This window comes from Saccostrea cucullata, unplaced genomic scaffold (assembly GCF_032062105.1).
Source record: "Saccostrea cucullata isolate Sc308-1 unplaced genomic scaffold, CSIRO_AGI_Scuc_v1 ctg1451, whole genome shotgun sequence".
NCBI lineage: Eukaryota > Metazoa > Mollusca > Bivalvia > Ostreida > Ostreidae > Saccostrea > Saccostrea cuccullata.
This window is the reverse complement of record NW_026920896.1, coordinates 77919-150007: the sequence shown is the minus strand read 5'-3', so window position 1 is coordinate 150007 and position 72089 is coordinate 77919. Positions and strand designations below refer to the sequence as shown.

General features: G+C 33.6%; 3 protein-coding genes across 3 annotated transcripts in view; 1 reads left to right on the top strand and 2 right to left on the bottom strand.

Annotated features, from left to right (window-relative positions):
• The window catches only part of LOC134258605 (hemicentin-1-like), a 25400-nt gene extending 16291 nt beyond the window's left edge, over positions 1-9109 (bottom strand). Inside the window, exon 1 of the mRNA XM_062741158.1 lies at positions 8933-9109. Within this exon, the coding sequence (XP_062597142.1) occupies positions 8933-8996 (64 nt within the window). The 5' untranslated portion in view covers positions 8997-9109. The remainder of the gene's footprint in view (positions 1-8932) is intronic.
• Positions 9110-13670: 4561 nt separating this feature from the next.
• On the top strand, positions 13671-36968 carry LOC134258604 (cell adhesion molecule DSCAML1-like). Its single transcript, XM_062741157.1, has 32 exons — positions 13671-13928; positions 14024-14125; positions 14289-14567; positions 15017-15331; positions 16758-17048; positions 17172-17486; positions 18055-18211; positions 18730-18848; positions 19266-19379; positions 19616-19768; positions 20105-20220; positions 20496-20646; positions 20899-21105; positions 21235-21303; positions 21780-21909; positions 23395-23564; positions 24481-24618; positions 24776-24940; positions 25654-25724; positions 27427-27658; positions 27964-28034; positions 28237-28364; positions 28647-28759; positions 28861-29367; positions 29496-29630; positions 29811-30038; positions 30165-30219; positions 30566-30575; positions 32815-32899; positions 33033-33148; positions 33471-33622; positions 36872-36968. The coding sequence occupies exons 2-32, from the start codon at positions 14041-14043 to the stop codon at positions 36966-36968; spliced, it is 4974 nt and encodes a 1657-aa protein (XP_062597141.1). The 5' UTR covers positions 13671-13928; positions 14024-14040.
• Positions 36969-37103: 135 nt separating this feature from the next.
• On the bottom strand, positions 37104-56909 carry LOC134258601 (medium-chain specific acyl-CoA dehydrogenase, mitochondrial-like). Its single transcript, XM_062741154.1, has 12 exons — positions 56905-56909; positions 55465-55784; positions 50985-51047; positions 50447-50737; positions 42373-42470; positions 41724-41894; positions 40370-40450; positions 39793-40032; positions 38631-38702; positions 38424-38492; positions 37210-37305; positions 37104-37109 (listed from the first exon to the last, which is right to left on the bottom strand). Exons 1-12 carry the CDS (start codon positions 56907-56909, stop codon positions 37104-37106), a joined length of 1512 nt encoding a protein of 503 aa, XP_062597138.1.
• Positions 56910-72089: the final 15180 nt, after the last annotated feature.

Sequence of the window (72089 nt, the reverse complement as noted above, 5' to 3'; positions counted from 1 at the left end):
AAAAATATGTCTGTAAAAATCGAAAGGAACAGTAATGAGTAAGATAATTGATTTCTTCATAATTCATGTACAAATAGCTACAATTTTTGGAAAAGATAATACTTGTCTTAACCATTCGAGCAGGGAGAAGCTTATAGGGCCTTTCAAGTGAAGGAGAGTAAGGAAAGTGATTTGAGGTATTCCAAGACGTAAAGAATCCTGTCTTTTGTTGGAATTCAAGGTATTAAAGATAATCTAACAGCTATCAGTATGGTCCAAATATTAGTATTCACACTTTCAAAACTTAATGCTACTAGGTCTAGTACTAAGAAAAAATATGATAATTCATTTGAGGATATTTCAACATGAACAGTTTTAAATATTGTCATCAATAATTTTAATTGTAGATATTGAGCAACTATTCCCACAAGAAGAAGCAATTGCCTCCAGGGTACCATGGACATGTGGCAATATAAATCCAAAGGACAACTGAGGCCTAGTTAAAAGCCACTTTCCTGCACATTCAGTCTTAGACTACATTTTTTGCTAAGAATAGGACTCAAACTGATTTACACACTAAGGAAAAACTTGCTAGGAAAATTAATCTTAGGTGTCATATCAATTAAATGCTCATATTACTTAATTATAATGTTTTTAATGTACTGAATAGGTTAATTTGAATAAATTCACAATTGTTTGAAAATTTTGTTTGTTTATTTTTTTGGCTGTCTAAAATTAAAACTATGTTTAACGTCACCCGCGCGCGTAGGTTTATGAGAAATTCGTCTTTGAAAATCGGAATTCCGTATGTCCGTTCCGGTTTGGTTCTACAATTAGCGACTAAATTCTGCTTCCCGTAGTGACAGAAAATGTGCTTTGATAGCCGCAGTAAAGGCAGTTGGTGTTTTATTAAAGAAAACTAGTGAATTAAAGAGCTTGGGACCATAAATGTAAGTAAAAAATAGATGATTTTATTATTGAAGTTAATGACAAAGTCTACTTTTTTTTTTTTTTTGTCATTTTCACGTACAGACTGACAGACTCTCAGTTCGTGATTATTGGCTGAACTTTTCATTGTATTTTGGAGAGAATCGAAAAACTTTTTTACTGAGTGGAAAGTGTGTCAAAAACCAATATTTATATACAGTGAAAAGCATCATTTAAACCTTATTTATTTAATTTATTTAATATTAAAAAAATATGTCTGTAAAAATCGAAAGGAACAGTAATGAGTAAGATAATTGATTTCTTCATAATTCATGTACAAATAGCTACAATTTTTGGAAAAGATAATACTTGTCTTAACCATTCGAGCAGGGAGAAGCTTACCGAAGATAGGGCCTTTCAAGTGAAGGAGAGTAAGGAAAGTGATTTGAGGTATTCCAAGACGTAAAGAATCCTGTCTTTTGTGTGGAATTCAAGGTATTAAAGATAATCTAACAGCTATCAGTATGGTCCAAATATTAGTATTCACACTTTCAAAACTTAATGCTACTAGGTCTAGTACTAAGAAAAAATATGACATAATTCAATTTGAGGATATTTCAACATGAACAGTTTTAAATATTGTCATCAATAATTTTAATTGTAGATATTGAGCAACTATTCCCACAAGAAGAAGCAATTGCCTCCAGGGTACCATGGACATGTGGCAATATAAATCCAAAGGACAACTGAGGCCTAGTTAAAAGCCACTTTCCTGCACATTCAGTCTTAGACTACATTTTTTGCTAAGAATAGGACTCAAACTGATTTACACACTAAGGAAAAACTCTGCTAGGAAAATTAATCTTAGGTGTCATATCAATTAAATGCTCATATTACTTAATTATAATGTTTTTAATGTACTGAATAGGTTAATTTGAATAAATTCACAATTGTTTGAAAATTTTGTTTGTTTATTTTTTTGGCTGTCTAAAATTAAAACTATGTTTAACGTCACCCGCGCGCGTAGGTTTATGAGAAATTCGTTTTGATTCGGAATTCCGTATGTCCGTTCCGGTTTGGTTCTACAATTAGCGACTAAATTCTGCTTCCCGTAGTGACAGAAAATGTGCTTTGATAGCCGCAGTAAAGGCAGTTGGTGTTTTATTAAAGAAAACTAGTGAATTAAAGAGCTTGGGACCATAAATGTAAGTAAAAAATAGATGATTTTATTATTGAAGTTAATGACAAAGTCTACTTTTTTTTTTTTTTTTCAGTCTTCAAATCACGTACAGAAAACAGACTCTCAGTTCGTGATTATTGGCTGAACTTTTCATTGTATTTTGGAGAGAATCGAAAAACTTTTTTACTGAGTGGAAAGTGTGTCAAAAACCAATATTTATATACAGTGAAAAGCATCATTTAAACCTTATTTATTTAATTTATTTAATATTAAAAAAATATGTCTGTAAAAATCGAAAGGAACAGTAATGAGTAAGATAATTGATTTCTTCATAATTCATGTACAAATAGCTACAATTTTTGGAAAAGATAATACTTGTCTTAACCATTCGAGCAGGGAGAAGCTTACCGAAGATGGGCCTTTCAAGTGAAGGAGAGTAAGGAAAGTGATTTGAGGTATTCCAAGACGTAAAGAATCCTGTCTTTTGTGTGGAATTCAAGGTATTAAAGATAATCTAACAGCTATCAGTATGGTCCAAATATTAGTATTCACACTTTCAAAACTTAATGCTACTAGGTCTAGTACTAAGAAAAAATATGACATAATTCAATTTGAGGATATTTCAACATGAACAGTTTTAAATATTGTCATCAATAATTTTAATTGTAGATATTGAGCAACTATTCCCACAAGAAGAAGCAATTGCCTCCAGGGTACCATGGACATGTGGCAATATAAATCCAAAGGACAACTGAGGCCTAGTTAAAAGCCACTTTCCTGCACATTCAGTCTTAGACTACATTTTTTGCTAAGAATAGGACTCAAACTGATTTACACACTAAGGAAAAACTCTGCTAGGAAAATTAATCTTAGGTGTCATATCAATTAAATGCTCATATTACTTAATTATAATGTTTTTAATGTACTGAATAGGTTAATTTGAATAAATTCACAATTGTTTGAAAATTTTGTTTGTTTATTTTTTTCCTCCCTCCCTCGTAGGTTTTGAAATTTAGATGTGACGTTAAACGTAGAATTAACTTTAAACAGCCTTTCCTCCCTCCCTCGTAGGTTTTGAAATTTAGATGTGACGTTAAACGTAGAATTAACTTTAAACAGCCTTATATCTAAAAAGTGATAAATATTAATGCGTAATATGCTTTAGATGTTTTATTCCATTGATATATTCGAGCACCAAACTTATTGATTTACAAAATATGTGATCAGATATTTGTGTATCATACATATTTGAAAAAAAAATACCATATGAAAAAAATCTATCTGGCCCCTTGAAATACTGTATTGATATGCACATATCCAAATTTTATTGTATATTGATTGAATTAATTGTGTAAAACTCTTTTGTAGGTAATTTTTTTCTAAATAATGTTGGTTACGGATGTCAGGTTTTATAATACCTGACACCTATCACCAATCTTTCTAAGATTAATTGATTGACTTCTTTTAAATAAAAAACAAGATGTGTATGTGAAACACTATGCGCCCGGTGGCAACAAAGTTCGGAAAACGCTATTTTTAGCATTAAGGTCACAGTCAAGGTCACAAGGTCATTGACCTTGGTGTCATTTGGAAGAACCTGATTAGTGGAGTTTGCATACCAAATATGAAGTCTCTATCTTTCATGGTTCAAAAGTTATGGCGAAGGTTAAAGTTTGCAGAAAAAAGCAATTTTTAGCATATGCATGTAGGCCACAGTCAAGGTCACAAGGTCATTGACCTTGGTGTCATTTGAAAGAGCTTAATTAGTGGAGTATGCATTCCATATATTAAGTCTCTATCTTTCATGGTTCAAACGTTATGGTGAAGGTTAAAGTTGGGGACAAACAAACAAACAAACAGACAGACAGACAAGACAAAAGCAATATACGCCCTGAATCTATCGATCCGGGCGCATAAAGATATTTAATTTAGATTAAACCAATGCATAATATATATACATATATACTGAATGTTATTGACAAATGCGAAAGGCAGAAAAAATGGAGAGAAAAAAGAGTGAAAATATGAAAGTGTATTTATTTGATCTTTTGGTGATAACCCCCCCCCCTTTTTCCTGTAGGGAAAATATCCAGTTTTTTCACCTAGAAAAGGAATTTGACGTAGTTGAGGAAACTGTAAACCATCAATTTCAAGACAACTTTAGATATCTTCAGAGTAATTATTTGCAGGAGGAGACTGTCTGACGTCTGTAACAGAGTTTTGAGTCATATATAAGCTTTCCTTTTTGAAAAAAAATATAGATATATATATTATTATCTTTTAAACTAACAAAATTATAGGTGGTAGATTCACCATAGCATGTAATTTTTGTTCAATTATTTCACTATTTTTTAGCAAACAAACCAGAATTCTCAATTTTAATTTTTTTCATAATTGCTGTTTACTGACAAAATCAAAACATGTGCTATTTTCTAGTTCGAAATACATTAAGTAATCAACTATTTCTATGATGAATAACCTGTATTTTATTTTTCCCCGATATTATTCAGTTTAAATATCTATTTAAAGCATAAAATCCTAAAAATATTCACATGCTGACATCCGTAACTTGTATGGTCAGTATTTCTGAAGATCGCTCAACTTATATGTGTGAAATAATATCTCTGCATAAGTGTTTCATGGATTTGGTGTTATATTCAAAATACCTAAATATAAGATATTGTTCCTAGTTTGCGTTCAAATTCAAATGAAAATTGATACATTCTTGTCTTGTTTGGTGTAAAAAGAGGGATTTTGGTAAGACAAGGGTATTTTTCTAAAATATATGTCTTGAAGTTTAATTTTTGGAGACTTTGACACAACAAAAATTGGTCTCCAGTAAAATAACAAATAAAGTGCTTTGTGATGTTTATTTTTAGTGTATTCCCCTATGATTAGTGGTATATGTTTACTTCTGACTTCCGTAACATGATTTTAAGTACTGTCTTCAAAATCAAATTTTTCGAAAATGAGAAAACATCCGTGAGTAAAAATTTCATATCAATGTCGGAGAATGGTTGTAGTAAAATATTTTAACAATTTGAAGACAAAAATCAAAAGTTTATTTTTCAACACTGGCTATCTTGTAAATGGAACCATTTCTGGAGAATGGCTGATATACGTAATTCTGTCGTAAGTTGTGAAAATGCTTTTATTTAAACGTTCACCAAAAGCATTGAAATTAAATGTTACCTCTGAACATAAATTTTTCAAATGCACCTATTAAAAAGTATGGTACCTGTAAAGTGCGAAACGAAATAGAAACGAAACGAACTGAAACGAAACGAAACGAAATCAAAACGAAACCTAACGAAACGAAACAATACAAAACTATCAAATTTTTTTTCAAATCCAGGTAGATGTATATAAGTATGTATGTGTAACTGCATGTGGACTTTTTATGCCCCCGTAAACGAAGTTTCGGGGGTATATAGTTTTTGTCGTGTCCGTCTGTCTGTCTAGCTTTTTGTTTGATTGTCCTTAAAAACTTTAACCTTGTCCATAACTTTTGATTTAGTGGAGCAGTGACTTTCATATTTCACATGTTTATTTCTTGTGACAAGACCTTTCTTAGGATACCACCAAATTTGACCCTTTGACCTTGACCTTGGAGTTTGACCCACTTTTACACAAAAAATCCAAATATTTACTTTGGCCACAACTTTTGAACAGTAGATACCAGGACATTTATACTTCACATATATATTTTTTTGTGGCAAGACCTTTCACTGGATACAACCAATCTTGACCTTTTGATCTTGACCTTGGAGATTTATGTACTAATGAAAAAACTTGCCAATAACTTTTTAACGGTAAGGGCTAGAGCTTTCATACTTCATATATGTAATTCTTGTAAAAAGACACTTTATTGGATACCAAGAGTTTAACCCTTTGACCTTGACCTTGGAGTTTGACCTACTTTTAAAAATAAACCTTGATCATATCTTTTAAAGGGTAAGAGCTAAGGCTTTCATACTTTACATATTTAATTCTTGTGACAAGACCATTCATTTAATATCAAGACCTTTGATCCTTTGACCTTGACCTAAGAGTTTGACCTACTATTAAAAAATCTTAACCTTGGCCATAACTTTTGAACGGTTAGGGCTAGAGCTTCCATACTTCACATATATATTCTTTGTAGCACAAGCATTTATTGGATAACAATAACCTTGACCTTTTGACTTTGACCTTGGAGATTTTCGGACTTATGAAAAAAACATTAAATCTTGGCCATAACTTTGGAATGGTTAGGGCTAGGGCTTCCATACTTCAAATGTGCGATCTTTGTGGAAAGACCTTTCATTGGATAACAATAACCTTGACCTTCTGACCTTGATCTTAAAGATTTCCATACTTATGATAAAACTTTAGCCTGGCCATAACTTGGGAACAGATGGTGATAGGGCTTTCATGATTTAAAATTTTATTTCCAGTTAGGAGACTCTACTTTAAGTACCAATATATTAAATTTGCATCTAAGAAAAGTTTAATCTTCACTATGTTGCCATACGGGGGCATCAGTGTTTCACAAACACATCTTGTTCTACTTCAAATAAAATTTAGATAGTTTAAGCACTTGTTAATATAAAATTTGAATGCCGATAAATTATGTTCCCTTCTCTAATGATGTATTTATATGTATGAACTGCTGCCAGCTGCAAATATGCGCGAGCATACTATGCATGTATGATTTCAATATGTGCAGTATTTTCTAAATTTTATGTCGTCCTCTTATTTTCAGCCCTTATTCATTTAGATACAACATATCTATCAAAATTGATGTGTTACATGTAAAGGTTCAAAACCAGAGACTTAGGAGCACTTCATTCCGAGGTGTCTGGTTTTATCGTTCACTTATACATGTAACTCCAACCGCAGTGTGTATTTTATCTACGTACATACGGTCTTATTTTGTATCGGTGTAATTTTCGAGGAAGAAATGAGTGGCTTGCAATAAAAAGGATCGACCAAAGACGTCTAAAACGATTTAATTGACAAGAAAAAAAGTCTGTCGAAGCGAACGATGTCAATTTAATGTAGATCAATAATTTATATATTAACGAAATATGAGCTTGAAGCAGGGGTGCCTGAAATTTAGTTAGGTACATTATGTTAAAAACAAGTTGGGTACCCCTGATACGAAACAGTTGCCTGTGTTAACAAGTGCTTGAACTACTAGTGTATAAATTTCATATGAAGTTAAATCAAAGTACTCAGAAGTACAGAGAGCCGGGCTCATTTACAGAGTAGAATGGATTTCTTACATGAATCACGTTTATATTCTGATGAAAAAGTTATTTTAAAACTATCAATATAAATGATAAGACAATGACAGTGAGTTTTTCAATCCTAATACCACGGTCCGATTTTGTCAGAATCAGAATTAATCTGGTACCGCAGCTGAATGTAAAACAGGCCAGTCTGGTTCCCTCTCCTGCTTTACCTCGTATGTGTAGAGAACTACGGTAACACTGATAATCAAAAAACCTTACGCTAATGAACTATGTTCTTTGACTTATGAAGTTTTCAAAGTCATTACTACTAATGTTTATTTTATATAGATAAAACTTGGTTTTATTTTTGTTGCTTTATTTAGCGTTTGTATTATCTCAAAAGCGGTTGAGAGTAAGAACTATATTTTTGCACGTAACTTTAAAATGGCGACTATGGGGTTAACATCCTGCCTTGAACAGGATCACATAAGCCGGCAATTGCTCTTTGAGCAATAAGCCCGGCTAAAAGACCATACGCAGTTACACATTTTATATCACTTGTTGTGTGCCAGTAATACCATGATTTGAAAAACATTTGGAAAGTTTTGTTTCGTTTCATTTCGGTAGGTTTCGTTTTGTTTCGATAGATTTCGTTTCGTTTCGGTAGATTTCGTTTTGTTTGAGTTCGTTTCGTTTCGTTTCTATTTCGTTTCGCACTTTACAGGTACCCTAAAAAGTATGCCTCATACTGGTGTCTTAATTTGCATTTGAAATTTAGGGTGATATAAATACGTAGATTTAAGTGTGAATATTTCTTTAAGTCTTAGACATCTCATATATGTTGGTTTATCATTTGGGACTATCTAATGTTTCCTTTTCCTTGTCTTGTGAACGTTTAAGTGCTACTTTCTGAATATCAGCTGTTCATGTTATTTTAAAGAAGACCAATAAAAATGAAGATGATGCATTAAAAAACCTCAAGAGGAGCAAGGCCAGGAAATGAACAATCACAAACGCTGTGAGCAGAGGAAATACTTTTCCTTATGCAGATAAATTTAGTTTATATTCTCTTTATCTTGATGGGCTCAGACTAAAACAGAATCAAGAAATCTTACGCACGGCACTGTGTTTATGTCCAAAATAGGTCAGGATGTTTAAATATACTGGGTTGGTTTTTAAAGATTTGTTTATTGAATAGGAACCTTGTCCATCTATAGGCTTGCGCGTTGCTATTAATAACCAAAGAAAAAAATCTTGCAGCAATATTGTAAGAAATCGAAGTGTTATCATGCTCTTTGAATATTCTATCCACGAAAACAACATTAATGTTTCTTTGAATACCACAGATAAAATTCCGTGAAGTTTAAACATGTTATCAAACACACATGCATGCAGTGACAATTGTCAAACTTTACTTTTAAAAAATATTCTATGTGAGAATGCGTAAGATATAAAATTTAATGTTTATATGATTGATCGTTTAAATACCTGTCTTAAATGTGTACATATACTTTTATACAAGTTCAGGTATTTCTGACTGATTCATAATTTTCAATACATCGTTACATGTAAATTTACATGTAAAACACTAACACTAGCACTAACCAGATATAATGAAGATTCTGATTACCTGCTGATAAGAATTCCAAAAGAATAAGGGGGAACGCCAGGTACAAAGACATCCCTCTCTCCATTTATAGGAAAAATGAATGAACTTAACTCCAAGTCATTTAATCAGGAAGTGAATTTTTCTGGCGTGACGGCACGGTTTTTTAAAATACATGGACCACGTCATTATCTCCCTTCTCATATCTTCAAGTGCGGTCACACCCGTTATCAAAATTAATGTAAACAACCTCTCTCTCTCTCTCTCTCTCTCTCTCTCTCTCTCTCTCTCTCTCTCTCTCTCTCTCTCTGTATGTCTGTAATTATGAAATACATAGGCCTATACATCAAAATTGCGGCTTGTTGTTTGTTGAAAAAAACTATAAGATGGACCGGTTCAGCGATATAACGCTTTACATGCACTAGTATACATGTATGTATGACACGAATATATGCACATTATATGTCGAATCATCGTCAATATATATATAGTTCGACAAATTCAAAATCATTTGAAGTACCTTGATTGGATAATTATGCTACACTATGTAAAGGTGTTGATATTTGTGTTGTATTATATACTCTACATTGGACAGAAGTGGATAACTTTAATACATGTATAATAACAATATACTATCCTTCAGCACTGACTCTTGCTGTCCATTGTAGTTTAGTTTAATTAACACATGTGTCAATGTATAATTTATTTATATAATATATGTTTATCTCCATAAATTTTATGTCTGTTTATTCTACATGAGGCAGAAGTGGAATTCTGTATATCCTTTAGCACCGACTCTTGCTGCCTCCTGTTGATGTTTCAAACATAGTTTTATGCATTTTGATATGTATATATTTACATATATATGTATATCATGAATAATACTTATGGACATTTTTTTTGTACAACAAACCATCATGTATGTCTGTATATGAAACTTAAATTGCCACCAACATATATATCAGTATATACATATATACTTAATAGAAGAATTGCTCTTCACCACATGTTGTATTCTGTCTATTACTTTAATATTATGTTTATATGTAATTATATATGTTATATGTTTATGCCTAATGGGCCCTGATTGGTAATAAATTCTATTCTATTCTATTCTATTCTATATAACAGATCATTTCCTTGTTTGTTCTTTTGAAAGAAGAAGAAAAGACTTTTGAAAAATCGTGATCCTGTGTCATCGTGTGCCTCCTATACCTTAGACGGCTTAAAAATCAGCAGGCAGTACACGATAGAACAATCAATAACATGGGTAGAAGTCACCAATACAAGGGAATGCATATGTAGATGTAAATCTAGATTCAAAAATTTTCCTGACAAAAAAATAAAGACAAAAGGAAAAAAAATTTCTGCACTTTTAATAGGATGAATAGGATATTTTATACATGCAAAAGTTAGTGATACGTATGCAAGTTTAAAAGTAAAGGAAAAGCCCTTTCACCTTTAAAACAACACACACACGCAGATAGTTGAAATGTGTACCTTAAAAACGTATACTTAACTAATATGTGTCTCTGACTACAATTTGAATTAACAAAGGATTGATTAAAATTTCCTTTCTCCTTAAAAAGCATCCGGAAAGAAACGTGATTATGTATTTATTCATTACAATGATCTGAACACATTTGATTTATGTACCCAGCCCATTTAAAATGCAGCCTCACAAACTCTCCGATGCATATAATATTCATGTCTCGTTAAAATGTTTAAAGCAATTATACAAATTGTTTGCTTTCACCTTTACAACTTCCTTCATATTTGAGGGTTTAAATAATTTTAATTTTTTGGAAAAAATGAGTTAACAGATGTTTCCCTAACGTCCCGCTGTTCGACTCTGCTTTCAACGTACTTTTCACTGTTTAAAAAAGCATAGTTGCTTTTAGGCATTTATTTTATTTCTGTGATTTTTTAAGGGTACCTCTTCAATTAACACGATGGAATCGCCAGTTAAGTCCCTAAAATGATCCGTAGAAAAATTGTTTAATCATAAAACATTCTACATATTAACACGTCGGTTCCAGATAGCACAGCAAATTTAAACCCAATCATTTTTGATCCTCTCCAACTAGATCAGGTGTATTAAAATGCATAAAGCAATTTAACAGGAGCGGATCAAGATCTAAGTTTAATTAGATTGGTTGAAATGTAAATGGCAGAAAAATGACAATGTTTAAGCTGGATGTTCGAATATACATGATATTGTAAGAAAACGATGGAAGAATTAAGAGAGTTCTGGGGGTTTTATGGATAAGGATAACTTGACATTTCTCACAGAAGTTCTGGTTCCCCAATCATTCACAGGATTTCTACTGAGTCGCAGAAAAGCACGGTACCGTAGGAAAATATTGAAAACAGGTTACCATATATCAAAATACAGTGCTCGAGCAAAGGCATGGTTTTATTTCAGGCGAAATTCTGTCCAATTCTCTAAAGAGAATAGCGTCTTCATATAAAAAAAATTCTCAAAGGGGCGTAAAACAACATATCAAACAAACAAACTATATAACGTTATATAATATATTGTATTACCCTAAATAATTGACTTTACTGCAATAAATAAGTGGGAGCCAACCTAAGCGGATTTCCAATCACAAATGAACCCCCCCCCCCCCCGGCCCCTATAGCTGACGCGACAAAAAATTCAGTTATTTATCATGTTTATTACACGTGCGAAACTCGATCCTCATCTGAGAGCACAGACGGCATAATCATGTTATTCACTTCGCGGATCAAATAAGTTTGACGTTGTACACGTTAACGTCAACACCTGTATAAGAGTGGTTTTAATCATGTTTTAGCATTCGGTAATTAGAATTTCCAATGATTTGCGAAAATAAAATATATTGAGAACTCTGTCTTGTATGATATAGGTATTGGTAAAAAGATGAAAGAAAGGAACGTATCGATCATATATATGAAGAACAGGTAGCGAATCAAATAACATGAGTATATATATACAGACGCAACATTCTATATAAAAGCCTCTGGAAGGGGAGATTTTCCTCGGTAAAGGGTTTCTTTGGGGGTCATTCAGATAAAAAATGGGGCTTGGTTTTTTGGGGGGTTCATTCTTAAAATGACCATGTTTCAAATGACCAAGGCATATAATAAGAAGCGAATCAAATAACATGAGTATATATATACAGACGCAACATTCTAAAAAAACCAAGTCCCGTTTTTTATCTGAATGACCACTAATGCCTAGGTCACATTTCCCGGCCGGTGGCCGTAGACCGGTGGTAATCGGTGGTAATCTGTGGTGTTAACGATGCTCCAACATCGGTCCACATCGGCCTAGTAGTCCTTAATGAATCAGTCACTTTATCCAGCGATGGATATACGATGGGCAACCAATGCGTTTTATGATTAAAATGGCGTGGTTGCCGGCCGGACTTACAAAGGCCCAGCGAAGCATTGCTAATCATAAAACGATGTTCTAGGATAATCCGCCGATGCATATTACATCGCTCATACATTGGTGAACATCGTTCGAACATCGATTGACTACGGGCCAATGTTTGGTCGAACATCGACCGGTGATCGGCCGTTATCTGTTGGACACCACTCAACCCCCCGATGACCTCAGATTCAACGGATATTGAACGATGCTCGGCCATACATCGGCCGATCCGTGAAAGATGTGTAAATGATGGGTTGCCGATGAGGAGCGATGTGAGGCATCGTTGGAGACATCGCTGAATTTTAACTACGAATTATGTCCTACCGATGACCCCACCGATTCGCAAAATGACCTCAGTCACCTTCCGATCACTAGTGGAGCCCGGCCGGCAACCACGCCATTTTCATCAAAAAACGCATCGGTTTCTCATCGTATACCCCATCGCTGGATAATGTGACTGATACTTAAAGAAACCCAATCTCCCCTTTCAGAGGCTTTTAGAATGCTGTGTCTGCATATATATACTCATGTTATTTGATTCGCTACCCGTTCTTCATATATATGTATATGAACGATTCTCTAAAGAATCGAGCATTAGATCCTCTCTCTCTCTCTCTCTCTCTCTCTCTCTCTCTCTCTCTCGTGTAGTTTTATTTCCTGAAATAGTATTAAATAGTACTAAATACTCGAAAATAAAAATATAAACTTTATAACATCATTAGAATCCCTCTTGTACAAGTAATGACGTTAACGTGTTCAACGTCAAACTTATTCTATTCGCGAAGCGAATAACATGATAATGCCGCACAGACTGACAGAGAATGATTTATTTTGATGATTTCATCAAATCAGTTGTTGAAAGTAATAACTGACTTACACTTCCAATTAATTATTTTTTAAAAATAAATTTGCTTGAATTAAGGAAGCGTATTAATTACCGTATATATACATGTACTCGGCTACTCGCCAATAAGTCGGTTGTAGTTAATAAGCTTATATTTCAGTTGGACTGACCTCATACAATACCATTCTTGTTAGAGCTCGCCTATGAGTCAGACTCAGAGTTTTGGACCAGAAATTAACTCCCAAAAAACCGATCGACTTATATAGGCGAGTATATATATATATCTGTATTCCAACTAAAAGTTTTAAACTACATAAAGGAAGAGCTTCCAATTATTATTATTATTATCAATAAAAATGCTTGAATAAAAGATTTGTCCATGATTTTTTTTTCTTCAAAATTTGGTTTTTCCAACTACCAACTAAAACTACATAAAGGAAGAGAACTCTTGACATTAGGAACTCTTTTGTTTATAGAAAGCAGAAAAATGACCGCGGGGCGTTCCGCGAAAGAAGATTTCGTGTTTACCTTGACTTCGCACGCGAGAAATATTGATCGGTGTATAACCATTAAGATGCTGTAAGAATCAAGGTGTATAGGAGGAGAATGATGTTGTCATGAATATTTTATCAACTGGACGAGAGAATCTGCCTTTGTATCGGCGTATTGTTGTACAGTATTTTCTGTACAGCTGTGCACCATTGCAATATGTTTTCAAAGATATAATGGTGGACGGTTGTATTCGGTGAGCTCGAAAGGTAACCTTTCTTTATTGACTTAAGTTTCAAAAAGATTTAAACTTTACAGTTATTGTGTGGGATGTTTTTCATTTGTAATGTTATACTTTTCACAGCACTGGGCTCCCAAAAGATGACTAATATTCCAAAGTTTTTCTTTTCCTTTCTACAAATATTTTTAATGAATTCAAAGTTTGTGTTCACTCAAGAAATTGTGGGTAAGTATGAAATTATTTTGTTAAAGTCATATTCTTTATATATCAAAATAGGGATAAGCATGGATGTAAATTCTGCTATTTATGCTTACTTTTTAAGTTATATTACTTGCAGATGCATGCTTATGTTTGTTTTTATTAATAAAAAAAATATATATTTTTCAAGAATTTATGGTGAAGCCAAAAAGTCAGGCTGTTGTATACAATGGAAGCATAATTCTAAACTGTGAAGCCAGGCTGGTGTCTTCCCCTACGGAGCAGCTGTCCTACGCTTGGTATCTAAATGGGGGACCACGGCCCCAGGGTAGCTCTATATTCGTCAACAACTCCCTCCTTATACAGAACATACACGAGGCAGAACTAGGGAACTACACCTGTGCTGTATCCTCCAGTGATGGAATCTCACAGTTAGCCGTGTCACCTCCAGCTCAAATCATACATGCATGTAAGTGATACAGTAAACTAGGGCATCCAAGTAAGTGATACAGTAAACTAGGGCAGCAGTTTGTAAGTTCTCATACAGAATCTCTAGTTTTAGAATGTTGTTTAGTTTACTTAAAACTCAGAATTGTCCTTGAATTTTAGTCTACTTGTAAGTAAGTTCAAAAGCTACATGTATTTCATTTCTGTAGCTCAAAAATTAAGTCTAAATGGGTTTTCATAATGCTTTCTAAAAGAAGAAAATAAAAATGTACCAATAATCCTTAAAGCCCTCAGAATATTGTGTCTATGGAGTGTTCTTTTTATGTACAATTGTACATAATGCTATCAGAATTATACATACTTTTTCATAAAGTAAAACTTTTAGTGAATTTTCTCTTCTGCCTGAAAAATTATTTGTATTTTATATTATTCTTATTGAAACTGTCACGTATGTGGTTGGCTTTGATACAGATATCCGTTCATTTGTGATGAATCCAAAGGGTGTGACTGTGACTGAAGGAGATACGATAACCTTGGACTGTGTTACAGGGGAAAGCTCCCCACCCCCTGAGATCTTCTGGGAGAAAGATGGTGTCCTCTTCAGGGGTGGATCCCAGTACAATGCCACCTATAGGAGTGCCTCATCCCTGGGTTTTGTGCAGCAGTTCAGCATGAAGCTGGTCCTGGTAGCCACACCTGAGCATAGTGGGAAGTACAACTGCGCTGCTAGGAACAGCATGCTGGGAATATATGTTAGAAGCTTACAAGTGTTCGTAGGAGTTACAGGTAAATAATTTAATTTTACTTGTAACACGTCATTTGATTGGATAAAAGATTTTATCCATTTTGTATAACATAACTTGCCTACGTCACAATGAGTTACGTCAAAAAACGTATTACTCCGCTTGACGTTACTTTTAAAATTTAATCAATGTGAAGTTTTATTCTGGGGGAAAATTTTTTCATCGCTGCTTTGAAATTAAATTATAAGAAATGAAGCTTATTTCAACTAATATTATACGATGTAACAAAACTTGGGACAGTTTATGCTTTTTTATAAACCGCTTCGCGGTTTATAAAGCGTAAACTGCCCCAAGTTATGTTATATCGTATAATATAAGTTGAAATAAGCTTCATTCCTTAAATAATTAAAAATTTAATGCATTAAGGTCTAAATCTGTTAACTAAGAAATTAACTTACCTTCATTTCACTTCCATTAAAACATTGCTGTGACGTCATGCCTTTGTTCTTGCAGTCTAAAAATTTACCTGTAGCCGTCCGATAATAATAAATACCAGTCTGATAATATAATATCGGACGGCAATGATAACAAAATCGGACGGTATTTAAAAAACAAAAAGAAGAGTGAAATAAAGGTCAAATATGTCCAGAAACCCCCAATAAAAATGCTAGGAAACAAATTCAGGGAAGGCAAACGCAAGGAAATTAAATTGCTACAAAATAGCAAATCCATGAAAAAAAAGAAGTTTAAACCTTCCACAAAATTAATGCTTTCCACTCTTTAAAAGAATTTTTGATGCAGCACTTTGAATAAGCGAATTTAAATCCATTTCTGCAAAAGAGTGTGCAAAACTCCTTATTTTATGTTTGTTCCCCGATGGCCACACTTTTAAAACCTGAGAATATTTCCATTATCTAAACTAAAACTTCAGGGTAAAAATCCACTTTTTTACTTTCCATGGTGATGGTTATAATATCACCCAAAATTATGTTGGTATCAATGTCAATTTATGCACATCATAAATAAAATTGTTCCCCCAAATATTTTTCACCACCGGACCCCTGTCCTGCTAAACTAAACAACTGCCATTGAATGAATAAAACGAAACAAGAGTTCACTCACTTTTTTTATTGTCTCATTTCTTTTATCTACTTATCAGACGAGTAGAAAACAATGGATGCCTAAACTCCCATTGTGTTATTATCGGACTACTCCAGGTAACTTTTGGACATTTAAATGGCAATGTTTTAAGTAAGATATATGCCTCATACTATTCTATATGTAAAATTATCAGACAGTTTTCGGCCCTAACGGGCCTCAAACAGTCTGATAATTTTACATATAGAACAGTATTCGGCATATATCCATTACTTATTTGCAGGAGAGTATGAATGAAAAATTTTGATTAGATGAGCTATGAAGGTGATGAGGAAAATCTCATTTTCTATTATTTATTTTTTTCTTGTCAGCATTTGAGTTTGCAGCAAGAGTAGATTTAAACCTTTATAAGAGGGATATTTTGACTCCAAAGGACCAACCCTTTGTGCTGGACTGCCCAATAATTGGATACCCCTCCCCAGTCATTAGCTGGAGAAAAGGACAGGTGTCCCTAACCCCGGTCACCACTAACCACACCCTTCTGCCTAACGGTAGTCTCTACTTTGAGTCCTTTCAGTTGGAGGACCAGGGATACTATATCTGCGAGGGGATAAACAAACTAGGGAGAGATATATCACCTGACATTGTACTACAGGCAGCTTGTAAGAAACCAATGCATGTAGTTATATCTTTTAAATGTTTGAAAGCAAATAGGATTTAATGATTTTATAGCATTCATAACAAATTTTCATACAGTGCAAAAGTTTATTATTTCTTTTTGGTAGATATTGACTTTGAATTTTCTCGACATCCAACTTCAAAATATGCCATAGCAGGCCTGCCTACCACCCTCCCTTGTTCCCCTCCCACTTCTAATCCCCCCGCCAAAGTCACATGGTATAAGAACAACCAGCCATTGACCAACAAGTTCAATAACAACAGTAAGACTGTGTTAATCATGGACCCTGACAATGGGGTATGGGACCTTTTTATAGCTGATGTACAGCGGATACATGAGGGGCAGTACTTCTGTGTTGCTGAGAACGTGTTTGCTGTTCCGTCCTCTAGAACCTCAAAAGTTGCCACACTTAGAGTAGGAGGTAAAGAGTACTGGTTTCTGATCAAAACTTTCATTTTTATAAAATGTTCAGTATTATTTAGGCTAATGATGAAGTGTTTTAATCTCACCCTCGGCCTGCTTGGATTTTGAAAATTCCGTATAAGTGGAAATTTTAGCGAGACGCAAATTTACCGATTTTTCCATAAAAAGTGGTATTTCATTTTTATTGATAAGTAATTTTAGCGATTATAAGATGCTCACTTAAGATGCTATTACAAGTAAAATGCAATTAAAATTTAGTGATATTCAATTTTAGCATTCTTACCATCCCCGCTAATAATGCCTAAATAAAATTCTCTCTAAAAATTCTACTTATACGGTATTAGACAAAAATGTACATGTTTTGGTCTAATGTAGATGTATACTGCTTTATAAATTCATAATGAAGTCAACTTCATCAGTTTTTAATTAGTTTGAAAAAAAAATAATTTCATTCTAAACTGTCTTATTCCAAGGAGAAATTTTTGATATAATTAGATAAACTTATACATCCAAGTCTTTTTTTTTTATTTTTCAGTGTATCTAATTTTTAAGCTTTGTTGTTTTAGGAGCACCTACATTTGTGCAGCCCCCTTTGAGTCAGTCAGTTGTCAAAGGTCAAGGTCTTGTGCTAATATGTCTGGTTCAGGGAGATCCCGAGCCAGAAATAACCTGGTTGTTCAATGGACAACCGGTCACAGATGGAGCTTATACAACAGCCTTCAGGTCAGAATAAAACAAGCCTTCAGGTCAGAATAAAACAAGCATTCAGATCAGAATAACACCAAAATTCAAGTTAAAATTACACCAGACTTCAGGTTAGAATAACACCAGCATTCAGGTTAGAATAACACCAGCATTCAGGTTAGAATAACACCAGCATTCAGGTTAGAATAATGCCAACATTCAGTTTAGAATGTCTACATTGCGTAAATATACAAACTAGAATATTTTAGTGATTTACATGTAGGATTGTTCATGCTGGAAATTCTTAACTATGTACATGTAAAGCAACATGGGATTTATTTTAGAAAATGAATATTGTCAGTAAATGTACAGATGTAAAATTCTTGTACAATTTACCTATCAGTGATGTCAAATGGATAATTGCAAATTCATTTAAAAGACTTTGTCTTTCTCATGTTTCTGAGCAAATATTTCCTTTGGTATAGTCATTATAAAGAACAAATACTCTTGAATACAAATATTGCTTGATGTAAATGGTTAAAGAAATATTTTGATAGCATGAAGAACCAGGAACTACACATTGCCAATGTAAATAAGGCATGGGAGGGCTATTTCACCTGTAGAGCCAATAATTCTTATGGAAAATCTGAGGCAATGGCCTATGTCACTGTTAAAGGTAATTAGTGATTTGAAACGCATAATTATAAAATCTCTCTTTGACTAGTGTTGCTTACCAATAATGACTTCAAACTTTTCCCCAGAATGAAAAATTAGAAAAGCTTTATAGATTGACATTTTTTTCATATAGTGCAACATGCTTATACATGTAGCAAAGTACAAAGGATGAACAATTTTGAGCCATTAAAATCATGAATTGTAATACCTGATAAGTTAATAATACCTTTTTTTAAAAACAAATCACTTGGCAATAAGTTTTAATTTTAGATGTGTTCAACATATTTCTATTTGACTTATTTGCTTAATTTTGTTACTACTTGAAGTGGCTTTTCATTATAAGAAGGATGGGTGTAATAAAGAAAATCCTCTGCCTTTAGTCTAACTGAATGGTACCTGTCTTGTAATATCTTTTCAGTCCCGGTGGTAATTACGAAGCCAGTGGTCAATTTGACGGTAACCATTAACAACCAGGTGTTTTTGCCTTGTGAAGTCTATGGAGACCCAGTTCCAAATGTGACTTGGTACAAAGGTAGAGACAACAGTTCAATTTTCAAGCTTGTATGTGTACATGTATCTTTGCACACATTTATATGTAGTAAATCTAAGAGTATAACTTGAGAGACTCATGATACTCAGGCAACCATCAAGGCCTATGTGCCTCTTGTTTCATGTATGCCTCTTGTTTCACATGTGCCTCTTGTTTCACATGTGCCTCTTGTTTGATGTGTGCCTCTTGTTTTATTTGTGCCTCTTGGATATTTACAGATCAGGCCCCTCTGTCCCTCACCAGTCGAGTCCGTCAGACGGTGGATGGATTGTTTATTAACGATGTTAATTTGACTGATGGGGGAACTTACACCTGTCTGGCGATGAATGAGGCAGGCACTGCTCAATCCTCAGGAATACTGGCTGTGCAGGGTACTTTACTGATTTATTGTTTGTTTTGTTGTGAGATGTGTTCAAACAAAGTATTAGAGAAAAATGTTTCAATTTCCATTTTCTATTTTCAAATAAATACCAGCATTAGTATTGATGCTAACAGTACATAACTACATAAAAAGAAACATGTTTTATTTGCATTAAAAAAAACATCATCTATTTCTAAAGTGATGAATTATGGCCTGTAGTCCTGTAAAAGTAATATCTGAGTACTTTTTTATGATGAAAATCTTCTAATAATATTAGATGTTTCTCAAGAGGCTTTAAGTTTTTAAAATTCTATCTCATCAAATCATTTTCATATATATTCCTCAGCTCCACCAGTGTTTAAAGTGATGCCAAAGAATGTCACCGTGGTGATAGGTGGTGCTGCTAACTTCACATGTAGTGTAGACAGTCATCCTGCTTCAACTATTGTGTGGAAATTTAATGTAAGCCTGTAATGTAAGCCAAAAGCAAAGAAGCCTAAACCACATAATTCGTTCAGTAGGAAAATCTATGTGATTATGCTATTTTACACAAGGAAGAAAAACGAAGAAAACTACCTTGTCAGAATACATAATACTTTTTGAAGAAAAAATGTTTCATGCATACAAAAAGGAAAAAATTACTTTAAAAACTTCAGTTTTTGCTCTATAAATGCATTGAACCATGTGTGATAATTAGTTTATGAATATCATTTCCTTTAGAATACTTCTTTTTGTAGGACACCAATCTTCTGCCTGATGGAGTATTTATTAACCTAGACAACAGTGTACAGATCGCCATGGTAACCTGGCAACACGTGGGAAAATACACATGTGTGGCCTCCAATGTTGTGGGTTCAGAGAGCATGTCTGCAAAACTTTCTCTTCAAGGTGTGTATTACATTTATTTGGGGGGGGGGGCAGTTGATGTCCAATGGTTGAAGACAGATGACATTAGGATTTGTCTCTGATATTTTTTTTCTACTTTATCAAGGTCATACTTTGCTTAAACTCACAGGTCAATTGTCAGTAGGAATTTATCACCATATGAATCTTTTGTACTTCTAGGCTAATAAAGTTTTGTATTTTATCATCACAAATTCTAAATTAATATAACCAAACACCAATATTATCTCTTTTTAGTGCCTCCAAAAGTTAAATATATTCAAGGAGATTTAATAGTTGTAAGAAACCGGGCCACCACCTTAACCTGTAAAGCCGAGGGGATCCCTGCCCCACGAATCAGCTGGTACAGGCGAGGATCCGAGATTCTCTCCACTGCTGATGGGAGGATTGTAGTGACCAGTGAAAGACAACTACTCATTAAGGTCGCCAATGCAGGGGATGAAGGTAAAAGCCTAACAAAAATCATCACATATGTTTTAGGTTTTACATGGTTTTATTTATTAAAATTAACAAACAAACATTCAAAAGCAGATTGTAAAATTTTCATTGATGTGTCATTTTGAATATTATCAGGTGACTACACGTGTTCTGCTGTCAATGACGCAGGATCAGATCAAGCAGAAGTCTCTATCCATGTTGTGCGTAAGTTCTCCATGTTGTGCGTAAGTTCTCTATATTGTGTGTAAGTTCTCTATCTTGTTGGTAAATTTTAATGATGTCTGTTAATTCTCTCTGTTTTTCCATATTGTCCATTTGTTCTCCAGATTTTGTGTAAGTTCTCTATATTGTCCTGAATTTTTTTTTACTGACTTAAGTCCATATTGTCAGTAAGTTCTCTATATATTGTCCATAAGTCCCCTTCATTGTCCATATCAGTGTTTTCCCTTTATTTCAAAAGTTAAGGGTTGGGGGCTGAGGTTTATGTACAAATTTTTAATAGACATTACAACAATTTAATTTTGAATTTTTATTTCAAAACAGCATTTTGTCAACTGAAGCAGTCAATTTGGCCGGTAGCCGGTTCTTAGGGAAAACACTGCATATGTTTTCCACACTGTCCATAAGTCCTCCATATTGTTTGTACTACATGTATATTTGATTCCTGTAAATGTTTTTAGAGCCACCTTTACCACCGACTTTGTTAGACCCCATAGCAACATCAGCAACCTCTGTGACCTTGAGATGGACACCGGTCACTCAGAACTGGTACACTTCAGTGACCCACTACATAGCATACTACAAACAAAGGTACTTCACATTAATCCATCGTAGAGCATAAGAGATCATCTTTTCTGAATTTCTTAGTAATAACTTTTCTTCTTATGTTAAATACATGTATCTCAGAACTTTTTTTTCAGTGGATATTTGTTGAATTTTATCCACTTTGTGTGCTCCTTGCTTTCCTAATTTATACATTATTCCCAAAATAAATTAAAGACTTGTTTGAAAACAACTTCTGTACATTTACATGTATACTTATATGTATTCAGCTAATATTAAGGAACTAAAGATGTGTCTTTTTAAGCCTAGGAAGTGAATGCTCAGAGGTAATGACATTGTTTGGTCTGATGGGTTTTATATATTGACTGTTTATCTTGATCTTTCTGATAGTTTCTAACTTCTTCTTTTGCTGTTATATCTAACCATAATGATGCAATATTTTGACTTAATTTTTCCAGTAATCTAACATTTTCTGCCTTTCCTTGCTTGTGTAAGGGGTTTCCAAGTTTTACAGCTTTCCATTCCTTTAAAAGTTACTGAGCCGAGGCCCCAAAGGTGAAGAGGCTCATTGCTTTTAAGGAATGGTGAGGTGCAAGGATATTGTTCTAATTAAAATCCACCTTTGCATTGCTTTATTTAATTTTAGTTGTCTCTTTATTAAGGGGATGTCTACTCAGTTGCTTTTGATTTAAATGCTTGAAAAAATTGAAAAATATATGCAGGGCTAAAGCTTTTACTTCACTAATTTACATGTTCCTTGTTGAATTTAAGAATAATTTTAATGATTTAGAGAAACTGTTTCTGAAGATATGCATTATGAAAACTAGATAAAAAATTTAAGTCCCTATTATGATGTAAAGTGATAAAAAAATATTTATTTGATGAGATTACATATGTATATTAATTTTGAAAAATTCCCATTTATCTTTCTTGAAAAAAGGGGTTATTTTGACTAATTAATATTTCTTTTTGCGCTCTAAATAGTTTGTAGAAAAATGATAAATGGCAAGAACTGAATATTGTATTGTGAAGGATACTCATTGTTATCAACTCTCCATTCCTATATATATGTAAAAATAATGAAACTCTTAAGCAATGAAGTAATGTCACAGGTGGATTTTAATTTTACAGTGTAATTTCTTTTTGCATTGAATATACAATTTATGATATGTAGTTGGTGTTAATTATGGATAACAATAAAAGTTTGAACAATAGAAGATAAAAATTAAATAGACACTAAATTGAATTTCTTCATATGGTCCAAAATGTAAAAATATCGGATTATAAACTCATTTATGGTTTGAAACAATTTTTTCCAATAATTTCATACAAAAAATGCAAGTTAATTTATCTGATTTGGCCATTTTTTTTTTTGATTGATTTGAATATTTATTTTAGAAGATGATTTTCAAAGAAACCACAACTCTAAGACTTCTGAATACTTTCATTACACTTTGGATAACATCTATATTTTTTCAGACATATTTTAATTTATCTTTTGACTTATTCTAGACATGAGCTGATGTACACTAGACATGACATCCTGGCAGGACCCAATGATGTGTCTCATAATGTGCAGGGTCTGCAGTCTGGGGTGGAGTACTTGTTTGTGGTAACAGCCACAAATCAGGCAGGGGAGGGAGGGAGGAGTAATAGTAGATCAGCCAAAACTTTTAATGCAGGTTTGTCTGTATGTCTTAAACTGAAACTAAATAAGATAAAATATTGTACATGTACTTTTGTATAATGACTGTGAAGATTGATTTAAAACATTGGAAAAGATAAGAATGCATGGAAAAAGGACTTTAATTTTTATACCCCCCGCAAAGGAAGTTTGGGGGGTATATAGGAATCACCTTGTCCGTCTGACCGTCTGTCTGTCTAGCTGTCTGTCCGTCTGTCTGTGCAAACGTGTCTGGTCCATATCTTTCTTATGGAGGGACATTAGAATCTACTACTCCACACAAAGATTGCCCATGACCCAAGGGTGTGTCGTGACCTTGACCCAAGGTCATTTGGGGAAGTTCAAGGTAACTGGAAGAAAAAGTTCATAATTCGTGTCCGGTCCATTTCTTTTTTATGGATAAACTTGGTAGGTTCTCATTTCACACAAAGATTGCCCATGACCGAAGGGTGTGTCATGACCTTGCCCAAGGTCATTTGGGGAAGTTCAAGGTCACTGGAAGAAAAAGTTCATAATTCGTGTCCTGTCCATATCTTACTTATGGATAAACTTGGTAGGTTCTCATTTCAACCAAAGATTGCCCATGACCCAAGGGTGTGTCATGACCTTGACCCAAGGTCATTTTGGGAAGTTCAAGGTCACTGGAAGAAAAAGTTCATAATTCTTGTCCGGTCCATTTCTTTTTTATGGATAAACTTGGTAGGTTCTCATTTCACACAAAGATTGCCCATGACCCAAGGGTATGTCATGACCTTGGCCCAAGGTCATTTGGGGAATTTCAAGGTCACTGGAAGAAAAAGTTCATAATTCATGTGTGATACATATCTTTATTATGGAAAAACTTACTTCTGAAAAAACCCAGCGGGGGGTATTTTGTCCCATTTGGACAGTTCTAGTTGTCTTTATCATGATAGATCCATCAAGTCCAAGAAATGTGCATGTAAATAATGTGGGACCCAGCTCCATCACAGTCACCTGGGAGGTTCCAGAAACCACCAATGGAATCATTCAGAAGTACCAGATCTGGTATCAAATTAGCCAATCAAATGAAGGTGTGCAGTATTTTGTTGTCTGAGCACATTTTAAAACATGTGTAATGGTTGTTTTCATTTCCATCAACCTATCAAGTTAGCTTTCATAAATAAAAGCACTGCATGTCGTAAATAATAAGTTGATAAATTTCATGTTAAATAACAAATAAATTTACAGAGCCAGAGAAAATTCAGGTTCAGGCCCCTACCACTTCCTACACTGTGACAGGGCTACTAGCTTACACTGAGTACCAGTTTAATGTCAGGGCAGCCACAGTGGAGAAGGACGTGGATCTGTGGGGAAATTTCTCCTCCATGGTGGTCACTAGAACAGAGGCAGCAGGTACAAAAATCACATTTCAACAGTTAGAGATGAATCTGTATTGATTCATTTAACCTTATGTAATTCATTTACCCACACAAACCAAGTTGGGTGGGGGGTTATACAGGAATTCCCTTGCCCACAAGTCGGTTTGTCTGTGTGTCCATTCAGTCTTGTCAGGGCTATAAAATTGTAACAGATAATCATTGGAAGATCATTTTTGGTCAAGTATAATTATTGTTTATGACCTGAAGAACTGATATTACCTTGAATCAAGGTCATTATGTCAAATTCTTGGTCACTGAAAGAATAAATGTAACATTTTGACTGGTCTACATTGATTTTCTTAATTGATAAACAGTGGAAGTTGATACCTTGTGAAAATATATTGCAAAGATTGAGGATATTTCATGACATTTTAACCCAAGATAATTTGATCAAGTTCAAGGTCACTTTTAGAGAAATGTTTGTTTGCTACCCTGACCATCATTATTGTAATGGAGAACAAAAAAAGTTCATACCAAATATGTATGACATAAGTTAATGTAATGACCTTCACCTATCCTGTCAATCAAGTTCAAGGGCACTGACAATAAAAGTGTTTTACATGCACCTGTGTCTGATCTATGATTCTTTTATGGAGACTCAGTGAAGTACCTGTACTTGACAAATATTTTACTCTTAGATTTTGCATCTTGTGTACAAGTGTTTACTAATTTGGTTCCTTATTTTAGCCCCCAGTGGATCCCCACGTTCAGTTGAAGCAAGGCCCATATCTTCCACTGAAGTGCAAGTTTCTTGGCAGGCAAGTTTTAAATTATTTTGCTTTTTTATGGCATCTAAGGTCTTCCTGTTTTGTTCTTCAATAGTTACAGAGTTAGAGAGATCACTCACATACACTGTAAATGCCTGTGAAGCACGAACAGTGATCAGTATAATTAGCTCACCTGAGCTGAAAGCTCAAGTGAGCTTTTCTGATCACATTTTGTCTGTAGTCCGTCTGTCCGTCCGTCTGTCTGTCTGTAAACTTTTCACATTTTCGACTTCTTCTCAAGAACAACTGGGCCAATTTTAACCAAACTTGCCACAAAGCATCCTTGGGTGAAGGGGATTCAAGTTTGTTCAAATGAAGGGCTAAGCACTCTTCCAAGGGGAGATGAATAATGAAAAATTTATGGTATCTTTTAAAAATCTTCTTCTCCAGAACCACTGGGCCAGGAAAGATGAAACTCATGTGGAATCATCCTCAGGTAGTGTAGATTCAAGTTTGTTCAAATCATGACCCCCGGGGGTAGGGCGGGGCCACAACGGCCAATCAAATTTTTACAAAGAAATATACAGGGAAAGTCTTTAAAAATCTTCTTCTCCAGAACCATCGGGCCAGGAAAGATGAAACTCATGTGGAATCATCCTCAGGTAGTGTATAATCAAGTTTGTTCAAATCATGACCCCTGGGAGTAGGACGAGGCCACAATGGCCGATCAGAGTTTTAATATATAAATATATAGGGAAAATCTTTTTAAAATCTTCTTCTCCAGAACCATTAGGCTAGGAAAGATGGAACTCATGTGGAATCATCCTTAGGTAGTGTAGATTCAAGTTTGTTCAAATCATGACCCCCGGGGGTAGGTCGGGGCCACAATGGCCAATCAAATTTTTACATAGGAATATATAGGGAAAATCTTTTAAAAATCTTCTTCTCCAGAATCATTGGGCTAAGAAAGATGAACTTCATGTGGAATCATCCTCAGGTAGTGTAGATTCAAGTTGGTTCAAATCATGACCCCGGGGGGTAGGGCAGGGCCACAATAGCCGATCAAAGTTTTACATAGGAATATATAGGGAAAATCTTTAAAAATCTTCTCCAGATCCATTTGGTTAGGAAAGATGAAACTAATGTGGAATCATTCTCAGGTAGTGTAGATTCAAGTTTGTTCAAATCATGATCCCTGGGGGTAGGGCGGAGCCACAATGGCTGATCAAATTTTTACATAGGAATATATAGGAAAAGATCTTCTCGAGAACAGAAAAGTTTTGTCAAATTGACATGTAAACATCTGAAAGTAGCGAAGATTTAAATTTATTCAAAAATTGTTGGGGGGGGGGGGGGGGGCAATATGGGAGATTGAGTAATATATAGGAAAAAATCTTTAAAAATCTTCTTTTCAAGTATGTCAAAATTTTACATGACTTTTGTATGGTTTATTGATATATTGACATTTTCAAGTTAGTAATAGAAAATAAATCCCCCTAATCCAACAAGTAAGCTTTTCAATAATAAGCTGATTTTGGTTTTTTAACTAGCCCATGTTCTCAGGTGAGCGATGTGGCCCATGGGCCTCTTGTTCTAATTCTGGTTTATATTGCCATCCTTTCCACTTAAATATTGATATTAATTTATAATTTATATAAATATCTAATTAATTTCTTAAATAGGGTTTGTAGAATCATGTTAATAATTCGTACATGTAACTATATATAAATATTAAATAAACTATTTATTTTAGGCCCTACCCAGTAATGAACATAATGGCCCCCTGAAATTCTACCATATTAGATACAAGTCTACGGCACCTTCTTCTGGCTTTTCTGAGGTGAAGAGCGTTAATTTTACTGAGACATCAGGGATGATAAATAACCTTCAACCCTGGACAGAGTATGCTATTACCATAGAAACAGAGAATGTGGCAGGAAGAGGTCCCCCCAGTTCAGGGGTCAAAGTTCGTACTTTTGCACTAGGTGGGTTTAGAAGGTTTAGAGAAGCTCGTATGGTCTGCATTCAAGAATTTTGTTAATTTGATGTTTTAAAACACATATTTCACAAATTTTGGATAAACCTTGTTTTATATCTGGCAATGGAGATGTGGGGTAGCCAGAAATATAGTCATGTATTTGATTTTCATTGAAAATTAACTTTACAAGCACATTCATGGATCTTTTTTTTTTATATGTTTGTATCCTCCTAAACTGAATTATGATCTGGAAATTTATTTTTAAGAATTGAGAGTTGATTTGTAACAAGAGAATTTATTTCACATTTTCAGCCCCTAGTAGTCCCCCAACAAATATCAGACTCACAGCAGTGTCCAGCAGTGTAGTCAATATACAGTTTAAGGTAACAAGTTATGGAATTTCTACCAATCTATGCACTAGATGATTTAAAGCTATATACATGTGTGTACATGTGAGAACTTTAAAATAATATGCACGATGTAATTCTTGACTGTTTCTTATTTGATGTAAACGTGATAATTAATCAGACGAGTGTCTTTGCACAGTCCCATCAGTGATGTAAATCATTTATAATAACTTTTTAGTTACCTGACCCCTCCACTTGGAATAGTGACATTTCTGGTATAGTGGTGGAGGTCCAGAAGGATGGTGAGAAAACATCAAGGGAGGTCACTCTTCCCACGACACCAGGTTCTCTCCCATACAATATCAGGTCTGAGTCTTACTGTGAGAAATCTGATACTAATCATGAAATTCAGCTGGCGATGAAAGGAAAGGATCAAGAGGGGATGGAAAGGATATATATATATATTATGTGAAATATAAAATAGTGTGATTCAGGGATACATGTTTTTTATTTATAAAACTAAAAAAGAATATTATTATAAATTGTAATGGAGAAGAAAAAGTATTTAGTATTTTAATAGAATAATAGTGCTTAAGAAAAATTTTTTATCTAACATTCGTGACTGAGGTTCTTTTATTCTGTTTTCAGTGACCTTGAGCCCTGGACTTTATACAGTGTTAGAGTGGCACTATACACGACTCAGGCAGACAATGGAACAGGGCCCTGGAGTGATTGGAGACTAGTCCAAACTCAACAGTCAGGTACTAGTTGACTCAAAAATCATAATGTAGTTTTGCAATGTATTTTTGTGTAATTTTTTTAATCTAAGAAATATATACATGTGTTGCTTTTTGAATTGTAGTACCAGACAAGGTTGGACAGTTTGGTTACCAAGGCACCCCGACCAGTATAACAGTTTACTGGTCCCCTCCCCTCAAACCTAATGGAGTCATTGATTTGTATGTAGTGAAGCATTACCCTTTACCAAACGGACAGACAAACAGACAGAGTGGTCTCACTGAATCAGCAGAAGCTTACTTGTCACCTTTTCCCTATCCAGTTATATATAATGCTTGTGATTCTCTGACTTATTTAAATTCTTCTTATTCATCAATCATGGATGACATTCTTCAGGAGATTCTGGAAAATAAAGATTCCGATATGATGAACAATTTCTCTGCATTTGTTTCGAAAGTTGCAGGTCTTCATTTGACCTTGAATAATGTTACAGATGAGAAGAATTTTAATATGAGCCTTGGTATAATCAGTGATTCATTCAGTCAACTGGATTTGAATGCATTGACTTGGATGTCTGCCTGGAATAGATCAGTATTTGATCTTTGCAGTGATTTACTCTGGGTCAGAAATGGTAATTACATGTATTTAATTTACTCAAAATTTCAAGTTGCATGGGCATAATTATCACAGCCTTCCAAACTTAAATTGCCATTATTCTGACATTTTCATGATACACAATGTTATATGCTTCATGTTTAGGTCTGATATACCAAAATACAACAGGGACCCGTACTGTCTTAGAGAACCTGCAGCCCTCCATGGAATATGTCGTGGGAATATCAGCCGTCAACTCCAAAGGAGAGGGCAAGGTTTCCATACACACTGCCAAAACTGGTATTAACCTACAATTAATATAGACTCACACAATTAGTGTGATGGCCCTTTTTATTTCACATGTATATCATATATTATTTATAAGTACTATAAATAACTTTTTTAAGAGTACTAAAAGCAGGAGTAAATGGAACATGTATCAACAATTTTGATACAGAACTAATATTGCTGTATTTTTAGATTCTCTTCCCCCACCTCCAGCACCACCAAACACCACAGAAGGTACCACCGCTAACACCACCACTGTCCTCGGTAACTCCCTGGCTCAGGGTCAGGAGGACAAACTGCCGGTGTACTTAGGGGGTGCTGCAGCAGGGGCGATACTGGTCATCTTCATACTGGCCATAGTTCTGTGTGTCTGTATCAAGGAGAGAGAGAGGCAGAATCTGGTAGCTTCCGGAAACTTTGGTAAGTTGACTGGACATTTTCTTTTCTTTGGCTTTGGTTATTGTTAAGGAATTTCATTTTAATATTGTATAATAATGAGATCAAAAACTTTTGAAACAGAATTTAATTCATCAATTTCATTTATAGAAACAAGGTCTTCTGAAGGGAAGTTTGGTGAAATGCCCAGAGACAGATCAGGAAGGTATAAAAAATTTTAATCCAACAATGGGAATGTATATATTAAAACATGAAAATCATAAAATAACAACAGGAATGTTTTTATAAATTGATCTTTGTATTGCACTTTATCTGTCATATATTTGAAATTCAGTCTTATCACTAAAATCAAGGGTAATTCAAAGTCTACATTGTGGATAGGAGCCGATCAATTATTCTCCGTGCAGAAAGATTTTGGATAGAGAAAAGTAAACTCTCTTTCTCAGACTGCATGTTAACTAGATTGTTGTAGTAGTGGAGAGCAATATGTTCACACTTTGCAAGGAACAAGGAGGATTTTTACTGAGTGCTTTCTTGTTTTCCTGTCTTAGACAGCATAACGTATAAGTGGAAATTTTAGGGAAACGCAAATTAAAGACGTACAACACACTGGGGGAGATAACTCTTGCAATTTCAATTGAACGTTTGATGTGACGTCAAACTTAACGTCAAAAATAAAGCGTCAAAATGACGAGTAAAACGATCCCGATGTATATCAATCATAAAAGGAAAATGGGATATGGGGCTTGGCTGTGATTATGAGTACCATACTCAATCCATATGTATTTTTCAATTAACCCGATTAAACTCCGTAAAAAGCAAGACATAAAATACCATCCCTTAATGGTTTATTTCATTTCATATGATCAAAGCGCAGCATTTTTTTTATGCTGAAAAATTTTATTTTACATTGCCGAAATTCTCATTATGAACAATTGGCTATATACATGTATAACATTCCGATTAATGGTCTTTATCATAATTTGTGCATTTACTATATAAATATTGTTTTTCTTCTTTAATTGAATAAAACAACAATTAACAAACAAAAAACTTTTTACAATGTAAAATCGATGTTGTTCTCAGACCCTTACTGAACAAAGAGGAACAACTCTAATAATGTAGGAGATGTTTGTTTTCCTCCCTTTATTCACGGTTTTCCGCATACACAGAATCAAATACAGCAAGACCTGATAAATCCGAGAATTCAATTGAAAACTACGGTATAGACCTCATAGACACAATGTTAGTAAAGAATTGAAAAGAATTGTTTACTAGTACTGAAATTATCTGAATATTATGAATATCCTATTGCAGCAAATCGTTTGACTTTCTGTCACTGTCAACAATGTCGGTTCGCATTTCCTCGAATCAAAATAAAACGTAGCCTATAAGATTTTTAAAAATATCAATGTGCGATTTGATATAGATTAAAATAGATGAAGAGTTTAATGCATCTCGGAGTTTTCCTTTTAACTTTAGAAGCAATGACATTGTGCGTACAGTATCGTGAGGGGTGTACATGTATTCAAATGTCCATGTATCCCCAGTCCCCACGACCACATACTGTCTCGAGCTCGTTTGAAATAATGACATGAAAGAAATAAATATATAAGCTAGGATATAATTATTCCATTTGTATCACAAGAGAGAACATACACCATTTTTGTTGATGAATAAAATTAAAGAAATAAAATTAATTAATAAAAATCAACATATTCATGTGATATGGAATGCATAACGCATACATACATGTGGGTTAAACACTAAAATCCTTCTTATTTTCCCATATAAAACGAGCAGTCAATATTTATTCTGCATTCATTAATTTAAAAACTAATGCATACCTCCGGGATTCAAATTTACTAGTTATGTGCACTGTACAAACGACGTTTCTAATGGTCTGCGACGCAAAAAAGGATGGGGTGGGGGTGGTAGGGGTGTTCAAAAATTGCCTAAAAATCTACATTTAAATACGTTTTACATATGAGAACTTTTCAATATGTAAGTTAATATATTTTTGAAGCAAAAGCAATATTCCAATTTGATTTTTTAAAAATGTGTATATTTGTAGATTCATAGTAAAGTGATCGACCCCGTCTGAAAGACGCGCGGGTACGTGATTTATTGAGAAGGGGGAGGATGTAATTTTCCGCTATTTAATCAAAACTGGTTGTACAAAAATTATACAAAAAATTATGAAGATAATTTTTACTACCAGCTACTTAAATAAAGTTTTTTACCAAAATTAAACGAAAGATTTTTTCACAAAAAAATTTTGAATTTGAAAAATACACAATTTCCAAGGCTTAGATAATTCATAATTTTTTTAAATATTGTTTTGATGATATGTATATCAAAAAGATGACTATGTTTTTGTGTTTAAAGTCTATGAAATTTGACAGTTATATCTAACCTGGCTTTTTTGATTTTAAAAAAAATTTCGCTCCTTGCAACTAAAGGGGGGTAACTCTTGGACTTTTGTCCAAAATGTGCATACATGCAGTAGATATAGTCATGTACTAAATATACAAAAATAATGAAAATTAAACGACAGGAATTTTTTGGGTTAGGTGTGTTGTACATCCTTAAGTGATTTCTCCTTAAAAACTGGTATTTTATTTTTAGCGAGAAGTAATTTTAGCGATTTTAAAATGCTCACTAAAGAAGCTAGTACAAACAACATGCCATTTATTTTTAGCAATATTCAATTTTAGCAATCTTAACAACCTCGCTAATAATGCCAAAATTAAATCCTCGCTAAAATTTTTACTTATACGGTATTTTATTTGGTTTACAGAGCTATGGTCATCTGAAGGAGAGCCAATCAGTGGCTGCCTCATCCACCTTCCCAGGAATCCGAATCCACAAACCAGACTCAACAGGTGAGTTAATCAAATGTTTAAAAATCTAACAGTAGTTTAAGCTGTGCCTGATCTAACTTCATTTGTTAAATGAAATGATACCTCTGATCCTGACAATGTTATTTTTCACATTTTTCTTTACTTTTATTTCTAGGTATAGAGAATCCGTCCTACAGGCAGGGAGTGTCAGACCCCGGGGGTGAGTGGCGACCAGACAGGGAATCTATCTGTGTGTCCATGGATCTCTCTGCTGAGGAGGTCTACTCCAGGGTAAGGGAGGTTACTGATAGGGACCAGTGTCAATACACAGAAACTTAATACTGAGATATAACAAGGACTTTACATGTACCATGATAAATATTGAATACTTTTGCTTTTCATTAGTTCTGTAATTTTTTTTTTAAAGAAAATGTCTAAAAAATTATCACAATATTTTTACGACACGTACATCACTACTTATGAAGCTTCTCTGTGTATACATTTTAGAAAAAACTCAGTATATCTGGTTTACTAGTAGATGAAAGAGAAAATCCAATTTTTGTTATACTTCATATTTCAAGCATAACAAATGTTATCTTTCTTGTTGTCCTAGGCCTCCACTCTGCAAAGGAAAGGCCAACTGAAGACAGAGAATGCAGAGGCGATAGCTGTGATGAGGAATAGTCACCTGCCCCTGGGGGTGGATGATACAGACTCCCTCATACCTAACGATTCTGTGGTCGTGTTCGCAGAGAGGACTGCCCTTTGATTTTAAAAAATGAAAATTCTCAAATAGTCATGGCATTGTTAAAATTTTGACTAAGTTGGATATGTTCTCAGTCATATTGTAACATGCATGCAAGCTGTGATAACTTTTACCTTTTCTCCTTGTTATCACTATATTCTTTTTGCTAATTATTCACAACATTAATTATGGTTCCTCCATGTTTTGCAACATTACCTACATCTTGGATGCTTCAAACTGATATCAAGGGAGCAAGTAACATTTATTCCACTGGTAATTTTGAAAATGACATTGTCAATTTATTAGTCATCTGTGGAAATTTTAGCAAGGTCTCCTTAAAATATGGTAATTTATTTTTAGCTGGCTTACTAAAGATGCTGTTACAAAAAAATTTTTTTTAGCGAATTTAATTTTAGCCTCTCATGTGTTTGCATCACAAAAGTGTTGCATCACAAAAGTGAAACATCACCACATTTTAAGTATTTTCAGTTGTCTATGCAAGGACTTATTCAAGAAAGATTTTAGTTACACAATGATTTGAGATTGTGTATGTCTTATTATTTGAAATATTGTAGAATTTAATGAGGGACTTTTTATGTGTTGTGCTGTTGCTTGATGTTGTTATTTTTTCAGTAATGTTATCAAAGTCTATTGACATTCCAAAACATTTTGCCTGATCATGTGTAAAATGATTTTAGGGTAAATGAATTATTTTTGCATTCCAGTTGGTTGTTGGTTGCGTTTTACAACGAAAAAGCACTAAAATCATGAACAATAACCAATACATGTACATTCCTGTTGTGCTTACAAGCATAAAGTCGGTTGTTCATTTCTTACTTATAAATATGTATGTGACTTTTTTTACAAAACATTTTTGATAGTTATTGTTAGCTTTCAAAAGAAAAGATCTCCGTTACTATGAAAGAATATTATGAAAAGTCAGGTATAAATATTAGAATGTTTTTTTCAAAGTTGTCAAGGTGTTATATGTGCATCATCTTCATTGGAATTTTTTATGAGTGTGTTTAATTTGTTATAAATTTTCATCTCACTTGATTTTGCATTTATATGATTAAAGTTTATACATGTACTTGCAATAGATTTTTAATAAATGAAAGATTTTTTTTCATTTCCATTTTTCTGGTTACCTGAGAATTAGATTATCTAAAGAATTCAAAAATACAGACCATAACAAAAATATTCATCTGGTTACCTGTTTTTCTTCTTCTTAATTCTGAGAAGTGGTAGGACAGCTGTATAATACATGTATATATTTTAAACAAGAGTTGTTGGTTGACAATTTTTAACCTTTACTATGACTTTTATGCGGGTACAAACATAAAAAATCAAAAAAAAATAAAAAATATAAAATAAAAGCATTTTAAAAAAAATTCGGATTTATTTATTATGGCCTTATAATCCAAGTATTCACATTCATCAAGTTTTTTGAAGGAATATCCTTGATTACAGCAAACTTTTGGGACAATTTTTGTCTAGCTTAGAGCTTTTAACCAAATGTCATGAAAAAATGCAGCATTTTCAAAAGCATATTGGTGTAATAATGTTCATCAAAGTGTCCTATATTCATTTCTGTCAATATTTCCACATGTCATAAGAATTTGAATTCATTACAACCTTCAGACTTTAAAATTTCCAAAAAGGTTGAGTCAATGATCAGCATTGCTATAATAATTATTGGAGGTAATAAGCTCCACATCAACTGCCTATACCAAGAATGGTTAGAAGTAGATACATAACACTGTATTATTTATTTATTATTGTATTAATTATTTGATCAAGATGCAAAGACTGAAGTAAGACCATAGGGATGCAATGAGTAGAACTGCATGCATCATATTGACTTTCAACCAATGCAGTTATTTTCTAACAAGTACTTTCCCTGGTGTTGAAGAGACCAACAAATAAGGCCTAGTTATCAAAGGCAAACAAACTGTAAACTATGTGCCCCTGCACTGTTCCATTTTGAAAGTTTGAAGAAGAAAATGCAGTTCTCCTTTCAATTTAACTTTACAATTGGTACTGTATAACTATACAATTATAAATAACCTATCTAATTCATTTACAAAACAGCACCTACATGCTGAAATGAATCGTTGACAATAATATTAATTCCAACAAATCACAGATCAGTAAAACTCAATTCGGGAATTATCTAGGATTGTTTTGCTCTAATGTCAGAGACTGTTGATATGTTATAATTAACACACAATGATCATCTGTATAATGACATTCCCTAGCTGTTAGCTTTGGCCAATAATTCCCTGGAAATGATCACCCTTTGTATCTGTGCTGTGCCTTCATAGATCTGTAAGAGAAATTGAAAAGACTACTTAAGCACCAATACATGTACATGTATAAATCTCCTCATTCTGGTCATAAAATCAAAATCAATGATTTCAAGAAATTCTTTTACAGAAATGAGTACATATTTAACTTTATTGTCTAGAAAGTATGCTAAGTGTTTATTTTTTGTAGAAATCTTTGTTCCACTATCGTGGACTCTGAGCAATTATTCCAGCAAACTTGCTTTTGTTTTAAATTTGAAGAAAAAGTTTACACAGATCAACACAAGAAAACTAAGTTTATCCATTACATGATTGTGTTTCTCTCTAAGACAACTTGCCTGATAAATTTTAGCATCTCTCATCAACTTCTCAACTGGATATTCTGAATTGAAGCCATTTCCTCCAAACACCTAAAACATTTATATAAAAAAAAAATTCAATTAAATTGAAAAATTTACAATCATTTGTAACAGAAAGGAGAAAATGTGACAGACCTAACTGGAATTTAAACTTAATACTCAACAGAGCTATCTGTATCTAAGCATGTCAGATCTCTACTCCCACCTCCCTCTTTAAATGACTCCCCCATTCCCAAAGACAACAAACTCCTCCCTCTTTTCAAATGCATTTCAACGTCCAAAACATCAATCCAGTCTTATTTTTGTCATGTTTGTTTTTTGTCATGCAGGCCTCATCAGGATTCAAATTAAAGGTTTTCTGAACTTTAATTATACAGTGCTCAATCTAATCGATTAAATTGTATACAGTATCCAGTAATCTGAATAGCTTGATTGCCATACTAACACCCCCTCCCTCCCCCATATTACTTAAGATTGTTTAATGCAATTGTCGCCACATAAATGAATACTGAGAAAAATAAATAATTGTGACATTTAGATTAGACACCTTTTCCATAAAATATTGAGAAAAGGAGAACTAGTGTTATTTTAATTACCTGTACAGCATCGGTGGCACATTTGTTGGCGACATCGCCAGCGAGGGCCTTGGCGATGGAGGCGTAGTATGTGTTCCTCCTGCCCTGGTCAATCTCCCACGCTGACCGCTGAGTGGCCAGTCGGGCGGTCTCCACGCCTATAGCCATGTCAGCCAGTATAAACGCTACAGCTTGGTGCTACCGTGAGTAAAATACAAAGTACAGTGACTACCGTGAAATCTCTAATTTTCAAACTGATCTTTAAAACTAATGTGTGCACATTTTACCTTTGATTCAACATGTAATAATACTTTCTATATTGAACAATTAAAATTACATGTACGTCCATATGTTCAGAATTAATTACCTCACAGATGAGTTTTCCCATGGTTTTCCTTTCCATGGAGTATTTTGTGGCCTCATCTAGAGCTCTCTGTGCCAGTCCAACAGCTCCTGCTGCCACCTACTCAAATCCAGAATACTTATATTTAAAGGCGATAAAGAAAATACCATATTATACATGTACAGTTATACCATAATAGAAATTATGGCGGTATAACGAATTTGGCGATGAACACAGTTATAGTTAACCATTTAGCTTATAATGTGCAATATAAAAACATATTTCTAAATTTGAAAATACTTCTTTATGTACAATTTTGCTAAAACAAAATGTGCAATTATGAAATAAAGACAAGTACATATGTTTGCATGTAAATGATATTGAACAATAAAAACGTGTACAGGTGATATATTGATTTTCATTTCATTGTTTATGGCATCATTGTTAATGACTTTATACCGTATAATTATTTTATTTAAGTTTAAAGCATTTTATCGTTATCGGTGTACATTAACAATGACTGCTTTCGTCACAGTGGATATAAATGATTTTTATTAAACATAAAAAAATTATTATATAATGTTAAAATTATTGTTTATTTAAATCTGATTTAATTATTTAATTGCATGTGCCTTGCTGGGTTTGCATACTTTACAACAGGGAAAGCGTCAACCAATTAGCCGCGCTTCATTTGTGGCGGTATATCGATTGACACTTAAAAATGGACGTTTGTTGTGAAAACAGGGTGGCTATTTTGGCGTTATAAAGAGAATTTTATATAGCAGGAAAAACGTTCTTGGGAAATCATGGCGGTATTGCGAAAATGGCGATGAATCGAATGGCGATAATTCGAGAATTGACTGTACAGTAAAACACAGTTATAGTTAACATGCTTATAATGAATTGACACTTACAGGGAATTGATATGAATTGACACTTACAGGGAATTGATTTTCATTCCCAATGACTTTACTATACATTTTAAACTTGAGGGATATAACAAAAAATGTTTATAATGCAAATCCTCAGTCCCTGGTATTTCTCTATAACCCTATTTACTGTATGCAGAATTTTTGTGAAACTCTACAAGTTCAAACAATAAGGAGAACTTAGAGGCTCTCTAAAGTTGGTTGATCTCATGAAGATTTGAATTCATTTAATGTCTGACATCTTTTCTTTTTCCAAAAAGAAACACATTAGACCTACTTCACAGGGACTTAAGTTCCTCAGAAACTTACCGGTGGTCTTGTTTTATCAAAAGCTCCCATTGCTATTTTGAATCCCATGCCTTCTGCACCCAAAACATTCTACAATCATAAAAAATCTGAAGTTTTAACTTTAAGTTTAATTAAATCAATTTTAATCTGCACGACACCGATTTTTCTTATTCTGTTATAAATGTTAAATAAATATTTATCATTTTAAAACAATTGCGTAAAACAAACCTCTGCAGGAACTACAACATCTTCAAAAGTTATTCCTCTTGTGTCGGAAGCCCTTTGCCCCATATTCCACTCCTGCAATAGACAGACACAACCTAGAATTATCTACATTACACAGCTGATCTGTCAGATAACATATATCATGTGTGTGTTAGCCTCTTTCCCATACTGTCTCTATTGTAAACAAAGTTTTTTGTGTTTTATAATTGGGGATATTGAAGGAAATATTTGTAATAATAGTTGTACTTTTGCCAGAGTGAATGATATATTACCAATTATCTTAGGAATGTACATCTTTTCTTTTTTTAAATTCCAACAAAGAAAAAAAATCAATATTGGTCAGAATGAATTTTGGATAGCATGAAAGATTCTACAAGAGTTTATCAAAATTAGAATAATCCTAGCTTTTAAAAGCTCCTACTCAAATTTTACAGCAAAGAAATTCATTAAAAAAAAATGATTAAATGTTTATCCAGTACTTTAGTAAGTACTTGTAATTGATCATTATTTAACTCAGCACCAGTGTAACTACATAAAAAGAAAGAAGGCTGGATACTTTATCTCATTTCTTCTAATTTGTTTGAATTAAATGAAACTACAAAATTGTCAACTGACTGCATTATCTTGAAAATATTAAATAATCTGACTCAATCTGTCTCAAACCGTTAGGCTTTTTCAATCAATCTGTGGACATTTTTTTTGGGGGGGGATTTTTATTTTAAAGGGGTGGTGTTGTTGGTAGGGTGGGTTGGGGGTGAGTCATCCTCTGCAACATACAAGATAAAACCAGAACAAGAGGCCCACAGGCCTTATAGGTCACCTGAGTATCACGTAACAACTTTTCAACAATTGAATTTGGTTTGTGTTTTAATCCAGAGGCCATGAAGTTCACATTATCTTAAAAATATTAAATAATCTGACTCAATCTGCAATCTGTCTAAAACGATTAGGCTTTTTTAATCAAGCTGTGGACATTTTTTTTTGGGGGGGGGGGGGGTATTTTAAAGGGGTGGTGTTGATGGTGGGCTGAGTTTATTCAGGTGAGCTAAAAATCCTGTACTTCAGAATTTGATGATAAAAAAAATATAAAATATGCATATACATGCTAAATTAGTCAGTTTGAATATCATTTTAATGATTTTCTAGATTAAAGAATGACCCTGACCTTCCTTCCCACAGTAAGGCCTGGTGTATCCCTGTCCACGATGAATCCTGTGAAAGCTTTGCCTGCTGATGTCTTAGGATCCTCTGCAGTGCGGGCTAACACAAAATACCAGTTAGCATGGCCCCCATTGGTGATCCACATCTTCTGGCCATTAATAACGTACTCATTTCCTTTCTTGACGGCTTTAGTTTTGATCCCTGCTACATCTGACCCCGCTCCTGGTTCAGTGACACAATATGCCTATAATAAAAAGAATTCAAAGAAAAAAGGTAAAACTAGTAAAATTAACATTAAGACAGGCATGTAAAACTTGAAATATGATAAGACTTGTTAAACAAAAAATCTGTAAAACTAAAAATAAGAAACTTTGGTCTGTAAAATGAAATGTAAGGAAAAGCAGAGAAAATCAATGGACCAGATCAAGATATAAAATTTTGGGACCCCTGAATCTCCATTCAGCTGCTTGACCAACTGAGCAACAGGATCTGGCCAACAGTGAACCCAACTGACCATCACATTTTTCCCTTCCTTGTCATGCATGTAATAAATGCAATATATCATCAAAAATGCCACTTACACACATTAGTGGTTCCTCCAGCATGCGACCTAGATATTTGTCCTTTTGAGCTTTGTTCCCAGCAATTATAACAGGCATTTGCTGTAAATGAAATGTAAGGTTGAATTATTATAAAACGGCTTTATAAATACAAATAATGGACATTGTTCAGCAAAATTTAATTTATGCACCCTGATCGATAGATTGGCGGTGTATATTGTTTTTGTCCTGTCTGTCTGTCTGTTTAGCTGTTTGTCTGTCTGTTGTCAACTTTAACATTTGCCATAACTTTTGAACCATGAGAGATAGAGACTTCATATTTTGTATGCATACTTCACTTATTAAGCTTTTTCAAATGACACCAAGGTCAATGACCTTGTGACCTTGACTGTGACCTATATGCTAAAAATAGCTTTTTCAAACTTTCCCCTAACTTGAGAACCAAAGGAGATAGAGACTTCATATTTTATGCACACTCCATTAATTTAGTTCTTTCAAATGACAACAAGGTCAATGACCTTGTGACCTTGACTGTGACCTATATGCTTAAAATAACTTTTTCATACTTTGTTGCCACAGGGCATATAGTGTTTCACAAACACAAAGGTCTTTTTTTCAAAATGAAAGGTGTAAATTTCCGAAATTCTTGCACAATTTTTTTTTTAAAAAAAATGTGTACTAACTATGAAAAAATCTTTTTTAAAAAAACATCATTTTTGTTTCAAAAAGAGACATTTCATTTAAACATTTACACATTTGCACCTAGAAATATCATTTCAAGATTTTTTTCAAGTGGTTCTTCGTGATTATTTTCCAAAACTGACAATCAGCAGAAAGATACAAATTTTTATAAAGTAACTGTAAGACATAATTAATCATCAGCACTCAAAGATAGTAATAACAAATCTAATGTACTTTCATATCCCTGTACAGCCATATGCTATGTTCTTCTGTTTACCACTGTTTATTCAAAACCAGAGTTAAATTGATGCTCAAATGTGCATGTTGATCAAACCCAACTTTGAAGATTTTTTAAAATGAATTTTGGTTAATATCCAACTTTTCCCAAAAAACATAGAATTTTTTAAATTCAGGCCCCGAATCTTCAAAAGTGGTGTGAGAGCCCTGCTTTGTTGCCACCAGGTGCATAGTGTTTCACAAATACATCTTGTTCATTTCAAAATGGGCTTAAAAAATATTCTTGAACAAATTTAAAATAAAAACAACTCTGAAAAAATAGTTTTTAAAACCTCTATGTAAAGATTAAGTTCATTAATACCTAATTTAAACTTTTAAAGTCAAAAGTTTTCTTCATGATTATTTTCCAGAAATTTTTTATAAAAGTAACTGTAAGACATAATTAAGTTTGACATACCCCAAGCGAGTTGGCCTCAATAGCGGTTTGTATCCCTGTACAGCCATATGCTAGTTCTTCTGTGACCAGGCAGGTGTCAAAGATGCCAAGATCCAATCCCCCCTGTTCCTTAGGAATGTGCATGTTGATCAAACCCAAACCGTGGGCCTTCTTAATGATATCCCATGGGTACTAAAGAATAAATTATAAACAAACAATAGAATTTTTCAAATTCAGTGGAATCTTCCAAAGTTCTACTCTTGAGGTATATGTATATACATTTTTTCAATTTATTTATATGCTAGAAAACACAACAGATGTAATGTTTAAACTGAATGTTGCTTAAAGTCAAAAGTTTTCTAAGAAATGAAGTAGTCAAGGATTTGCATCTGTTACTATCTGCAACTTCCTTGTTTTTACCTCTAGCCATTCACTTTAAGACCTTAACTTTTAAATGTTTCAATAATTCTCGAGTCAAGGTATCTGGTTCATCATCCTCTAGCTTATCTCCCCTGTTTCATCATCCTCTAGCTTATCTCCCCTGTTTCATCATCCTCTAGCTTATCTCCCCTGTTTTATCTTCCTCTAGCTTATCTCTTCAGATTTATCACATCATCCTCTAGCTTAATCCCCCTGTTCTTTTTTAAATCCTTTTGATTCTAGTTCTTACCTCCCCTGTTTTATCATAGTGAGGAGCATTTGGGACAATTTCCTCTCTGCTAAATTTCCTGGCTAAGTCCTGGTATTCTTTTTGCTCATCTGATAATTCTTAATAGAAAATAAAATTATTGTGAGAAATTTTGACATTAAATAAATTAACAAATATTAAAATGTACATGATTAAAAATAATAAAGATTGATGGTATACAAAAGCATAAATTACAAAACCTACACTGGATTAATAATTTAAGGAGTGTCAAACACATTTTTGCGGAGAGGTGTCCTTCCATGCATCAAGTACCCTCTTTACATTGCAATCTAATTTCAGGGTACTTTTCTGTAATTAGTCTGATCTACCATTTGATATAAAATAGAATAAATTGCAATATGCTCCGTATTACATAAATTGTAAGTAATTCATTGACAAGTATTGTAAACTTTATATTGAACCATGATAGAGTGATTGACACTTTATTTGAAAATTAACATTTTCCCCATTTGAGTGTATAAGCAAAATAATTTTTCTTTATCATAAATTTATATTTTTTTTATGATTTTTCCTGTTTATAAAAGGCAAATACCCTATATGTTAAAGTGAACTAAATGATCTCAATATGTACTCTTTAACACTAAATAACTTACTCAAAGTCAAAAAAGCATACATGTATTTCATTAGTGTATGGAGGGTCCTTAAGGAATAGCGAGCATTATCAGCACTAATTTGCATCACAAACAGAACCTGCTTAGGTTTCGAATGTGAACTCACAGCTAAGTGCAAAGATGGTTAGGGACCTTATTTAGTGCATTATTAGTGCCCCATCATAGATAAAATATCTGCCAAAAACATAACCACTGCTCCTGTTAATAAGGAATACGAGAATTAATCAGTCTTGTTTTATGCTAAATTGAGGGTGATTACTCCTGAACATCCTGTCATTTACAACATTCCCAAACTCGCACCCTGTGACTTCTCATTTTTCTTGATTTAGGTAATAATATGATTGATTAATAAAAATAAGCAAAAAATTACCCAAGGTCCATTTAGTTCAAATCAATTCATGTTATTTAAGCTGAGAAGAAAAATAGGTTTCTATAGTTTCAGGCTTAAAAAATAGGAAGTAATTAAGCTTGCCATTTTTTCCCCTGAACTTCTTATATATAACAAGTCCTGAAAAAATCCTGAAAAGAATCTTTATTTAAAATGTCCAAAAGTTTAGCATGTTTTTCAATATTTTGCAAAGAGCTTAATCTCACATCCAAAATATTTTTGATCATACGTTGGGCTCATATTTCAATTCTTTGCTGAATTAAGGTATTCACACTCGTTTTCTGCAAAACTGCAGAACATTGCAATATCACAAATGAAAGCTCCAAGTTTTTACTTTGTATTGAGCAGACGTTTGAAATGGGACATTAGGTCTCGGTCAGTTAATCAATAGCTGAACAGGGTCATTTTATTGATAAAGTGAATCTCTTTTTTTATGCATCAGAATTTTTTTCTTTTTTTTTTTAAATAGGATCTGAGTTGTAAATTAAGGTCACCAGGGAAATCAAAAAACAAACTTTTTTTTATAGATCTTGATTCTTTTGTCAACGAAATATATTATGATTTTTTTTCTAGTAATATTCTTTATAAAATTCAAAAAAGATTTTCAAAACTACACATGCATCTATTCCATTAGTTTAACAGTATATCAATACTTATTTAATAATTACCAAAGTTAACTCCTGAGCTAGCCTGAGCAGCAGCAGAATAATGTCTTCTGGGAATTTGTCTCAATAGATGGCCAAACTTCTGAGAAATCTAACAACAAAAAAAAAGAGCATTTTTAAGTCTGTGACGCATGATACATGTATGTAAATAAAGTTGAACTTCAGAATCTTGATCTCAAATTCCAAGGATATGTCAAAGAGATTTAAAGTTTCGGCTATTTATTCAGAAATTGTTTTACTCTTGATTTCTTGAATACATGTACTTGGATATCTTGAAGTTTTTCTTTGAGTCCCATCAAAATAACAAAGTTTCACTATATTTAAACAGGGACCTATATACTATGTTTATTTACCCAAAACATCATGTACAACGTACACTACAACTTTTTCAAACTGCGTTTATTCCCAGTAAACAGGGTGTTTTCTGATTAATATCATTTATTCCTTTTATGTATTGGAATTGATTTTTAATAAATTTTAAATCATAAATAATATGATTTAAATATAAAGAAAACAAACATGAAAATCGGCAATTTCTCAGAAATATGGCTGATCATGGGCAGACCCCGGCATGTGCCAATTTTGAATAAAACAAAATTACTACTGAGATAAGGAGTATAATTCGTGCTAAAAACAAATCTTGAATGATTTTTTGATAGATAATTAAAGGTTTTAATATAAAATATGTGATAGCATTAGAGATATAATTAATTAAAGTTGATTTACAAAATCCCGCAACTTACAAGATATAGCGAGATTTGCAAGAGTTGCCTATCCAGTTAGTATAAAGGTCCCTGATTTAAACATGGGCACAACAAAGCAGAACATTCCCTCATAAAAAGCATATTCATAAAGCAAGAAAGCATTCAACATCTTGATGCAAATTATGTCAATTACTGTTTGCACAAGAACAAACTAACACACACAAATTTCAAGCAGATCTGCTCAGATTTACTACATTCCAAGTGAACTACAATTTTGACTTGTCCGAACAAAAAACTTGATTGCCCAATAATTTTAAAGAAGAAAATACTAGTTACTGTATCTTAATTTGTTGCTGTAAATAATAAAGAGTGAAAAATTAATTTCTATTTTGAACTTACTCGTAACACAATGGAAAAAGTCATTTTTTCAATTTTTTTGATATGACCATGGTGCTACATTTTGTAAAAATATATGTAAATAACTTGAGATCCTGTCATTTACTATCATGAACACACACACAGCAAAGCACTGATATTATTTTTTTACAATTTTTTAAAATAATTTTTTTCCCTAAAAAATTGAGGTCACTATTAAAAGGAAAACAGTTACTAGGGATGTGCAATTTTATCGATATACCGGTATATCGCGATTTTTTGTTGCGTGATACGTATCGTGATACGGAGACCTAAATACCGGTCTTTAGGTACATATTATAAAGTCCAGAAATTATTCATTTATTTATTCAATCTTTCAAATTACAATTACAGAAAGTATAAAAAATGTTGTAAAAAGTGAAAAGAATGGCATCTTACCGTCCAAACATAATTGAATTTATATGCATAAAAATTTCAAGAAAGTAAAGTTTTGTTTTTCTAGCATAATTGTTTAGAAAAATAATGACTTTTTATATAAAATCATTGTAAAAACTGCTTTAAAAATATCATGATATTATCGTAATATTGTGGGAAAAAATCGTAATATATCGCGATACGAAATTTTTGGCGATACCCATCCCTAACAGTTACCATGTTTTGAATCAATAAACATCAAGCATTGAGAATAACAGGTGTTCTTTACAGTACTGTAAACCAACTTTTATTCGCGTGTAAGAAATTTTCGCGAAGCTCGCAAGAGCCTTGTCATCGCGAATATTTCTCGCCGTGAACCGGTCTTTAAAGTCTCTTTGTCCATTAATAACAGATCCAAAATCGGCTTGATCGCGAAAATTAATTGCCGCGAACTAGTTTACCCCTGGTAAATCGCGAAATAAAGTCGTCACGAATAAAAGTTGGTTTACAGTATATTCTGTAAGTGAATAAATAAACTATTCTATTATTATCTACTTCGTAAGAATGTAATAAAAGTTCATAATAAGTTGTCAGACAGAGAGAATATTTTTTGTAAACTATGAAAGAAAAAAGAATAACAAACCCGATTTCTGAATAAAGGTACAGGTATGATCCAGAAACGCTACCAAGGGATTCCAAATGCAAAAACAATGTCCCGTTTTTGGCGGAAATCAACTGTTCAATTTATTGTTTTGTTTATAAACTAATGTAAGATTAAAAAAAGTGTTTCTATCAGAAATATCCACTTGCCAGATTGGACAAGTACATTGATGGTTTTACTTGCCCAAACTGCTGATTTACTTGTGCCGGGCAGTCGGACAATTGTTAATGTCGATCCCTGTACTTTGTTTAATAAAAGAAAGTTAATTAAAATAATTTTTTTGTTGATTGAACAAACTGGTTTCATCAAACAGTTAAAAATTAAAATATTGTGCAGTTTCAAAATAGTTGCTGTACAATAGAAAGGCCGGTAGACAAGTCCCTTGAATCAAAACAGAAGTGAAAATTTTTTGTCTATAAATAATTTATAGCCTGTTGAAATGTTTTGGTGATGTGTTTACAGAGATTTGTAGCATCCATTTGTTTGCAAAGGTCAAGTAACTAAGCAAGTAAATTTATTTTTTTTATTGTAATAAATGACAATTTTGCATAAGTTTGTGAGAATGAGTCCACCATTTATTTTGTTTGAACATATCTCACAACTGCTGTAGACTAACAGGTTAATTTCCATAGTGTTTCAGCATAAATCAATGTTGCTTTTTTTAAATCAGAAAATTTTTTTCCTGGGCAGGGAGGGAAGCACAGTTGTGTTCATTTTACACATTCGCCTTGAATCCACTGTACTCCACCTGGTCCTAGTGACGTGGAGTTTACAAAGCAAAATAGGGACAGGGAACCAGGCTAATGTTTCATATTGCTTTGAATATGGTGCTAAAAACAATAGGGTATGGCATCGTACAGCAGTGTGCTTATCAGCTTATAAGCCTTTACCAGTTTACATGTCAAAGAAGATAAAAATTCAGTTTTCCAATGTTTTTAAGAACGACTATGATTTTTTCATAAATATTTTCCCATTTTTAAGGCTTACACGCTTTTAAATAGTGCAGAAAAATTATTTTTCTTGATTTTGGTTGATGGGTTCAAAGTTTAAACATTAGAGGCAATTCGCACTTTCGATATCAAGGTGGTCATTGCACAAAGTGTAACAACACATGTGAAAATAATTACCTGTTTCAACGAAGACATCTTTTTCTGTTAACTGTCTTCAAAAATCAGTTTTCACAATCCACTAAAACCTTTTCGGCTTTCCTTGTGTAACTGTCGCCGAAAGGTCCGGTTGCGTAAAGGAAACACCGAGCCCGATCGAAATTGCAGAATGACAGCAGCGGCAAAAAGGGGGGGGGGTGCCACAAGTGAAATAGTTTTCTACGGGCCTCGAGTGTGTGTGACAGAGAACTACATTTAAAGGTTAAGCCTAAACTACGGAAGCGTATTAGTGCCACGCAATATTTTTTTAAAAGTTGGTAATTCCAACTTTATAGTTGGTAATTCCAACTTCAAAGTTGGTAATTCCAACTTTAAAGTTGGTAATTCCAACATTAAAGTTGGTAATTCCAACTTTAATCTTGGCTTTTCCAACTTTAAAGTTGGTAATTCCAACTTTAATCTTGGCTTCTCCAACTTTAAAGTTGGAAATTCCAACTTTAATCTTGGCTTTTCCAACTTTAAAGTTGGTAATTCCAACTTTAATCTTGGTAATTCCAACTTTAATCTTGGTTTATCCTACTTTAAAGTTGGTAATTCCAACTTTAATCTTGGCTTTTCCAACTTTAAATATTGCATGGCACTAAAAACAGCAGTTCCTGACGGGAAGTTAAGATCTGTTTTGAAGTCAGCTTTGAAAAAAATACTTTCATCGGTTATATCTAGTTATGGTTGTTGATAGGGCCCCAAACTGAAAATATTATGTTCCAATACAAAATTGATACGGTCCGAAATATACATGTATTTTTTTTCCATTAGAGAGTTATGTAATATTTTTTTTTTCCTAACAGTCATGATATATCTTTTAAAAATTAAGAAATTAATTGAATATAATCCATAGTAATTTTTATATTAATAAAAATGCATATTTACACAGATAAAAAGGAAAATCAGATATATATTAAAAGAGTTTTTAAAAAGGGAGTTTCTTTAGTCTCTTCTGCAACCCCCCCCCCCTCAGGGCAAAAATATTGATAACCAGTCTATTCCAGTGTATTACATTTACATTAATAAAGTTGATAATGGAAAAATGGGGGAGATCTCAAATTAATGTTGGAAAAGCTTAAAGTTGGAATTACATGATTTATACATGTAAGCGATAAATTTAATTTTTCGAAGGTGATTTCACGCAATGTCAACAAATGTCAACAAAGGATTATTTTTTGTGTGACCTAACAAAAATTATTTTTTTAGCTTTTGAATTTTGATATCTTTAAAAAGAAAAAGACTTTAAAGGGGATATAATTTCCACTTTAAAGTTGGAAAAGCAAAAGTTGAAATAATTTATGGACAATTATTTTTCAAAAGAAAAACGAATATATATTTTTAGCGATTAAAGGTGGAATTACCAACGTTAAAGACCAAGATTAAAGGCTTTAAAGTTGGAAAAAAGCCAAGAATAAAGTTGGAATTACCAACTTTAAAGTTGGAATCATCAACTTAAAAAAAATATTGCATGGCACTAATACGCTTCCGTACTAAACAAATATGTATTGTGATCGGCTCTTCCAGTAAGTAAGCAGTGGTAAGCTCTTTAGGTCAACCATTTGAGAAGGGGGGGGGGGGTATTTATTGTCCATAAAATCGGCAGGACAGAAGAAGTGGTATTTATTTGTTTCATCTTCACTGAAAAAAGTTTGAGAAGAAGAAATACTTTAAAAATAAGAATTAGAAAATTGTCCAAGTCCCAAACTAAATGTACTAACCACAATCGAATTATAACATGTTGCATGCACAGGTATACTCTCATCGTACGGTATCTGATTTCAATGCCTAGATCATTTTCCGAGAAGGCATCTGTCAGAATTGCTGTGAACATCAAGCTGAACAACGCTGGGGCAAGAACAGAGCCTTGCTTGACCTACCTGAAAGGGAGCAGATTGGTTGCCATTATCAAGAACTTGGCCTGTATGCCATCATGAAATTGATGCACCATGTTGATGAATATTGGTGGGTACCCAAATTTCTCCATTATTAACCATAAGCCTGTTCTATTCAATCACTTGACTGTATCAAAAGCTTCAATTTTGTTTTCCTTTAGAGGTCTACGTTAATTTTTTGTATTTTGTGCAAAATTCAATAACAAATCACATATCTCATTTATCCGGACGCTTTGGTTCCCATTGAAATTTGTCCGGATTTTTGAAAATACAAAATACACGGATATCTGAATCACCAGTTAAACAAGACAGAATAACATTTTAAAATTTTGTTACACGAGTTTCATTTTTTTAAAAATCACCGGAAAATTTGTATGGAAACATCCGGATTATTAACCATAAGCCTGTTCGTCACTTGACTGTATATTCAATTTTGTGAGGTCCACTGTATAGGCTGCTATTCTGTTCCTGGCATTTCCCCTGCACTTGTTTAGCAGCAATGATCATGTCCACTGTACCAAGGCCTGAACGGAACTCACTGCACTTACTCTCTGGTAATAACCCATTTTCAAGGTGGAGAAGAAGTATACGTGTAATATTAGTTACATAGTCTTTTAGTGACAGGGTATGGGATGATACCTGGTTAGTAAATTTCATACCTGGCGAGGCGGAGCCGAGTCAGGTATGAAATTTACTAACCAAGTATCATCCCATACCCTGTCACTAAATGACTATGTAACGAATTTACCCCACCGATGAAACATTTACGTTTTATCTGTAGTTTATAAAGGTTTTCTCTGCTAAATGCTTCATCGCGCTTATACTGTGCCTATTATGACGTCACGTTTGTGTTTGTGACGTAATACATCTGACGGGGTATAGATTTTACTGACCGGGTTTGGATTTAACCAATCGTAAGCCAGGATTTCACGGAAAAATCAACAGAGGTGGTGTAAAAAGTAATCCACCGCCTTCACGTGACAGACTTCAACCAATCGTAAGCCAGGATTTCACGGAAAAATCTACCGAGGTGGGGTAAGAATCTTTCCAGCAATGGATATATAGGAGTGAGATTCCTCTGTGGTTGTCACAGAAATTTATGTTGTATTTACGTTTATAGAGGTGTACTATTGGGGCATCTTTTAGGTCCTGTTGTAGAATTTCATTTTCCCACCATGACTGAAAAGTTTGGTCAATTTCTGAATCATCCGTGGTCCAGCAGATTTATAAATCTCGACTGGAATAGCATCGGTTCCGAAAGCTTTGCCTGCTGAGATTTGCTTTATTGCTTTCAGAGTCTCTGTGCCAGATGGAGGGTCGTCAAATGCTGTGTCGATTGGGATCTGAGGTAGATGATTTATAGCATCCTTGCTGATTGAAGATGACCTATTTATAACCGAATTGAAATGCTCTGCCCACCTGTCAAGAATACCAGGCTTGTCAGTAGTGAGTTTGGTTCCATCAGCTGATAGCAGTGGTGATTTACATGCAACCTTATGTCCTTACAGCATTCTTATGGCTTGATAAAAGCATTTGGAATTGCGGATGTCAGCATAACCCTGAATTTCTTCGGCCTTTTTGCTAAGTCATAGATCTGTCTTTCATATGCCTTGGTTTGGTCTGCACACTCTGCTTCAGTTGGTGAAGAGCAACAGTATTGGCTGGGGTCTTGTTCGAAAGGTTTTGCTATAAGAGTCTGTTCTTTTCTTCACGCAGGTTGTCTATGGCCTCTTTGTTTTCATCAAACCAGTCCTGATGTGCATGCATTTTAGGACCTAGTGTGTCAACACATACATAATGTACAGTGTTCCTAAACTCTGCCCAGTCCTGCTCAATGCTTCCAGAGTTAAAAAAGGCAATGACTCAAGTTTTTCGTCCAAAAGGTCTGCGACTAGCTACTTTATATCATTTTTGTGCAGTTTCTCAATGTTTAGTCTCTTGGGTGGTTTCTTTCCTTGTGGGCACTCGGGTGGTTGAATATGTCTCTTGTTTTAACGATTGCATAGTCAGTGAGATGCCAGTATTTTTAACGAGGAGAGGATGCACCCATGTGGTTTTTCTTTCTTTCTTGTTGGCACTTTGAAGAGTGTGTTTGTGATACTGAGGCTGTGCTGGGCACACAATCTGAGGAGACACAGGCTATTGCTGTTACATGATCCAACGCCGTGCTTTCCAATGACATCAACTCAGGATTCCGTATCTGATCCTACCCTGGTGTTGAAGTCCCCGAGAACTACTACACTATAGTTTTTCTTGTCTAGGTGTAGAGGATATGATACAGTCTACTCCAAAAGAAGGTGTATTCGGCTTTGGGCTCCTTCAGTTTCACTCAAGGCAGCAATGTCCAAATTGTATCTGATAGTTCCTTTGTTGTTCTTCTTTCTGGTCTGTTTGAGACATATAAATTTGTCCAAGTGTTCAAACGTTCCGTGCTCCTACTATATCCGGTGTATGTTTGTTGTTTTGTCTTTCTTGTATTTCAACCACATAAAGGTTATCCATACCAGTTGTGGTAAACCTTTTCAAGCCCCTTCCCCCAGGCTAAGGGAAAGGGGCTCTGGATAGAAGTAGAGCCTTTGTTGCCTGTCGACTGCACTTATAATTAGGGTGGATATGCGTCACTGGTCTTCATCCATCACCTAAACTCTCACGCGCTGGCTCCTAGCGCCGTATCCTGGTAAACCGCCTCAGGAAGCTGGTAAAACCGCGTGAGGAGGTGATGTTAACACGGCATCACTGGGCGTACTAACTTCCGCTAAGAACTCACCGCGGCCAGAGCAGAAGGGCTCCCTCACGAGTTCGTGATCAAAGCGTGCCACTTTAATTGCAAAAGTGGAACTCGGTTGTGGTCAGGAAGCTTGGAGTGAAGTCCCGTCCGTAGGCGGTATTTTGTGCACATATGGCAAAACTCCGGCAACTTCTGCATATGGATTCATTTCAAGCCGTCTTGATAACGTCTTGCCAATAGGTCAAGGTGAATTTATACGAGAGAGTGAGGTTGTTGGTGCGCGATCTTACATCATCACCAGACGATGGGCCAGATATGGCAGAATGGATTAAATGTATCAGATCCATGTTGAAATCACGCATTAAAAGATTAAGGGGCAATATGAAAACCATCTATCCTTCTGTATTCAATGATCGAGAAGTGAAAAAAAAGAATAAGATAGATTACATGATCAGAACGTACTGGTCCCGGCTGACAAAGCAGGTAACAATATTGTCTTAATTCGTTTGTAAGGCTCTTTATATAAGTTGTATTTTAGAAGAACTTGGATTTTATTCGGCAGGTGGTAATCCAACTTATACACATAGTCCCCTTTCTAAGGAGGAAATTCTTCAAAATCATATGTCAATTTTGAATATTTTTAATATCCCAAAGAACCAAAATGAATTTGAACTACCATATATATATTGGATTCCAAAACTTTATAAGAATCCTTACAAACAATGATATATAGTGGGTTCCATTAAATGTTCAACCAAACCTCTTTCTTTACTCCTCACTAAAATATTCAAAGTAGTAAAGGAGAAACTTCAAGAGTACTGTGCAACAATATATTCAAGTAGTGTTGTAAATCAGAAGTGGATACTTAAAAATTCCAAGGAAATTTTGGACAATTTGAAATCACAAGATTTCATCAAAATCAACAGCTTAAAAACTTACGACTTTTCAACTTTATAGTTTATACACAACCTTTCCCCACGATAAATTAAAGTCCAGGCTTTTTATATTATTGAGAGCTGCTTTTTCAATAAAAATGAAACTCGTAAAGAGTCTTTACTGAACTTGTCATTGATCATTTGCAAAATTATTTTGTTAAAAACATTCTGAAGTACACATCAAAAAGATGCTTGAGTTTCTGATAGACAATATCTATGTCGTTGTTTGAGACCAGGTCTTCCAACAATCTATTGGAATTCCCATGGGTACCAATTGCGCCCCGTTATTAGCAGACCTATTTTTGTATTCATATGAAGCAGAATTTGTGCAGAATCTTATGCATGAAAAAAAAACACTTGCTGTGACCTTCAACTTGACATTTAGGTAGATCGAAGACTTATGTCAATTAACACTGGTAATTTCCATTTTTAAGTCGATACGATATATCTTGGCGAGATTGATTTTACTTGAAAAAGACGTAAATGGTAATTTAGCAACCAAGCTCTATGATAAACGTGTTGACTTTAACTTTTCTATCCTCAACTTCCCTTACTTTTGCAGCAATATACCTTCATCACCTGCATACGCGTACGGAGTTTATATACTAGTATCTCAGTTGATTCGATACGCAAGAGCATGCTTTACCTATGAATGATTTCTAAAACGATGTAAATTATTTACAAACAAGTTGATGAAACAAGAATATCAGCAGTCTCGTTTAAAGTCATTATTTTGCAAGTTCTATGGTCGATACAGTGACCTTGTTTGTAAATACAAAAAATATCATTAAGTCAAATGCTGACTGACGTTTCTCATAATAATTGTTAGTCGATTATCTATACACTGAATTGACGACTGATTTTCCCGTTATTTCCAAATCATTACAAGGAGCACATGGCGGGTGTGACCAGTCTGCAGGGGATGCTTACTCCTCCATGGCACCTAGCTGATCCCACCTCCTATGTTTTGGAGGTCCGTGTTTGCTCTGCTCCTATTTTGTATTGATTAATGGGCTTTTGATCTTGAATACTGTTCGTTATCTTCATATGTTTCATTAAATCAAATTTTCAGGCAAGTCATATCTCATCTCGTAACACCACAAATCCCGGAAACAGTTTTTAAAAAAATACTTAATGTCCCTGTTCTTAAGCAAAATAACTACACGTCCTGCTCTAATCAAGTCGTTAATAATCAGTCATGTAAGACTTCTTCCAATATCTCGACTGCGGCATCAGTGATGATGGAACGAAGTTAAATTCATTTTCTATACAATCACTAGCAGCTCGAACTGAAATTAATCTTTTTTATCTAAGTTTATATTTGGTTTTAGATGTCAAGGAAATCATATCACAACCTACATGGTTAGGGGTAAAGAAGATAGACTATAGTCGTGTTGTTACATGTATAGGAAGAAGATTTATGAGGAGGGCATATTTTTTTTAAATTATTAATTTGTTAATGATCATTTAACACAAATTATGGCACATCCATACTTTTAATTTAACTTTGTGCTCATATATATATATGTTATTTGTAAAATTGTGAGACTATTTTGCTTTTGAAAAAAAATGGATTGTAAGATCTAATTAAGTCAATATTACATGCATCTTTAAAAAACACAAATTGAAATAAAACAACATTAATTCATCATATACAAATTTAATTACTTTATTAAAAATTATTCTATAGCTAGTTATTTGAACAAGTACAGTACAAGTTAATATTTTAAAGATGCTGAAGTTCCGTAATGACAATATCTGTAGACATTTAAAACCAGATCTTCCAACAACCCGATGTGAAATAGCTGTGCCACTCTTTTTTCCAATATATTTTAAATTCAGAATTTATATACAGTATTTAGTGTTCTTTAGGAAAGGTTCTAGATTTCAATTTGTCAAAAGATATATAGACGATGCTTTTATAAATTATCTATTAACAGTATATTTTTATTTGACTGTCTAGCGTAATTACGCGAAAATAAATTTCTCGCTAATAAAAAGTGATTTACAGTATATATGGTGATTACGTAAAATCACAAACAGATGGTTACTTTTATTTGTTCATACCCAAAATCAGATTAATTGTTTGAGTTTGTTGATTTAGTCCTGTTCGTTCCTTGGTGAGCATAGAGCTGCAACCACATCGCACCAACGAATTTTTTTTCGGGGGGGGGGGCTATATTTTTCAAATATTTCATTATTTCCCCAGTCTTATTGTCTTTTGTTGTTTCCAGTCGATGACTACCAGGAATATGTGGTCGGTTAGAGGATGAATCCGTGTCTTAACTCTGTTTTAATATTAAAATGATTCGTGAGCTCCCCATTGTTGATGATGTGACATTTGGCATCGACATAATACCTATGGATTTCGATGGAATTTCCTAATATTGACATATCCTTACTGTCGAAAGCATTCTCTAGTCCACAAACTTTAAAGTTGAATAAAGAGAAGATTCCCCTAGACTGTCCAATGAAAATACAAAGTGTGGCAATGTTGTCTGTATATAGTCTGTTTTGGCGGGACCTTACTTGCTCCGAACTTAGTTTCTGATTCAGTGCTTCTTTCATTCTTTCTAGGAATACGCTTCTTAGAATTAACTGGAAGTGGATAAAAGCATGGCACTTCGCCAATTTCTACACTGCAACATAACCCCATTCTGAGGTAGTTTAATAGGATATCCTGTTTTCTAGGCATCTGGTACTGAATCCTCTTCCCATATTCTTTTTGCAGTAGTGATTGTAACGCCCCTACTGACTTTGTTGGAATAGCTTTGAGTGCAGCAGGACGGATAGCACCTGAACCAGCTACCTTTCCATTTTCATTTCCTTTATAATAGCCTCTGCGATTTCTGTTCAAGATTGTAGTCCTGTGCTGATGTGAAGTTCTCCTTTTGTTTAAGGTATGCTTGCAAGACTGAGTAGTGGTGGTCGATTTTGAATTTCTTTAAGTGCTCTACCCATTTAGCTTCGTCCTACACCACTAATGATAATCATGCCTTGTCTCTTACTGGAATGGTTCTGTACACATGTTCTGGTTATTTTGTATAGCTTTTACATGTTGATCTGTCTGGTAGCTCTCTTTGTTTATTTCATGGATAAACTATTTCTTGTAATTTCTAGCACTCTTTTTGACTTGTTTCTTTTCTTCGTTACATTCTGTTCTCAGTTTCTGCTTTTGCTTAGTTTCCTGGCCTGAACTAAAACAGTCTGATCGACAAAAACATTTTGCCTGAGAATACAGTCAATAAAAGTGTTTCATACACCTTTTATTTTTCATTTGCTGGCTTCCATCTTTACGATGAAGGATATGGAGATAACGAACAATATTCAATATCAAAGTCCTTAGAACAAAATTATACAAAATAGGAGCAGATCAAACTCGGACCTTTTAAATATCTGCGGTGGGATCCAGTACCATGGAGGAGTAAGCATTCCCTGCTGCGTTTTCTCGGACGCAAAAAAATCATGAGACCGCCAAAGGCAAACAGCAAACAGAACGCATGTGCCCTCGAATACAGTCTATAAATGTTTTGTTATATCTATCAATTTTTTGACATGTCTTGTACTGTCTAATTAAAATAAATAAAAGACTATACCCACTTCTTCTTCGAAGCGGGGTGTTTAGAGTTAAAGCTGATCTCATTTACAGTGTGAAATAATTGCGGTCCATTATCTCACTCAGCAGTCCAAAATAATTATTTTCTTCGTCCACTCGGTAAAATAATTAAAATTTGAAAATTGTGTTTCTTGTCTTGATCGGTAAATGATGGAAAATCCGTCGTCAATTTAGTGTGTAAATAATATTAATGGCCTTACAATTAGCATAAAAATGTCAATCAGCATTTGACTCAATGATAAATTGTATTTGCTAACAAGGTTATTGTATCGACCATAGAAATTTCGATGACTTTAAACGAGACTGCTTATATTCTTTTTTCATCAACGTGTTCGTCAATAATATTAATTTACCTCATTTTGGAAATTGTACGTACGTAAAGCATGCTCTTGCGAATCGAATCAACTGAGATATATACCCCGTATGCAGGTGATTAAGGTATGTTGCTGAATACGTAAGGAAGTTTACGACTGAAAAGTTAAAGTCATCACGTTTATCATAGAGCTTGGTTGTTACATTACCATTAACGTCTTTTTAAAAAGTAAAATATCCAAATATGAAACAGATGTGTCAGACTCTGTGGTATCTTTTATCTCAAGCTCACCAAAATATATCATATCGACATAAGAATGGAAATAACCATTGCTATTTAACAATATCAGATACATAACTGATAAATTCAAGTAAACTCAAAGATACAACAGTGTCTGTTAGACTTTTGTTATATTTAATTAAGTGTTTTACTGATTAAATTCGTTAATTTCCTGATAATAAAAATATGTCAAACAGGACGACTTAAGCTTTGTTATTGTCAACTTTAAGAAAAAAAAAAATTGTTCATTGGATTTTGATTTTGAGGGATTATGAAGAGTTATGTTGTTCTATTATTCAAATTTTGCATTTCCTGGTGGACAAATCTTCGATGGTTTCTTTGTAACAAGAAAACAATGAAAAATAGTTATTGATATTGTTCGTTATCTCCACATCCTTCATTATTAATGTATCACAGTATAAATTAATATTCCAGTATCACCAGCACATTGCATATGGTGCTTTGTCTCAAAAGCCTGATTCTAAAATGAAACGTGGAGATTCAAGATCAAAAGTCCATAAAACAATAAAAAAAAAAATAAGAAGCAGAGCAATCATGGACCTTAAAAACATCAGAGATGGGATCAGGTGTCATGGAGGAGTAAGCATCCCCTGCCGACTGTCACACCCGCTGTGTGCTTCTTGTCATGATAGGGGAATAACGGAAAAATCCATCGTCAATGTGTATAAATAATGGACTAACAATTACCAGTAGTACAGTAGAACGTCAGTCAACATTTGACTCAATGATAAAAGGTATTGGCTGACGACTGAGGCCATTGTATCGACCATAAGACTTGTGAAATGATGACTTTAAACGAGACTGCTGAAATTCTTGCTTCATCAAGTTGTTTGTAAATAATGATCTTCGTTTTAGAAATTGGTCATACGTAGGGCATGCTATTGCATATCGAATCAAATGAAATATATAAACTCCATATGCAGGCGATGAAGGTATATCGCTGCTTAAGTAAGGGAAGTTGACGATAGAAAATTTCAAGTCACCGCGTTTATCACAGAACTTGGTTGTTAGATTACCATGAACGTCTTTTTCAAGTAAAATATCCAAATATGAAACATGTGTCAGACTCTATGTCATCTTTCATCTTAAGCTCACCAGTATATATCGTATCGAGATAAGAATGGAAATTACCATTATTAACTGACAGTACGTCGTCGATATATCTAAATGTCGAGTTGAAGGCCACAGCAAGTGTTTTCTTCTTTTGACACATAAGTTTTTGCACAAATTCTGCTTCATATGAATGCAAAAATATATCTGCTAACGGGGCTCAGTTGGTACTCATGTGAATTCCAATATTTCATCCACCTGATTCAAAACGAAAGTACTTGTTCAAAGTTTTAAATAGTGACGGGTAACCGACTAATAAGATCATGTAACGGGGCTTTTGATAACCAGATTAAAAGTGCAAATTCTACGGTTATTTTGAAGATCTAAGGCCGTTCTACAAAATTTAAACTTACAACTTAGAAGAAAACTACGTATTTCTTCTAATAACTTTGTAATTTACGTTGATGGCTTTGATATTTTAAAAAGGAATGTAAAAAGACCCTTTTAAGCTAGCAATTTTTAACAGAATCGTCATGCAATTTTGCAAAATTGTTCATTTGTGAAACGTACCCTTAATTGTTTACATTTACCATCCATCATTAGGTCTTATTTTGACTGAAATGTTTCTTTATAATTACTAAATATTGTTTTAAGGCAATTCTGACAACGAGTTCTTTTTCTTAATCTTGTTTATCCGATCAATACAGAGTGTTCACGGTAAGTGTAATCGGTCAACAGGGGATGCTTTATTCTCCAGAAATCTTTGCTATTGTTATGATTTGATTTGTTTCAGGATTTAAATGGTTGATTAACTAACGTTCGTCATCTTTATCTTTTTTACATGATAAACTATTTTTCAATAGCCAGATATATTAAATTGAGTAGAGATACACTCTCTTTTTCTGTAAGTCGCATTTTACATTGACGTCTGACAAGCAAACTTAAGCATTTCATGAGATATTGTGATTGAATTTGTAACACGAATAGAAATAAATCAATGTTATTGTGAACTCTAATGTGTAGCGTGACTTCCTTTTTTAACAGAACAACAACTACTTCGCTAAACATGAGACCGAAGTCTGTTAAAATTGAAGAAACAAAATCAATTCTTAGATTAGTGTTCATAAACCCTTTGCTTACTCATTAACCTTAATGATTTTCCAAAAAGAAATATATTTTATATGTATAATACAAACAATTATAGCAAATCTTGCGGGGCAAAATTCAACAAAAAGACACTTCAAATTGGCAAATCTATTAAGGAATAATAGACATTCACGTCATTATGAGTTATCCCTCTTATCAGAGTATCAATGGACCTTAATAGAATATACATGTATATACATTATAAATCATATAGAAATTTTAAGTAAATAAGTGTAAATATAATACAATTTTCATTTTCAAATTACTAGTAAGGCAATTTTTTAGTTAGGAATTGGAACATAGAATTGATTTTTAACATGGAGTTTAGATATAGAATGCGTAACTTGTCACATTCTATAGCTACAAATATACGTATATCTATGAGTTCTACATATAATATGAAGCAATTTGCAGAAAATTTAAGTCTGCATTTAGAAAAAACTGAAGAAAAATTGCAATATGTGCATGCATCCATAAATAATCTTTTTATTGGGGCTTTGACAGGGGCTAATACAAATGAATATTCAGTCTGGAAAAAGAGCCCTTTTCTCCGATGAAATTTACTAGACAAAGTATTAAGAGGTGCTTCTTGATGCGATTTTCAGCTCATATGGACGAATTTTTATCGCTCACATGAGAGATATTTGAAATTAAAGAGCAGTAAAATAACCAATTCTAGCAACTACAACTACTTTGAATTAATATGGACTTATGGCTTATGGTTCTTGTTATTTATATCTTGTTTACAAAATAAGAAGAAAGAAGAATACGGAGAACTTAGTAAATTTATCAGTGATGATTTATGGGACGTTACAGACAATATCACTTTAAGAAGTAAAACTTTTCTTCCAAAAATACGTATTATTGGTAAAAGGATTTTGGTAAAAGTAATACCGCAATAGTATGATGTATGAAAGATTCTTTTATTTATACAGCTTGCAATTATCTTTATATAACCAAGGTATATTCCCTCTCCCATGTGGCAGCCAGGAATGTACATAGATGTACGTCGTCCCCACTGGAGGGTATTGTCGAAGAATATCTACATATTATCAGAGTGATACTCACGCTACATATTTGACTATGAAAGAATGAGATGTTTCCAAATATAAGTAAAAGTTGGGGGGAAATACTGCAAGTAGCTATATCCACACCTCGCTTAGACTCTTAGATGTACCCTGAACTGGTTCTCCATGAAAACCTGCAGTGGGTGGATCATTACCATTCTCTCATATTGTACATTTGAATTTACCGGAGGCAGTAAAATCTTAATTGTAAATCTGGTGTTTACTGTCTATACCACTCTTTTTGGCTGCATTTGACAGTGTCTGTTTTCTTTCTTCTGTCCTCTCCTGTTAGGGATATTTCTTAAGGCTGTTAGACCTTTCCAAATGGACTTGTCGTGACATGTTTGCTAACATACAATACAAAGTGTCTATTTAATACTCATTAATTAGCTATCCTTGGAGTGGGTATCATTGTCATGCTTATCCAGTCATATGTAATCGTTACAAATTGTGGTTTGGAATCCAGGAAATCGGCATTAGCAAACTAATGGAAGAAAAGCTGTAACCAGGAATAATGCAGTAACAAGGTCATTATATATTGTGTCTTTATCCAAAATATCTCATCCTTTTCATCTTTGAAGGAAAACGGACTTCGAAAAATGTTTTTCAGCAAATTTGGAAATTTCTTAAGACATCATGATTATAAAAAATGGAATTTAAGCAAGTTTAGAATACATTGCAGACCAACGTGGGACAAATCTGTATCAAAGTTTGAAAAATTTGATTTTCCCTAATAATTTTAGTTTTCTTAAATTTAAAAAAAAATATTACTTTAAACTACGAATAATCAATCAACAGTATATAGTATATCAAGATATAGCACTAAGTTTATGATTTATATTAAACTTTATTTTTCTTTTAAAATACTGCTGCAGAAAGTTTATTGGTCAATAGATTAACAGGCTGCATCATATATAAATTCCTATCAAAACATTTACATATAATTGAATACTAAAATATTGATAATTAGGTTGCCGTTTAATCAGATGGGAATTGTGAGAGTGTTATGGAAACCAATTCTAAGTTTTCTGTTATTTCCTCAGATTTGCACGATTTGTCATGCTTTTATCCATATATAATCAGGATTTACAGAATGTATAGCAATAAAATACGAAAAAAAAAGTCAGCATTTGATGGTATATATAATTTCTTCAGACTTTATTTGTGAACATTAAATCTTCTCATAAAGATTTTATACGAGATGGAAAATTAATGAATTCTTGGTATCCACAATTAATGAGTTTTCTAGGGCTTTTGTGACAAGGCATCCCAAAATTTGTTATCAATTTGATTATAGAAAGTCATAAACATGGTGTATCCTGAGAGTGTTTATAAGACTTATAATACCGTGGAACATCAACTGGCAATATTAATTAGAAAATATGCAGCTTACGTCATTTCCATGTGTTAAAGTCCTAACATTTGATGATGCATAATGAAATGGGCAGTAACAATTTGAAACAAACGTCTGAAAGCAAAACGAATAAAATTCTACTCTGAATTTTATTTTCAATCCACCTGACAAGGTCATAGGATCGACCAGAGACTTTGAAAAAAATGTCTACTTTAAATGAATCTGCTGATATTCTTTTTCATCTACTTCGTCAACAGTTTGCCTGTTCTAGAAACCGATCGTACGTAGAGCATAATAAATCACTTGGGAGACAATTCTTTTACTCCAAAAATTTAATTGACAAGTTGCTGTCCTTTAAAAAAGGACTGCAATACGTGGACCATATGCATGTTTTTCTAACTGAAATTCAATTAAGAAAATTTCTAGGTGTAGTGGATACCCATGTAGGTTTGTTCACATTTTCTACGATGATATGCTTCCGTATGACTGATTGTAGTCTCAAAGCAAAATTGTTCAATTTTATCTGCGATTAGCGGCGTACGTTTAGTTTTGTCAATTTCAAAAATCGGGCTATTTTGATACATGTAACCCATAATGAGCTTGACATCTGTTCTGGATTTATGCGGAAGAAATCTATAAGGGGAAAAATAGACATCTGATGGTTCCCGTATATCACAGCTCTGTAGCATGCAGATTTTTTTTTTTTGCCGGATCCTCCCCCCACATACGCAGTAAAAGCCGTTGCTATAGACCTCTATCAAACGGTATTTGGATTTCTGGAATAAAAAAAATTATGTTGCGAGCCTTGATGCAAAAAACTAATGGCGGTGAAAACCTGTTCTATCTTTAAAAAGCTAGAACTAGTCGTTGAATGATGTTTTTCATTCAAGTTGTTAAGTTGCATGTATCTATATACAGCAAGTTCTTCCTACTTTTTAAAATGCTTAAAAAATAGAATCAAAGTTTAGTTTGTACCATAGAATCAAAGTTTAGTTTATATATAAAAGTGTATCATAGTGTATATATACTGTAGTATATTAATATTATAAGAGGGAAATTCGGATCCGCCAATGAATATGTAAATGCGATATGCGGGTTTAGAATTAAAGCGCGATTTGCCAATGAATGGCATATTCTAATTCGAATAGGGCGAATTATTTTACGTGCAAATTACTTAAAATGCGAACTCTCCAGCATTCTCGCGCATGCGTATCCTGTCGTTTGCCCATGGCATCCGGTTTAACCTCGCTTTTATATTTACCTCAGGGTCCACGCAGTAAGGGAAATTGTTCCATAAATAATGGAAGTTTACAAGAGAAAAACTGTAGTCATAACGCTTATCATTAAGTTTTGTTGTTAGGTAAACATTATCGGTCTTTATTGTAACAAAATATAAAATATAAACTGTGGTATCTTTTATTTGGAATTCAAGGGGATAAATCGAATCAACGTAGGGATAAAAACGAATATCTTTAATTGATAAAACGTCGTTGGTATACTTATCAAATGCCATAGCAAGACAATTTTCTTTTCATGAAGTTTTTTTATAGTGAATTTTATTACTGTCATATAAAATAAAATAGGTCTGTCTAAGGCAATTGCTACCCTTGGGCATCGAGCATCTAAAGCCAAACAGGAAGTCATGGATATTTTTAGTTACTTTTGAGTACTTTAATTTGTCCTGGGGATGTTGCACGGAATGCTGAAAACGATGTGCTTTTGATGTTACTGGTTTTGGTAAAATTTTCTGATTTAATTTTCTAAAAGTAATGGAGTTTTCAAGTTCCTATATCTGATTTACACTTCTTTTGGAATATTTTGTTGTAGAATACTCCTGGTATCCCACTCCTTGCACAGCTGTTTGTCTATTTTTTGAAAAGTAAAGAGTTAGAGATAAATTTCTTTTCGTTTTTAAAAGGTAGAAAAAGATGTGTGTCCCCCAGTGGATTTGAACTCGGGTCCTTAGGTTTTGAAAGATTCAGCATATTCCAATGGACCAGTAATGCTTGCAAGTCTTGAGCATTTAATTAATTTTGATGTTGGTAATATGAAGTGGCTTTATTTTTTATCGTAGTAATTTGCATTCATTCGGTTTAGGGTATTTAAATTTTGGAATCGGCTATTGCAATCACTCGACAAAAGTTAGCCAACGACCTATAAGTTTTTAAAAACATTAATTTTGACGAGTCATTTAGATATATTTTCAGATATTGGAAAAAAGTTTTTGTTGAACATTGCCAGGAAACCTATCTCAGTCAGGATGTTCACTGATTTCACCTTTCAGCTGCAGATTTGGCATTGTTCTCCATTAAGTTTTCCTTCAATATCGCCGCATTATGGATGTCGATTTGCCCTCCTACGGACGCGATGATCTTTGTACAATTTGACTTTAATGATTGGCTAATTATGTCTTATCCAATATTCTGTGTTTTGATTTATTTTTATATATTAGAACAGTAAATAATTTATGTTTAGCTGAGCGAAGCGAAAGAGAACATAAAGAGAGAGTTCTTGCAAAAAAATTACTGGAACCTGCATGAAATATTTCTTTATCAGAATATTTAGGTACATGTATATACCTGGTAACTGATTCCAGTATACACTGTACGTATTATTTAAAAATTCAATTTGATTGTTAGGAAAACTTAAAATATTCAAAACTGACATAATTTCAAATAATTTCCTTCTTAGAAAGGAAGCTATGGGCAAAGGCTAGACTACCAATAGCAGAATCCCAGCTCCTCCGAAATAGACTTATAATTATAAGCCTTACAAACAAAGCAACGATTCCCTGAGGTTTTGTCCTTTTGAAATCGAGTCGAAAATGAACATTCAAACATCATCAATATTTCCTAATTTTAAGTCAAAGGATAGAGCTACAGTTTTTAATCCTTTTCATGTTCATGGTTGTTTTTTTCATAGAATCATAAAAACAATAATAAAGGAATGAAATTAGTGCCAAATTGACTTCGAAGCACAAAGTTGATAAATCTCGTTTCCAGAAGCCGTTATAGCTATTGAAAATTAGAACCTTCAACATCTTTCGATCATCAACCTCAGATTACTCGTACATAGATGACCGAAAGAAAGTTATGAAAAGAGCCTATTTTCTATGGAATTCTAAAGATCTGCTCTTTAATATACCAGGAAGAGCGGTAGGATAAAGCGTAGAAAAACTCAATGGTCCTGATGCCGTTGATGTTTTGAAAGTTTTGTTAATTTAGATTTACCTTAAGGAGGTTGGTTCCTGTTATCAAAAGTATTGAGAATTTTTTGTCAAGTATATTCGAAGAATCTACACACATAGCTTAATAAAAAAAATCAAATCAAAAAATGGGGGTATGTCTGCTTCTTTTAGCATTACGGAGCATTTTTTCCTTCAATATTTTTATCCAATGAAGGATATGGAGATAACGAACAGTATTCAATAAAGAATAAAAAAAAACAAAAATAAAATAGGAGCAGAGCAAACACAAGCCTCCAAAACATCAGAGGTGGGATCAGGTGTCATGGAGGAGTGAGCATCCCCTGCCGACCGGTCACACCCGGTGTGTGCCCCTTGTCATGAAGGGAAATAACGGAATAAAATCCATCGTCAATTCAGTGTGTAAATAATACCTTCACAATTAGTATGAACAAGCTAATTCAGAGAATTCGTGTCCCCCGCTTAGGGAAAAAGTCGGCTCCCCCTGACTGAATTTGTAGAATTATTAAATGTATACATGTATACTGAAGCAAATAAAATACATGTATGTCAATATGCATATAAAGATTTGATTGCTTATTCTTCATTATGTGTATAGAAGATTTTTTATATGGAATTTTTATCACACTGTAATGATGATTTTATAACCTCATAAATTTTTCATTTCACATGCTGAATACTATCATTTAGTAAAAAAAAAGTATTAAAAAAAAAAAGAAAGGTTCGACCGAGATTCGATCCCGGGACCGCTCACACATGAAGCGAGAGACATAACCACTGGACCACGAAACGCTTTACTTGGTGTGAAGTATATGCAGAAGTGAAGTCACATACATGTATATATTCATGTTTTCATGTTCGGTATTCTCGAAATTTTACACAATCCATGGTGTTTGATTTATTTAGCCTTTATTAAACAGTTCTAATAGATGTAATAAGAACATAAAGTCCGCCGAGAACCTGTTTTATACGCAAAAACTCTCCTCATGCCCCTACGCTAAAAATAGCGACATGTAATACTATAAATACTAATAAAACAAACGGGGCGGGGCACTTTGAGAGGGGCGAGAGACGTCCTAGGGAGTTTTGATATAAAATTACATTGCATAAGCTCAAAATCTTCTTGAAATATCGCCCGGAAATAATAGTATTACACACAGACAGAATGTATAAATTTACGACCTTGAACTTTGACCTTTTGACCTCAAAATCAATAGGGGTCTTCACTAGGCCACAGGGAGTTGCTATATAAAATTTCATTTCTATAGCTCAAATGGTTCTAGAGATATCGAAAGTGTTTTAACAGACAGAATTTGCTTATTTATGACCTTGACCTTTGACCTTTTGACCTCAAAATCAATAGGGGTCTTCTTTAGTCCATAGGGAGTTGCTATGCTAAATTTCATTGCAAAAGCTCAAAGGGTTCGCGAGATATCGTGTGGAAACGAAAGCGTTACAGACAGACAGAAAGACGGACGGACGGACAAACCCAAATTAATATCCCCCACTTTTCAAGCGGGGGACAAAAACGTCAGTCATCATTTGACTCAATGATAAATTGCATTTGCTGACAAGGTCATTGTATCGACCGTTGAATTACGAAATGATGACTTGAAAAGAGACTACTGATTTTCTTGTTTCATCAACTTCTTTGTCAATAATTTACCTCGTTCTAGACATCGTTTATACGTAGAGCATGCCCTTGCGTATCGAATCATCTGAGATATATAAACTTCGTAAGCAGGTGATTAAGGTATATTACTGCATAAGAAAGGGAAGTTGACAACAATATAAAAGTTAAAGTCATCACGTTTATCATAGAGCTTGGTTGTTAGACTACCATTAATGTCTCTTTCAAGTAAAATATCCAAGTACGAAACAGATGTGTCAGACTCTGTGGTACCTTTTATCTCAAGCTTACCAGGATAGATCTTATCGACATAGGGATGGAAATTGTTATTGTTAATTGACAATACGTCGTCGAATGAATTATTTGATCAAACACAGTCTTTTTTCATCTTTTAAAAGTAGTCACATTAAAAATTGATACATCAAAATACTTCAAAATTACTGTTCGCAGAGTCAATTAATTTACCTTTCTGCACTCAAAAACGTTTTTTAGGGTGTTCAAAATTTAAACAACGATTTTATTTTAAGACATGACATTATTCTGAAATTTTAAGCAGAATGGTAAAAATTATCTTACACATTCAGAAATTGAAATAAAAAGTGGGGGGTTTGTAATGTTAACTTTTAGATATTACTAAAGTAGTGCTAAATTTAAGCATAAACTGGGTTATATTTTCAAGGACTTTAATGATATATTTTGTATATTTACCAAATATGATGAAAGAATTCATGACAGTTAAGGGTATTTTCATGACATTCAATCTGAAGTCATATGAAAAGCAAACCGGATACCTATATTAAATTTGATATTGATTTAAAGAAGAGGCCATGAACATGCTAATTACCGTTTTCTGAGAGACTGTAGGCAATCAGGATACATTTCCTTTGTCGAATATAGAAAAAAACTCCCAAATTCATGATTGATTTTCTTAATTTTTCATTGAAAATGACAGTTTAAAATACAGCTTTTCATCTCGTTTACCTACAAATTATACCCCAAAACACCTTATTTGACCAAGCTAAAGTTGTAAAGCATCACTAAAGGAATTTATTTTTCAAGTTTGATAAATCTGTAGGACCTTTCATTTACTAGATCTTGACCTTAATTTTATTTATAATTTAGGACTAGCATAGAACATTTCACTGCACAAAATTACTTTGTGTGTAGCCTTCATGTAAAAAGGACCCAAACTTAACAATACTGATTAATACCTCGAAAGAGAAAAAAATGATCTTTTTCTTCTTCTAAAAAAGCCTCTCGCCACAAAATATAGTTCCTCAGTAAATGTTTTCGGCATGGAATTTAATTACGGGGTCTTAATTGAATATAATGTAATAAGCATTGTAGAATCCAAATCTTTTGTAAGAACTAAATATAATGTAAAATTTTTAAAAAGAGACCAAGACAAAAATCTGCTGAAAATCTGAGGAGCGAGCTTCTTTAAGTTCTTTTTCATCTGAAAATATCGTGGGCAGTTGTGAACAGTACGTAAGGGGGCATGTAATGTAGCTACTTTGATCACGCGCTTCAAGCATACGCAGAAAGGTTATATAATTATTCAAATTAAAACCGTTAGGGACAACATGTACTGTAAAAATAACAAATAACACCAATCGATGTTTTCATTTTTACAAACATGGACCTCTGAAATATCAGAGGTGCCTCATGTGCCATGGAGGAGTGATCATTCCCTCTAAACTTCTTTATTCATCATGAGACACCTCATCCATTCCGGAATAGAATCCGTCTTTTTTTCATTGAACTTTAGCGTATCATGTAGTATACTCTTCAACATATTTCATAAAACAAATGTTCATTTAGAATTTTTAGGCACTCTAAAAATAGGACCCTTTGTCAATAATAGCTTATAGCTGGCCATATCTATAATAACATAAATTATTTAACTGAACTATATACTACTAGAGAATATTGTTCACGTACCACCATAAAAATTGATAATTTTAAATGTCTTCATGAAGGATATGGAGATAACGAACAGTATTCAATCTCAACGTCCATTAAACAATATACAAAATAAGAGCAAAGCAAACACGGACTTCCGAAACATCAGAGGTGGGATCAGGTATGATAGAGGAGTGATCATCCTCTGCCGACCGGTCACACCCGCCGTGTGCTCGTTGTCATGATCAGGAAATAACGGAAAAAATCCGTAGTCAATTCAGTGTATAAATAATGGACTAACAATTGGTATGAAAAACGTCAGTCAGCATTTGACTCAATGATAAATTGTATTTGCTGACAAGGTCATTGTATCGACCATAGAATTTACGAAATGATGACTTTAAACGAGACTGTTGATATTCTTGTTTCATCAACTTGCTTGTCAATAATTTACCTCGTTTAAGAAATTGTTCATACGTAGAGCATGCTCTTGCGTATCGAATCAACTGAGATACTGTATATATACTCCGTATGCAGGTGATGAAGGTATATTGCTGCATAAGTAAGGGAAGTTGACGATAGAAAAGTTAAAGTCATCACGTTTATCATATAGCTTGGTTGTTAGATTACCATTAGTGTCTTTTTCAAGTAAAATATCCAAGTATGAAACAGAAGTGTCGGACTCTGTGGTATCTTTTATCTCAAGCTCACCAGGATATATCGTATCGACGTAGGAATGGAAATTATCATTATTAATTGACAATACGTCGTCGATATATCTAAATGTCGAGTTGAAGGCCACAGCAAGTGTTTTCTTCTAAATTCAACGTTGACTGAAGCGTAACCATTCCTTAAAAAACAAAAATCATGTTTAAACTTTTTGAACATATAAATTTATTTTTTTTTGGTATGTTTGATAATCTTATGCTTATTTTAATGATCAGTAAGTACAAAAATGATACATGTTTAATTTCGGATAAGCCTGCAAATTTTAAAGCAGTCAATATGATGTCTGTAGGATGTCCTTTTCGAAATACTTTTAAACATTAAATCAATTGAGAGATCATTCTTTCCTCTAGTGTACAAAATGTACTTCAACAACCATAAAATTAAATGTTTTATGACATGTTCACAGACTGGTATTGTTTTTAAACTTTTTTTATATAGATTACTGTTAATTACTTGTTTCTTCATCTTTTTCAAGGGCATGGAATCACATAAACTGCACATAACAATTTGAAGATTGCTCCATAAAAGTGGGGCAACCCGAAGTTAAGGTGAATTGCATATAATTGTTACAGAAGAGCTGGGTGGCTTTTAGGCACTAACGTCTCACTACATATATGGATTGATTTTTGGCTGCTCTTGTAGCGACATCACTGGCCATCATCGTAGTCAAAACATCTAGGGAAAACGGTGAGCAGTGCACGTCGAGAAATAGGTTTTCGAGCAAGACGGTCATTTATTAGGGACTTTTCATGATATTACGGCATCTATCAATTCCACTTTATTAGGAAGGATAGCATGTAACGGTATAGATATACTAGTGCTGATTAAGCAAACGTTCCAAAACAATATTGCATTAATTTACAATTATGCCCACTGTCGTTGAAAAAAATAAAGAAGTTTACCTCGAAGGAATTTGTTTTATTTGTCAAATGTGTAATCCAACACAAAAGATGATTGAATATTAATTAGACTGATCTTTTTTTATAAATAAGAACATCAGGCACACACTGTATTTTGCTAATTGAATGAAGATGTCCTTGATTGCTGTTACGTCTTGTTGTTCTGCTAAAAAGTCTAAAATTACATTCTTGTTGATACACCGTGAACCTGAAAAGAATTCTCACACGTGGAGATAAAATTGTTACTAATGTTATATTATAATTTAAGAGTATTTTCTTTAATCTACGTCTGAAATTCTTTCAATACATATGCATTCATTGTCACAGACATTGGGCGATCTCCTCAATTTGAAATGTTATTTCGTTCTTCATCTGTTTTTTTTAATCACCTTTTGTAGAATATTATCAAAAATCTAACTTTAATTCATTATAAAATTAATCAGTTAAAGTATTCATGCATGTATACTTACAAGTAAGTCTGGATGTACATAAAAGATATGATACTTAGTATGATAATTATAATTGACAAACAAAAATATTTCCACGGTATAATTTTATACAGTTGTTAATCTAATTTGCTCAGCTTTCCTGGACATCGTTCGAATGGTGCCATAATTTATAAGCCCTCCTTTAAGTCACTCAAACTAGTTTTGGTAATCCAGTAAATCAGTGGATATTAATGACAGATCATTTGCTATGAGTGAAACCCTAGATACCATAACTCTCACGGATTCGGGCCCTCCACAGAAGAAGGATTAAGATGACACTCAAAGAAATCTAGGAAATGACATCTAATTTTCCGCGCGATAAATTACGCAGATAAGTGAAGTAAAATTAAGGATGGAATAAAAGCAAATTTTTTTATAGTACGTGTAGTATAACGTGCAAAATGGCCAAAATGGCGTATGGTGATATGTCTTGACACTTGAGGTTCGTTAACCTGTAAACTCAGATATTAATTGAGCACTATAATGTATACAACATTGATATAAAATTTTCATGGTTCTATCACTCCACATGTTTACCATGGGCACTTCCTGAGAATTCCACCATAGCAATTTGCCAACCACTCACAATAACCGACCTTGACCTTGGCTTTTATGTGAAAGGGTGTGAGCTGAAAGTCAACAACTTGTATAATTATTTCATTTAAAAATGTTTTAGGTAATTTTTTTTATTAAACTGTAGACACAGAATGTTTATAGTTTGCTATTAAAAGAAGGTATTCGTTGAATAAATTCCATATAAAATATACATATGCCTGAAAGATTATCAGTCATGCATGTATTAAGAACAATGAAGTTTGGAAGCTTTACAAGGTTCATTAATTTTCTCCTCTTAATATACGAGGGTTGTCCGTAAAGTTCGTGGACAACATTGATAATTACTGACAAACATTGATAAAATATATGAAACTATTATTTTCTTTAAAATTTTGTGGTGCTCCGGGTCTCCATTCCAAGTCTAATTATGAAGCCTTGTTTGTACATATGTATTTAAACATTTGAAATTGAATAAAATTTTACATTTTCGATTCACATTTAGTAGAGGATTAGAAATATGCTAATAATAAATATCAAAGACACAATTTTTGTTTAATATTTAGCTTGTCCATGAACTTTACGGACAACCCTCGTACATATATACCTGATTACCTGTATGTATAATTGTGAATAAAATTTGATGTACCAAGTTCTATAATTATTCTGCAAAAGTGTTTGCATGTTCATTTACTCTTTAAAGTTCAATCCAAATTGTTGACACTTTTTAAGGAGGTTCGCTCCTTAGCTTTATGCAGATTTTGGTCTGAACCTTTATTTCTAAAATTCTACATCATTTTTTTTTATTCTAACATTAAATCTGGATTCTTCGATGCAAATTATACTATATCTCATAAAAAACGCGATTAAATTCCATTGAAATAGGATTATGTCAGGAACTAT

What these genes read in the sequence shown, in the direction of transcription:
- LOC134258604 (XM_062741157.1), top strand. Translation starts at nt 14,041, where the DNA reads ATGACTAATATTCCAAAGTTTTTCTTTTCCTTTCTACAAATATTTTTA. An exon ending in AGTGTTCGTAGGAGTTACAG is followed by an intron (nt 15,332 to 16,757) that starts GTAAATAATTTA and finishes TTTTCTTGTCAG; the next exon opens with CATTTGAGTTTGCAGCAAGA. An exon ending in GCTTATACAACAGCCTTCAG is followed by an intron (nt 18,212 to 18,729) that starts GTCAGAATAAAA and finishes ATATTTTGATAG; the next exon opens with CATGAAGAACCAGGAACTAC.
- LOC134258601 (XM_062741154.1), bottom strand. An exon ending in AGAAACTAAGTTCGGAGCAA is followed by an intron (nt 51,048 to 55,464) that starts GTAAGGTCCCGC and finishes TTGACACACTAG; the next exon opens with GTCCTAAAATGCATGCACAT. An exon ending in TTGAGGCCAACTCGCTTGGG is followed by an intron (nt 40,451 to 41,723) that starts GTATGTCAAACT and finishes TTTCATTTACAG; the next exon opens with CAAATGCCTGTTATAATTGC.